Here is a 72089-nt window from a genome sequence, read left to right on the forward strand (position 1 = left end):
TAAAACCAGACTTTTCTGGTTAGGGGCGTTAACCAAATCTCTATTATAAGAACCAAACCAAACAAAAAAATATCTCTGCATATTTAACTTACAATTATTCCTGAATGTCTGATTCTGGTCTTGGAGTAATAGCCAATTTAAACACACACACACACACACACAGCAGAAAGCATTGTATTTTCAAAGACAATCTTTAACTAGTGATGGCCAACAAATAAGGATAAATTGTTATTGCAGTAATCTTAAATCATGTTTTTAATGCCTCATAAGATCTGCTTTAAAAATAGTATCCCAGAATGAACTTACACGTGAAGTCAAGATTTTCTGTAAAGTGAATGATATTCCTAATATGCTCTACACTTTATGTATCTTTGAAAAGCAACAAGGCTCTTTTAAGCATCCTGTTTTATTTAAACCCTTCAGCTTCTAGTGTCAACAAAAATATTGGGTAATCATAATAATCAGTTACTTCCTTTTGACAGGACCATCAAAAGATACAGTGAAACTTTTTAAAGTAATAAATTGTGTTGCATTAATCATTAAAATGTCACAAAGCATTTTGTTAAAATCTCTTATCATTTGACTTTAGTGAAAAGAAATTATACCACTCTTTTCCAGTTAAAACATTTCAGTCCAAGGACTTGAGCTGGTGAGCTGAAATTTGTTCTCAGAGAAATGTGTTAATAGGAGACAGTAGTAAGTAGACAGATAATATATTCCATAAATTAGAAAATCAGCACAAATGCATTCTAAATGAAACAAACAAAAGAAGAGTTACAAACATGGAGAAGGCAAATTCAAACTGAAAAGTTTCTTCTCAAACACATTCTAGTCTTTTCTATCAACTGCAGAATATTTAAGACCCCACACTCAATTACATCACAACATTGTTTATTATGTGAATTTTTTACAATACAAACAAAAAAATACAGAAATGCAATATATGAATACAGCTAAATGCAGAATGGTGACTTTTTTTTCTTTTCAAGAGGCCATGATTCCCATTTCTAGTAAAATAAAAGAGACTGCACATAGGTAGAAATAGGTTGGTTGTTAGCTTCACAATTTTGCCTAGAAATGATCTATAAATGCATTTTCCCCCCTGCTACTTACCATAAAGTGTAAAAAGGGAATTAAAGGAAAGTTTCCTTGTTGGTTCCTATCATATGAAAGATGCTATATTCTATTTTTTAGCAGGGCCAATATATGGAAAATACCTAAATTAAATGTTATTACAAAAATGAAGCAGTAATGAGATTCTGGCTAAAGAGGGTACTAAATGAAAATAATATATATTTAAAGAATTCAAAACAAACAAACAAAAAAAAGGTTGTTATAAAAAAGCTCTAGGTGCATTGTAAGCATATAGGTTTTTTTTCCATGTGTATTTTTAAACAATGGAAGTGTCAAAAAATAGGGTCAACTGTGTTAGACTAAATTACATTATTGTATACGCTGCATTGAATGGAACCTCTGTATTATAATTATCATAAAGAAGCATAGTTTGCATCATATTATGGCAATTTATCCTCAATGAAACCTTTCAGAGTCCTTTTATTTTGGAATATCCTGTAAACAATCAAACCACCAGAACATGATTGTACAACAGTAAAATGTTTTCTTGCATTAAATTGAAGACATCTGTTTAATAAAAAAAGAAAAGAAAAATGTAGGAAAGGTACTTAGAGCTGTTAGTTTCTAAGTACACAACAACCCTAGACAATTCAAGGCATCTTAATCTCCATCAAGAACAAAAAAATAATAATAATAATTTTTGTCATGCTGTTAAATCCATCATTAAGGATAAAACCGGTGCAAATTGGTCAAACGGATCCAACAAACACTGATGTCCAAGCTGGCATATTGGCAACTAATACGTAACTGGTGGTCAATAGAGGGTTTAAAAGATCTTCCCTTTTTTCTTGTTCTTTTCCAAGGTTCTAAATGAGTAAACGAAAACAATCAAAATGAGTAACTACTTTACAAACATAGATAACATATGGTAGCAATAGCTAAACCAACTACAACTGTGTTGGATTTTCAACTGTGTTACATTTTTATTTTAAAATCAGAAGATTTAGAAGTTAACAATAAGGACAATGCTAATCTATAATATTTTCTTGGACAAATATTTGACAAAATTCTAAGACAAACAGTAAGAAATATGACAAAAAACCCATTTTTTTATACAAAAACAATTTTTCCTAAATGAAATAGTACAAATCAAAAAAGGTCAACTGACATCAAGTAAGGGATCCTCTTCTCCTACAGCCATCTGCATTCTGAAATGCTTTTTTTCTCACAAATAAATTTTTGTCTTTCTTAGGGGAAAAGTTAATAGACACATTGTGTTACCAAACAAATGTCTAAACTTGTAAATGTTTAGCAGTGAGGGTAAATTACAGAATCCTTACAGGGAAGCAACTTTTCAGTTTTAAATGGGACTAATGAGGAAAGAAGAAGACCAAAGTACAAAGACTACCCGATTTTTGAGTAAATTATGAGTAACTAATTAGCCGCATTAGAAACTAGGTATCTAAAACTTTATCTTGATGAAATAATCCAACAGAATAAAAATATACCTCTAAATGTATAAAAGAGAACATTGCACAATGCTCTCTCTGTTTGTCAAAAATTACACACAACCATTATGTTCAATATTTGACAGGAAGAGGTAAACAACTAATTATGGTGAGTCAACTGAAGAGAATGTTATGAAGGTACTAAATTATAATTATGAAGATTATTAAGTCATGAAAATGTTTACAGTGGAAAAAATACTATTATAATAGAGTGCATCAATCTATATAAAATATTCATCCATGAAAATAACTTGTGCTTGGGATGTATGATAATGGACAATGTCTTAAAATATTAATGTTTTTAAAATAAATAGGAAGATAATTCTTTAAAGCTAATACACATATTTCTTGGGAATCTGATGTTAGATACCTTGAAGAGTTCTGTTGTTCTAAAATACGTTGTTGGGCTTCCCAGTTTGCTTTCTCATCTTCAAACTGACGACGTTTTTCCTCTAATTCTTTGTGCTGTGCTTCCAAATTCTTTTTCATTTGCTCATGGCGCCGTTGGAGCTAGTTCAAAGCACAATACATAAAATAAAACTGTTTGAGAAATCAGAAATACATTTCATCCATGCAGTCTAATGTTAAAAGCTGAGCATTCAGTTCTTATGCTATAAATTCAGAGTACCACGTGGAAAGCACTGTCTAAAAATCCTCTTTCTATAGGACTTACCACCCAAAATGCCAGGGACCAAAGAGAATAATCTTGGCAAACAAGGGGTTTAAAAAAAAAAAAGTACAATAAGCTACAGTTGTGTAGCACTTTATAATGGGCATATTCATATCTTTATCATCTCATTTTTCCCTACTCACAAACATGTAGGAAGTTGGGCAGAGCAGACACCACTGTTCCCACTCCTAGATGAGCAAACAGTTGCAGCGGCAGAGTTTACTCACTTGTCCAAAGTCATTAGCCAAAGTGGCAGAACCAGGATCTGAACCTGTCTCGTAATTCCAAGTTTAAGAAAGCGAGACAAGTGAAAAGAAAGCAAATAGGTAAGAATAAAAGAGTTACAAGATGAGGAGATAAGGTCCCTGGATTCTTATAAAGCAGCGGTTCTCAAACGTCAGTCTTCATATGAACCACCTAAACGCTTGTTAAAAATATAGAATCCGGGACCTAACCAGAAATACTGAATTAGAATTTCTGGGTTTTTAAGTCTAGAAATCCACATTTTCAACAAGCCCCCATGATTCTGAAACAGATGGTTCTTTCTATATTGAGAATTAATGCTGCAAAGAATGCTGGCTGAAAGATAAAAAACACACATGCAAAGTAACTGAAGAAACAAAGAGCTTATCTAGTGGTTCATTACATAGTCCATTTAGGTACTAGTCAATACATTTCTGTGGAAAACAATCACAGCAGAAAATAAATAAATAAATCTAACTAACTACATCAAATAACAACTATTTATTAAAAACTTTCAGATGTCCAGGAATTATGTTCTGTTAAAGACTGTATTACATCAATGAGTTAACATCTTGAATTTGGATTATAATTTTGCATACAATCTGTTTTCTTCGTTACTTCATAAACCCAAAAAAGTGACTTCATATTCATTTCTATTCCAAATATTTCATGCAATTCCTACAAAACGAAACCATCTAAGATATATTTAAGCAAATATGAATCAAATTTGAAGTAACATCTTCCTGATGATAGCAAACACATTACTAAAAAAATGTCAGAAAATAGGAACATAGGGAAATGCCTTTAATTATTAAGAGAAAGTGCAAAGGAATTATATACACACAATTCAGCATAGTTACTTCTGAGAAAGAGAGAGAGGATACAATAGGGGAGAGAAACAGAGCTGCCTCAAATGAACTGATGATGCCTTATTTTTTAAACTGGGCCGTAGGGTTACAAGTGCTCATCATTCTTTATCTGGACCTTTCTATCACATATACATTTTCTTTTGTGTTAACTGCTGTAGGTTAAAAGTGCAGGTCACAAATCCTTCACTTTCTAGAAATTCTTAGGGTTAGATGTATTACACAGTTCAGGATTTTTCAGATTTCCGAAAGCCAATTCTACTTAGAAAGGTCTATTTACTATATTTACAAAACAACACCTGGGCTGTCTAAGGTAGCATCTATAAAAACACATTTTTTATTTTTGCAGCAAGGTATATAAATATTCACATCAAGTGGGGATAAAACTGTTAGTTCTGTTTCTGGCTTTGCAGTTTTCAAAGCTTTTAAAGATTCGAAATTGTGGCTACATGATTGTGGACTTGTCTAGGATTGAGAGCACAGTTAAGTGCATTCAAATAATGACTTACAGATATGCAGCACTGACCAAGTTAATTTATCTTTTCTCTCATATAAAAAATGGAAATGAGATAATAATATCCACCTTGTAGGGCTGTGGTGTGGACTAAATAACATAATCTATGAAAGATGCTTAGTACTGTGTCTAATACACTGTGCTGCAGGATATTAGCAGCTATGCCCCAAATATATCTAGCACTTGAGAAAACATGTTATACAAGGTTAAATAGATTTCATATGGCTTACAGAATTAGGGGAAACTTGGCCCACATGGCTTTACAGTTTCTTTCAATGCTAATGAAGACTATTCTTCAAAAAGTAATTAAGTGTTACAAAACTCTTTTCACCATTCACAGTAATCATTAAAACTCTCAAAGGTTCTATAACTACAGTATCATAATTGCTTATGACATTTACTCTTAGGAGGAGACCCTAAAATATGTCTATTTCAAATGTAAATTCAACTCCTTTTAGATTTTCATTGAAACCTAAGTGTGGAGATACTGCAGACTCTTGATTATTCCTGTTTTTATTTACCTTCTGAAAGGGATTCTCCAGATTACTTATTAATTGGTGAAGGGGTAGAGACTCAAATGGATAGATTTAATAAAAACCTAATTAATAAAAAAAACTTAATCTCCTACATGTCATCTTAATAACAGGTGCCCAGGATACTAGTTCTGCAGAGTTGGCAATCTTAAACCTGGAGAAGCTATTCTGTATCCCCACTCAATTAAACACATATTATAAATGCAACAATAGTAAGTAACTTTTTTGTGATAAGAGATTACATGAAAAGCTCAGTAATTTGAGAAATCTAATGTGGAATAGAAACACTTCCTCAAAACTATTGAATACTCTGCATTCTGTCTACTCAATGGATTAGAGTACTTTTGTCATACTATTAGAGTATGACTAAACATATATTTTGGAGAAGGCAATGGCACCCCACTCCAGTACTCTTGCCTGGAAAATCCCACGGACGGAGGAGCCTGGAAGGCTGCAGTCCATGGGGTCGCTGAGGGTCGGACACGACTGAGCGACTTCACTTTCACTTTTCACTTTCATGCATTGGAGAAGGAAATGGCAACCCACTCCAGTGTTCTTGCCTGGAGAATCCCAGGGACAGGGGAGCCTGGTGGGCTGCTGTCTATGGGGTCGCACGAAGTTGGACACGACTGAAGTGACTTAGCAAACATATATTTAGTCAAAGAAAGCTTATGTATTTTATGCAGTAATTAATTACAAAAGCAAAGAGACCAACTGTAAGGATGTAACAAACTAACCTGAGTCTCTTCTTAATATGTTTAAATACCAGTATTATTATATTAGTGGATCCACATTTAACCACTGAATTTTGTCATTAAAAGTAATTTTTAAAATATTTCATATTGTATGACTGATTCATGTTGACGAATGGCAGAAACACAATACTGTAAAGCAACTATCCTCCAATTAAAAAAATTTTTAAGTATTTCATATTAATGTCATCCTACATATTTAAAAGTAATTTTCAGCACAATGATAATAAATCTATGCTAAGAAAACATCATATTGAAATTGTTGATTTGTGTTTACCTATAGTTTCTTCTACTGTTCTTGGACATCAAGCCAAATATACTTTATAGATTCTTGTGTTAAGTGTTCTTTTTCCTCCATCTTTTATTTATTATCACTTACAGATGGATATGTCTTCATGATCTTTTTGATTAATAGAAACTAAACATATGCTTCAACACGTAGAGGGATTCTAAGGTAGCAGAACAGCTTGATGGAATGCTTTGTCACTACCCTACCTGATTTTTGCAACTGAATTACACTGACACTAGGGTTACATAAGGCCCAACTCATCTACAAAAATCACATTCCTTCATTTTTTTTGTCTGTAATTTATCACAGCATGCCCATAGTTTAATTAAGGTTCTTTCTTTCTCCATGCAAATGCAAGTAAGTCTGGTCAATTATTACTATCCTAAAATTAGTTTTTATTTTTGTATCTACCCAAAACTCTGTTACTTTCTTATATCGACTACATGGAAAGGCTTAAAATTTCATTTCTCATAATTTTTAAACTATAGCTAATAAAATTTATTTTAGGTATTCTACTATGTCTTCCTACCAAGTATACTTGTATCTAAACAGATTATTAAAATATATATTATTGTAAATCACATGCCAGTAAGGTGATGCTTAAAACTCTCCAAGCCAGGCTTTAGTAATACGTGAACCATGAACTTCCAGATGTTCAAGCTGGTTTTAGAAAAGGCAGAGGAACCAGAGATCAAATTGCCAGCAACTGCTGGATCATCGAAAAAGCAAGAGAGTTCCAAAAAAACATCTATTTCTGCTTTATTGACTATGCCAAAGCCTTTGACTGTGTGGCTCATAATAAACTGTGGAAAATTCTGAAAGAGATGGGAATACCAGATCACCTGACCTGCCTCTTGTAGAAATCTATATGCAGGTCAGGAAGTAACAGTTAGAACTGGACATGGAACAACAGACCGGTTCCAAATAGGAAAAGGAGTTCGTCAAGGCTGTATATTGTCACCCTGCTTATTTAACTTCTATGCAGAGTACATCATGAGAAACGCTGGGCTGGAAGAAGCACAAGCTGGAATCAAGATTGCCGGGAGAAATCTCAATAATCTCAGATATACAGATGACCCCACCCTTATGGCAGAAAGTGAAGAGGAACTAAGAAGCCTCTTGATGAAGGTGAAAGAGGAGAGTGAAAAAGTTGGCTTAAAGCTCAACATTCAGAAAACGAAGATCATGGCATCCGGTCGCAGGACTTCATGGCAAACAGATGGGCAAACAGTGGAAACAGTGGCTAACTTTATTTTTCTGGGCTCCAAAATCGCTGCAGATGGTGACTGCAACCAGGAAATTAAAAGATGCTTACTGCTTGGAAGCAAAGTTATGATCAACCTAGACAGCATATTAAAAAGCAGAGACATTACTTTGCCAACAAATGTCTATCTATTCAAGGCTATGGTTTTTCCAGTGGTCATGTATGGATGTGAGAGTTGGACATAAAGAAAGCTATGTGCCGAAGAATTGATGCTTTTGAACTGTGGTGTTGGAGAAGACTCTTGAGAGTCCCTTGGACTGCAAGGAGATCCAACCAGTCCATCCTAAAGGAGATCAGTCCTGGATGTTCTTTGGAAGGACTGATGTTGAAGCTGAAACTCCAATACTGTGGCCACCTGATGCGAAGAGCTGACTCATTTGAAAAGACCCTGATGCTGGGAAAGATTGAGGGCAGGAGGAGAAGGGGACGACATAAGATGAGATGGTTGGATGGCACCACTGACTCAATGGACATGAGTTTGGGTAAATTCCGGGAGTTGGTGAGGGACAGGGAGGCCTGGCGTACTGTGGTTCATGAGGTCGCAATGAGTCGGACAGGACTGAGTGACTAAACTGACTGACTTCCCAGGTGGCTCAGATGTAAGACTCTGCCTGCCAATGCAGGAGACAAGGAGATGTGGGTTCAATCCCTGGGTTGGGAAGCTCCCTTGGAGGAGGAAATGGCAACTCAGTCCAACATTCTCGTCTGGGAAACCCCATGGACAGAGGAGCCTGGCAGGTTACAATCCATGGGGTTGCAAAGAGTTCGACTGAACACACAGAGACACATTAAATTTGCATATTACATGTGAAAAAATCTATAGGGCGGTTACATTATCTATCAATTTTATTCAAGACATTATTTTGAAAAGGAGTATTCTGTCAAAGGTGAAAATATATGGTTAATTACCTCAGCTTCAGAGTCCTTCAGTTTTTGAACTTTTTCTTTGACCTTCATCTCAAACACCTGTTCCATCTCCATCTCCATCTTCTTCATTTTAGCTACATGTTCCCTTCTTTCTTCTTCCATTTGTGCAAGAGGGCTCCTATTATGAACATTAAAGATAATCATTAAATGTCTAAAAATGAAAAGTGTAATATAAAACTCTGAAAGTGATGAAAACAAATGAGCTGCTGTATGCCATTACTAAATTCTCTGCTTTCTGTTTTTTGAAAACAAGCTTCAAAAGAAGCTTTTAATTATTCTGACACCACCTTAAATAACATAGAACACAGATTTGAAGTTTTATGTATGAACATATGAAAAAATTCTTCAGAAACTTTTAAAATGAATAAATATTTACAATCTAGAACTTCCTTCCATGAAGTTTCATAACCTGAAGTCTCCCCAAACCTAATGCATATCAAATCTAAAGAAAACACATAAAACAGACTGTATAAGGAAAATGGAAAAGACACATTTCCTAAATACATTCTCAAAAAGAAAAACTAGAATAAAATTAATTTTTAAACAAAATTTTAATATGAAAAAATGGTATTGAGTTAATGGAGGAGGAGGAAGGGAGGCAGAAAAAGAGAGCATCAGAAGCAAATGATATCCTGACATTTCTGAAATGCCAGAAAACAGACATTAAAAAGTAGTTCACTCTATTAAAGTCCACAGACTCAAATCTCTGCACAATGTTTTCCAAAATTTTATGTTGAAAAATACTACAAATATGCTTTATGTGAAAGCTAGTATACTTTTAGAGAAAAGAGAATGGCAAAGTAGCAGCAACCTACTACAGTCCCAGAGAAGAGAGAAAAGTGGGCTCTGTAGCCTTCAGGATCTCTAAAAACCTATTCCAATACACTGGGACAGCTTAAAAGAGGCAGGCCCTTCCTTTTCTGACTTTGTTGATAAAACACATATATTGTGCTTCCAAAAAAACAAACTTTGACCATTTAATTGCAAACCTAAATGAATAAAGTGGTTAAAAAAGTTAAATTGTGGCTTAAAAACAAAATCAGGCTTTGTATTTCATCTATAACTTCAAGGCTAGTCACTTTAATCTTGATTTGACACACTCTGATTATGGTGACTTCTCTCCTTATGAGGCTGAATATTTCTGACCATCATAGCACTATTCTTCCCTATCAAGGAGGAGAACAAGAGACCAAGATGGAATGTATTAAATGAACAACAGGACAGAAAGAACACTGCCTTACTGATTTTTCTTAGCAAAAAGGAAAGACAAAAATGTGATGTACCATTGTGACCAAGAGGATTTGTTTTTGCAATTAGTGTAAGTTAGAACAAAATGTTACTTAACTAAAGGATATTTCTTCATCAAAATAACAAACCTGCAGTATGTTTTAATAATTAAACAATTAATCAGAAGTTCTGAAAACGAAAATAAACCAAACATTAACTTAGGAGAATCAACATTCAAAAAGCTAGGTAAACTGGAACAAATTTTAAAGTGTAAATACCATTATTTCACTAAAAGCTGATATATTTATGGCAGGTATTTTTAATATAGGTGCCTCAGATCTCTTGGGCAGAGTGTCAATCAATGTCCTGAAATCATACAACAAACGTGTGTGTGTGTGTTGTGTGTTCATACAAGCATTTTTTCTAGTAATAGGGATCAAAGCTTTTGTTTGATTTCTATAAAACTCACTTCTGCCATTCTCCAAAACACTTTTAGGCTCTAGGAAAAAAATACTCATAAAAACGATTTTTGAATTGGCCATCTTAAATAACTGAATATGTTAAGCAACTTAAGACTACCCAACAACACTGTTGCAACTTGAAAATATATTGTAAACATTAAATAAATTATAAGTAAACAATAAAATTTTAAAAAATTAAAATTCAGATGGAATTGTGATTTTAAAGTTAAATATATATTCTCACTAATAATAACCTATCTATATAATACTCTTTAATTTCATCCTTGGGAGGAATAAGCCAATCCATATAAATGTAAAGAATTTGTAGTATACTTTGCACATGAAAAGGCTACCTACCACCTTACTAAGAGTGGAACACTGTCACCTAAATTATCATTTAAATAACTCTTGGAGGAAAACAGAAGACTGTAGAGCTTTGATGTTTTAAAATTTGTTTTTAAATATTAAAAATCTTTACATACTAAAACTGCTTATGTCTTTGGAAAAACAAATGAAATGTCTTCAAGTGTGCCATATCTAAAAGAACAAAAAATACAGAGACTTATTAGCACACATAAATGGAGAAGAAAAAGGTAACCCTCTCCAGTATTCTTGCCTGGGAAATCTCATGGACAGAAGAGCCTGGAGGGCTACAGTCCATGTGGTCACAGAAGTGGGACATAACTTAAGTGACTAAACATCAACAAAACGCACTTACAGTAAACCACAATAAAAACAGCAATTAAAAGCAAATCCACAGAGTTTACAATTAAGGGGCTCAGCTGGTAAAGAATCCACCTGCAATGCAGGAGACCTGGGTTCAATCCCCGGGTTGGGATGATCCCCTGGAGAAGGGAAAGGGAAAGGATCCTACCCACTCCAGGACTGTGGCCTGGAGAATTCCATGGACTATAGTCTGTGGGGTCGCAAAGAGTCGGTCACAACTGAGCAACTTTCACTTTCATGTTCCTAAAACAAAAGTTTATGGCCAAATTTGTTGAAGATAGTTAATTTCTTTTCCAAATTCTGTTACTAATCCCTATACCAAATCATTATCAAAGTAAATATGCTATGCAACTATCTTCTGACAGTCTGCTTAAATTTCTAAACCTATTTACATATGCATACTTTTAAAAAGATGTTCAATATTTCACACTTGAGGTACTTTGTACTTTGTCTTTCAACCTTGTAAAAATACTTGCCTCTAAGAGTGATATTTCAGTGTTATAAGAAAATAGTCACACATATAAAAAATTAATTTTTTGAAGACTCTTACCAGTCAAAATGATTTTGTAAATCTAATTGTTAAATTAATTAGCATCTCAATCTAGTCATCTTTATTAAAGTGCTATTTAGAAAACCGTAATACAAAAATGTGTTTATAATGCAGAAAACAGGAAAAAGGATAACTTTTTGTCATCACTTTTTTTCAAATGAAACTGTATTAGATAGCTAGAAAAACCATTTAAATTATTTCATTGTCTGCCCACTTTTTAATGAAAATGCTTGTTGACACACATAAACCAGCTAAAGCTTATAAACTTAAACTTGTTAGAGAAATTCAATGTAACTCAATCAAAAAAATAAAAAGACCCGGTAAAAGATTTTTAAAAAAACAGGCCAACATAACCTGAACATCATATTAAATCCTCAAAGATGCAACTTAGCTTCTTTTAGGGATCTTTTCAAGGAGATCCTGATAAATGACTTACCCTTTTCATGTGACCAATAACAGAATCACAGCAAGGACCACATTTAAGGCTGACCTAAGACCCTACTGTGGTTGTGTTATACAACCTACATTTTGGTTGTATAAATGTATAAATGCTCAAATGTATTACATTTTGAGCAAACGAAAAGAACCAAATTTCATTTAAATTATATGTGGTCTTTCCTGAAGAACTCATTAAGCAAGTACATTTACATACTTTTGCTTCTTAGTTTGGTGGTTTGGCAGGTCACTATGTATATAAACATGTAGCAATTTTCATACAGCATTATCCAACAGAATTTCAGTTAAATTAAGGATTTCAAAGAGCAACAAAAGTTTCCAAACATTTTGGGAAACAATAGTTACTAACATTTTATTTTGCCAAGTGAGAGTGTTAAAACTAAACATAAATAAAACAATACCATCATCATATTTTCATGAAAGGACACATGAATAAAAGATGTAATTTAAAAAAAAAGGGGAGGGGATTTCAGAAAACTGTCTTTATGTATCTTTAGATCAATGAAAACTTTGTCATGTACCAAAGGAGTTATGAGGATTACCCTTTGGAAACCTGTATTTTCAGCCATTTCTATGAATTCAGTTATTGATACAGATGGAGAAGGCTATAGAAAACAAAAATAAAATTAACATATGGGAAAAAGGTAACCACAACTTAACCATCTCAATAAAGCAAAACAAATACAGAAATAGAGTGAATCACACAAGTTTTTTGGCTTCCCAGGGCATGTAAGTTATGTTTATACTATACTTTATTAGATGTGCAATAGCATTATGTCTAAAAAAAAATAATGTATGAAAAAGTAAAAGTGTTAGTCACTCGGTTATATCCGACTCCTTGTGACCCATGGACTGTAGCTCACCAGGCTCCTCTGTGGAATTCTCCAGACAAGAATACTGGAGTGGGTAGCCATTCCCTTCTCCAGGGGACCTTCCCAACACAGGGATCAAACCTGGGACTCCTGCATTGCAGGCAGATTCTTTATCATCTGAGCCACTAGGGAAGCCCATAAAGAACACTATTCCAATTTTCTATTGAGTAGCCAAGAGGAATTTGATGGCAACGAAATAATATGATTTTTTACTAAATAAATAATGCCATTCATGGCAGGAATTGATATATACTTACTTAGTAAGTTGCCCTTTATTCTTGTTATTATCAACTCCATTATAAGTCACAGCTGCCAGTTTTCTGCTCCGGTAGTTCTCATAGTGTACATTATTAGTGACATCTTTCAAGTCCTGCATATGTGTTCTGTCATAAATAAAAGACACATAAATAATTTGCTTCTATTAAAAAAGCTTTGGTGTAAATTCAAAATTTTAGCAAACAGAAAATTCAGATGAAACTTTTCAAGGAAGACAGCATTTATCTGTCTTCACTTACATGTAAGGGGAAGCAAGATACAATGAGCTAACTTGACATTAATGGACATTTAAGTTCCAAATTAAAGTTTAGAAGCCATAAATTCTCTCAAAACATTTACTAAACAATGACAATGCTAGAGAAGAGTATTTACCTTTACAGTATATATTTTATTTTACTAGAGAAGGAAAGGTAGATTAGTTCCTACTGAAGTTCAGAAACCTAAAAGAAATTGCTTTCCTTAATATTTCCTTAATATTACTAATATTTGAGTTTTTATTCAGGTTAATATATAGGAACACATAGATTACATACCAAGTTGGATTCAAACTGGGAAATTTTAATTTTGAATAAATTTCTGTTTATTCCAATTGTCTGGTAAATGTGGTATTTTGGTTAATGAATGTCTGCTCATAGCAGACATTATCTATGATACATAAAATCAATATATAGGAGATACCTATACATGAGACAATTTTACCATTCCCTAGTGTTTCAAGATGCTAAAAGACTCCTGTGAGCTGCTCTATTGTATCCTTTACCAATGCAATATTCTTGGATATACACGGTGTGGCAGTACTCTGTATCATTCTATCTTCCTTTTTGTCATCATCCATTCCTGCATTTCTAATCCCCTATCTTTCATCTCTACCACTTTACCAAAACTCCCTTATGAGAGACAAACATAAAGGTGTTATTCTGTTTTTATTCTGCCTGACAGCCAAGAAACATTTACTATTACTTTTCCCTTTTGTGATGGCCAATTACTATAATTCATCCTCTACTGAACATTTTTGTGCAGTTCTCTGATAGTTTACTCCTATTTCTAAGACTGGGTTTTCCACAAGTCTCACTGTCCTTTATACTCTGCCCCTTAATGAATATACACTTTCTATGGCCACTGGAATTATCTAAAGCTCTATCCTTCTCTACTTCTGTCAAGTCAGACAGTTTCTTACTCCGAGCATATCCAATGATTGGGACTGAATTTGTCACTGACTCTCAAACTTACTTCAGAGTTCTTCCATTCTGCTTTGGGAGCTCTCCTGGCAGTCGAAGTCAAGCCACTCTAACCCAAGACAACCTTCTCCTTGGCTGCCAGTCTTTTCTATGGTACCAGTATATGTGACAGGTGACAGCATATAACCTCGTCAACTATAAACATCCCCTTTTACAAAACACGTGCCAACACCTTTTGCACTCTTGCCATACAGCATATAATGGGCCCTGCAAAAAACTTATTTGGAGCTGAGATGTGATAAACTTGTTGATTTTCTAGGACACATAACTGTTTTCAATTTCTCTAAGTAGAGAATAATAAAAACAAATAACCATGCCAGAATAAAACAATCTTTTTGTAATTTTAAATATCATATATTACCTCATCAATGCATCATTAAAAAAATCATTAAAGGACCTGATATAAAGTACTTAGTAGCTGAAATACAACATATATAAAATAAGGTGGACTTATTAACTAGCTATTAAACTATTTTTGTTAATGTCATTGAACACTTTAGATAATGAAAGATTTTTCCCTTTCACTAAAATAACCTTTTTTTATGATGACTTGGTTCTGGTATTTTTCAGGTTATAAAAGTATCTATTTCCACTTAATTAAACACATTTTATTTTACTCTTAAAAATCAACTCATTCTTCCACACTTAAAATAATCAGTATTCTCTCCACAGTTTCTTGAATGTATTTATCTTTTCCATTTCCTGATTGCTGATACTATACCATTCTCTTCTCTCCTTTTGTTTTCCTTCTCTATTTGATTTTGGCACTATCTACTGCCACATCCTGAAATTATTTTTATCAAGTTTTCCTCTTTTCCATTGTCTTCCTTGCTTTGTCTGCAACAGTCAGTTCTCTAAATTAGCAAAATGACATAGCTTTGAACTTGGGTCTTTCTTAGAAGCAATCACTACTCCTGACTTTAACCTATAGGATTTCACTTAATTGGAACTCATAGACATATGGAATATTGGTATTGATATTTCCCTCAAGTATTTATTAAATATCTACTAGGTACCTTTATCATAAAGACATGAGCTACATACCATATACCTTACCTCTCCTCTGAACTTAGAAGGAAAAGCAATATAGTAAAATATTCCTAAACTTATTTTCGAAGTATATTTATCAAGGATGTTTTACACGTTTCAAAGACTATAAATGAAAAATTATGTTAAGAGGCAAAGTAAACATCTAGCAGAAGTTTAAGTGAACACTTATGCCTTAGGAAAGAAAAAACAAGTGTGCTAAAACAAATTTAACAAATAAATGAAATTTTTATTAAGCAAAATTGCATAACCATCTACCTCAAGAAGTTGAAGACAATATCTTCATTCTACTTGATAAAAATGTTAAGTAGGATAACTCCCAATCCCACAGTTAAACATCTGATGACTCTATTTATCTTAATCCATCTTAAGGTAACTATTTTCATAAATCCTTCTCTATCTGGTTCCGCTCCATGAAAATATACTACTTAATACTTACTCTGAATTTCTTTAATAAATGTAAATGTTATCATCATAGCATATATCTATTTATATATATCATATATAAAAATTATGTAATATTACATAATTTTAGAATTTTTAATATTTCCACACATGTATGATGTCTTGTTGCTTTCCTGTAGGAATGGTCCATTTGCTTGTAATGCTTGTATACTACTGAGTCCCACTCATCAGAGAGGAGGCTGCATACCTTCAAATGTTCAAAGTCTGGCTAGTAACTAGCCTTCCTTTCTACAGTATTTTAGGTACATAGGGAATTACTGACTGCATATATAAAAAACACGTAAGACAAAGTTAAAGATTATCATTGCTTCAAGCACTAGGAAAGTAGCATAGATTTAAAATTGAGGAAAATAATAAAATCAAAGGGAATGCACTGGCAATTAATATTTATGAAACATTTTTTACATATATAAAATCATCAGAGATTATTAGTTCTTCTGAAGTCACATTTTCAAAATGGAAGAGAAAGCAAAGAGATCGTAGTAGAACCTGAAGCACTGTTTTCTCAAAACCAAGGAAGATGAAGATCCTTTCATGTGCATTTGCTCTTCTCCCACGGTGAGGCCTGGCAACCGCTGCGGCTGAATTAACACCATCATCTACTTTCTATCAGAGCATCTAGTCATGAGTTCTTTTGAGAAAAATCAATTACATGGCAATCTCAATTTCAAAATTCACTCCCATCTCTTTTATATTTCTTGAGGTAGCTGCTGCTGCTAAGTCGGTTCAGTTGTGTCCGACTCTGTGCAACCCCAGAGACGGCAGCCCACCAGGCTCACACGTCCCTGGGATTCTCAAGGCAAGAACACTGAAGTGGGTTGCCATTTCCTTCTCCAACGCATGAAAAGTGAAAAGTAAAAGGGAAGTCGCTCAGTCGTGTCCGACTCTTCGCGACCCCATGGACTGCAGCCTACCAGGCTCCTCCGTCCATAGGATTTTCCAGGCAAGAGTACTAGAGTGGGGTACCATCGCCTTTTCCTCTTGAGGTAGCAGTTGGACTCAAACTGTCCCCCTCACTTTTAAGAATGATCTTGTTGCTGTTCCATGATTTCCAATTATCATCAATATTCCTGTTACTTCTACATAGCTAAAGAAATTCTTGTACACTGGGAAAGTGGAGAGTAGTATGAAAATGAAGAGACATCAACTTAAGATGGACATCTAAAACTGGAGGCTGAAAAGAATAGTATGTATTGAGGGTCTGGAGAAGCAAGCATGATGAGAGAGGGAAAAAAGAGCAAAAGGGTATGAAATAGCATAAAGAAGGAATTTATCTCTCCATGAAAACAATGAGGTTCATTTTGATCCTCTTTTTGTTCCGTCTCTGGGTCTTTTCAACTTTTTCTTCAGAATTTCCTCTCTGCTGTTAATTTTCTAATTCAGGTCCTGGTTCCTCTAACCAGAATTAACTCAATGTCCTGTTTTCACATGATTTCCTTCTCTTTCATCAGACGTACAAGGTACAATTTAGGACTAATGTTTTTCCCTCCTGGGAGGAAGATCAGTTTTTCACAGTGTTTCAGTAACAAAAATGCTCCACTCACCAGCTACTAAGCTGTGTATCTTTTAAATATTTGAAGTCCAGCTTCTGACCTAAAACTTAAGCCTTCTCTTCCAGTTTCCACAAGCTTTTCACATTAAAGAGGAGCAAAAGCCTGTTCCTTTCTACTTTCATATTTCTTTCAGTATTAAACCGCAACACAAACTACAATGATTGAAAGACCCACTTTCCTATATATCCCTAGCCACACAGCCTATTTTGTATTTTTCCTCTAGAGTTTAAAACCTGGGCAAAATAATCCAAATTTGTCTCTAGGCAGTGCTTGCTTCAGTGCTAGAATGAAGATACCAATTTAAATTAGCTAAATTTATAGAAGACAAAAAACTAAATCTGAGACTAATTTTATTTAGGGAAAGTAAAATCTGTGTTATTTTCATCACTGTTTACACTTACCTTATCAACATATTTCTTAGAATTGTAAAATCACAATGTTCACCATTTTCAACTACAAAAAAAAAAAAAATCAGACCATATGTATTACTTTCACTAAACCCATTCTTTTCAAAGGAAACTGGGTGTTAACAATGAGAGAATATACAAAATATTAAATACCTTAGGTCAATGTTTCATTAAGACTTTAACACTATAAAATAGTACTTAATGTTGGGGGTCAAGGGTGGGTGAGGAATCACTTTAGAAAAACCACAAGTTAACCAAAATGAAAACCTAAGCCAAGAAACTTTAATGTTCCTTTTTTTTTTTAATGTATCACTAAAAGGGGGATAACCTAAAACTAAAGATACAAAGCAATTTCCTCTGTGCAGTTTTCTAAGGTCTATACTAGTTTTAAAGTCTCAGCTCAGAAACTGAAGGTTACATGGTGATGAAAAAAGCTGAGAGTGAGCACAGTATCTCTAGTTGGGAAAGTCACTCGTAAGAACATTAACTTGGAAAATATCCTAAAAATTATGTATGTTTTTAAAGTAATATCAACAAATTATAATCATGACTCAAACTTCATTCCAAGTTACTATAACACTGAAGATTAATTATTAGTATAAACCAGTATAATGAACACAAAGTTTGCGAAACATGTCTAATGCCAAGAAGGCTTCCAAGAATTGACTCTATAACTAAGATTATATTGCTATTTAAAACTCCTTTAAAAAATTAGTATAGAGGATCTCTTAATAACAAACTTTCTTGCTCTAAAAATGTGATGCCAAGAAGTTGACTTCTGCCCTGAAGAAAGCAAAACGCAAACGTTTTAATTGGGCTTCTGACAGTTGTTCTCATTCTTTAAGGTTCTAGACCCAACTGAGACTCAAATAAAAATGACAGGCCTTTTCTCCAAAACTGTTTTCAATTTCAGAAGGTTTATTAGATCCCTTGGAGCAATTTTTGGGCCCCAGGTAAAGAACCCCTGCATTGTAAGTGTGTTTTCAAACAAGAAAACAGGAATAGGCTTAATGGTGAGGCAGAGGTGGGAGGATGAATACTGACAAGTGGCTTCTAAAGTACTACAATGTTAAGATTTAACACATACTTGCCTGACACAACAGGACATAAGGTCTGAGAAATGAAAGAATGTATTTAATAAGGAGATGAGACTCAACGAAACTGAATTCAGATCTTTGAAAATCTAGACTATATCAATGCAGTATGCATATTATACTACTTACAAAATACAAATTTTTATAACATTTGTGAGATCTTATAGAAAGCCATTCACTGAAGAAAACCTTACCTTCTGCAACACCCCAAGGATACTGCCTTCCTCTGACCCTTTTTCCATTAACTTCAATGATAGTATTACTACCTACCACAGCAAGAGGTAAACGGTCCTATAAAACAAAGTATTCTTATTCAAATACATCTCTGTAGTCCTCACAAATTCAAGAATAAAGAAGTTACATTACTCAACAGGTAAGCAAAAAACATTATTACCCCAACAGTTTTTGCATTCACTTTCATCGGTCATTCAATTACTATTAGTAAATTGCCATTGTATGGCATTGTTACCAATGTAAACAATAAACAAAATTATACTTTCACTAAAATTTAAGAATACTAAGGCATATACTGATCAGATTATTTGTTAAAGCATCATTCCAAAAAGAAGTGTTCCATAATGGAAAATTTTAAAAGGGTAAAAAATACATTGGCAGCTAGAAGGAAAATAATGAGACTTGTGGCTAGTTTGCCTACTTGATCATAAATCAACCTTAATAGCTCTAGAAGCAGACAATGTTATTAATCAATATATCATTTTTAGATCCAGGGTACTTAGGAAACCACTATAAGTTAAAAATACAGAAAATTATGTCAGAATAGATTTTTGATTGATTTTTATAAAAGAAAAAAATAAAACATATGTTTGGCTCTTAAAGAATAAGCATAATAGTGCTTAAGAGCAAATCCTTTGTCTTCTCATTATGCTTCCCCTTTCATTCCCATTACCTGTTTGTTTCTAAGGGGAAAATTATAAAATACGAAATCAGTTAATTGAAAACCATCTGAAAATAAGAACTGTTACTTATCTCTCTATTCCATATAATACTTTATTATACATAACAGTCAAACAACAAAGTTAATCATAAAGGTGAACTAAACAGTCAATAATCTCATTTATTTTGTTAAATCAATTGTTTAAAAACATTTATATATGTATATGCCACATGGCATGTGGGATTCTTAGTTCCCTGACCAAGGATTGAAGTTGGGGCCCCTGAAGTGGAAGTACAGTCTTAACCGCTGGACCATCAGGAAGTCGCTATAAACACTGCTATTTCTAGTCTTTACAGCAGCTATTATAGATAGTATTGCTGCTGCTGCTGCTGCTGCTAAGTCGCTTCAGTCGTATCTGACTCTTTGTGACCCCATAGACGGCAGCCCACCAGGTTGCTCTGTCCCTGGGATTCTCAAGGCAAGAACCCTGGAGTGGGTTGCCATTTCCTTCTCCAATGCATGAAAGTGAAAAGTGAAAGTGAAGTCGCTCAGCCGTGTCCGACCCCACAGACTGCAGCCCACCAGGGTCCTCTGTCCACGGGATTTTCTAGGCAAGAGTACTGGAGTGGGGTGCCATCGCCTTCTCCGAGATAGTATTGCTAAGGCCCTAAAATATGTTAGTATATGTATGGGAATGAACCTACCTTTATCTTTTTAACAAGCTTATTTTCTTCTTCATCATCTGTCTCTGGGAATTCATATATTTTAATTTTATGTTCTTGGATTTCTTTCATTATCTAAGATGAAAGAGGAAGTCAATAAAAGAGCACCACATATAATTTTAGACATTAGCTTTATTTTTATTATACTCTTCTTAAATTTCTGAGTCTTTAGCTCCAGTTCCTTTACTGTTTTTCAACAATGCAAAATGTAATTTAAAACCAAAATAGTATGCTGGTGTTTTTTTTCTATAAAGTTTATATATAAGTACCATTCTCTAAATCCAATTGCTTCAGAAATGTTAAACTTATAAGGTTACAATACCCAAAGAGTTCTAAAAATGAAGTAGGAGTCCAGAAACAGCTTCACTAGTTGATTTCTACTCTAGTGGTTTTGGGTCATTTATTTATAATGCCTGAGATACCTTTAGACAAATTCTTACCAACTATTTTATTCAGCTGAATCAACAGAGCTTAAACTCACCTAAAGTTTTTAGCAGAATTGAGCAAAGGTAAATAAAATTAAGTATAACACTGGCTCTAGGGGAAAAAATATGTACTTATCAGAAAATATCCTTGCATGTACGTGTGGATACACACACATCAAGGAGCAACAGATAAAAGATCAGGCAAGCACACAGGGAGAAAACACGCCCTGGAAATTAAGAAGCTAATGAATTTATAATAATAATCAATGAGAATACAGAAAAAAAGAAAGACAACTTACTAGTAACATCAGAAGTGACCTCAAATTAATTTATTTTGTCCAAAGTCACTCTAAATTCAAATAAGAATACAGACATCCAAATAGTGTTGAATTACCTACCCTATTCAAACTTATAACAAACAAACTGATGGCTAATAAACCTAAAACTAGCTCCCTGCCTGTACTGGTGGTTTAATGTTACACTCACTACCAGGGTCCCCAGCAGCAGTAAAGGGACCTGAAACAAAATGTGCTACACGGCTACCAAAGCAGACAGAATTGCCGTGGAAATAAACAAGACCACGTATCTTTTATAACTGGGTTATGTATCTAGTTAGAAAAAAAAACCTAAGAATAAATGATGAGGTGTCAGATTATGTGCCAACCTAATGTTGGCCAAAAAGTTCATTTAGGTTTTTTGGTAAGCTTTCTGAACACACTTTTTGGCCAACCTGATACATGCCTAGAAGAAAAAACAAAGACTAGTAGCTAGCTCTAAGAGCAATGGCTTTTAGTCAGAGGTTGTATATTAAAATAGCCCAAGTGAGCTTCTTCACGATAACAAATACAAAGCTGTATCTTAACCTACAAAACCAACTAGTAGAGCTGTGGTCCAATAACTCATTTTGAAAAAGTTCTCTACATGAGTCGGATAAACACCTCTGGTTAAACACTACCTGTCCCTGCCCCCCTGCTTTTTTTTAAAGAATAAATAAAGAAAAAGTAAATTGACAACCATTGCAAGTGACCAATTTGGAAGTAGAGATCACTGCTTATTCACCTTTTTTATTTCTTCATTTTTAGTACAATTCCAAATTAAGATAAAAGAGAAATATTACTAATACTATATGATTAGTATCTGAACTTAGAAACAGCAAATTACAAAATAAAAATGGAGCTAATAAATGTAAAATAAAAAATTTCCTGGTAGAAATATCAGATACAGTAAAAATGATGTAGTAAAACATTCTAAAAATTTATACAGATTTAACACAATTTCAAAGCAAATTTCCACAGGTTTTTGTTTTTCCAATAGTTTTCAAGTTATTCTAAAATTCATACTGAAAAAGATGAAGAACCAAAGTACTTTGTTACAAAAAACTAGAAGGACAGTAAGAGATAATAAACTCTAAAATCTATTTTAAAATATTATACAACTTAGCTTCAATTTAAAAGACATATAGTGCTAGATGCTCAGTTGTGTCCAAGTCTTTGCAACCCCATGGACTGTAGCCTGCAGGCTCCTCTGTCCATGGAATTCTCAAGAATACTGGAGTGGATAGTCATTCCCTTGTCAAGGAGATCTTCGTGACCCAGGGATCAAACCCAGGTTTCCTGCACTGCAGGCGGATTCTTTACTGTCTGAGCTACCAGGGAAGCTCTTAAAAGACATAACACTGGCCTAAAATTTAAAAATAGGCTACTAGAATAGGAAAGTAGTTCTAGAAACTGATCCTACCATTTCATAAGATACAATATATAATAAACCAAAAACATAACACTGAGGGAAAACTAAACCCCTGCTTTAAAATGTTCAGCTTTTCTGGAAAACTGAAAGTTAAAGACATTATTAGGCATCACCTTAATCCAAAAAAGTTTAAAAAAAAATAATGACAATGCTAGCAAGGCACTGCAACAAACATACCTGTCATAAAAGGAATTTTGACTGTTTTATTGAGAAAGCACCAAGACAAAATGGGGGGGGGAGGGTAATAAAATAATTATACCCTTTAAAAAGTAATCCTCTCCCCAGAAACTCAGTCTAGGAAAGTAATATTTCTATAAAGGGTGTGGGGAGAGGCAGTGGCACAAGCTATACAGAAAATCTAAAATGGAGCTTCCCTTGTGGCTCAGCTAGTAAAGAATCCGCCTGCAATGTGGGAGACTGCCTGTGGGGACGGGTGGTGGTGGAAGCTATACAGAAACATCTAAAATAGCCTTATTTAAATTGACAAAGGATAAGGGCATTATGGTTTCCCAGGTGGCTCAGTGGCAGAGAATCCACCTGCCAAAAGAGGAGGCACAAGAGACAGAGATTCGATCCCTGGGTCAGAAGATCCCCTGAAGCAGGAAATGGCAACCCACTCCAGTATTCTTGCCTGGAAAATTCCATGGACCGAGGAGCCTGGTGGGCTACAGTCCATGGGATCACAAAGAGTTGGATACAACTAAACAACTGAGCACACACACTGAAGGGCATGATAATACTTATGGGCTCCTAGGAGAAAACTAAAGCAGGAGACTATTTTCAACAGTTATTTTTAATATAGTGTAAACAACCACACACACACAGTAAAGTAGCAGGAGGAACACACTGTAACACATTATAATGAAAATATGCAAAACTGCAAATTACATGAACAGTATTAGAATCCTAAGAATTTCCAAACTCATTTTACTTACCTGTTTCTTAAACTGTTGGCATTCCTCTGGTGTGAGTGTGTCTGCTTTGGCAATAAGTGGAATGATATTCACTTTTTCATGCAAACGCTTCATAAACTCAATATCCAATGGTTTAAGTCTGAAATATACAATATTTAATATGACTGGATTGACCAATTTGGGAGAACAGATTTTTCACATTCCAATGCTAAAATTACATACACTGGAACTACTTAATTTCCTCATCAGAAACACTCTCTAAAGATGTATATTGGGCCAGTAACAGTTAGGAAGAACAGGATTTCAAGAAGCACTGGAATGCCTAAGAAAGATTTGACTCCTGTGTTTTAATACCCTGGTCACAGTATGTGGGCCCAAAAGTAGAATCAGAAAATCCAGAAAGGCTCCTAATAAGCTTTCCTACAAGAGACTCTACTTACCACTCAAATTTGGGAAATCTGTCTTGTTTTTAAATGAAAAATTATAATCCTCTTTTACTTCTTGTTACCCAGTACATTTCTCAGTGAAGGGGCTCAAAAGAACATCTTCTTCATCATCCCTTTTATTCATTACACTCTAACTATTGCCTCCACTTGGCCATACTTTTAAGGTCACCAAATACTTTCAGGCTGCTAATATAATTAGTCAGCAGCAGCCAACTCAGAAACACTGTGGTGTTTAATGGTATTTTTAATTTGCCCATTATGCAGCACGGACATTACTCTCTCACAAGCTGTTTACTTAAAGTAAGTTCCAGGATCCTCTTTGTAAGTTAGTCCCTTAAAAGGTACATGCCTCAGAATTCTCTATTAGGTCTTTTCTTCTCTACATTCTATAAGCTTATCATTAACTACAACAACTTCAATATCCTTTATGGCTTAATAACTCCCAAGTCTTTATACCTAGCCCAGACCTCATTCTTATGTTCCAGGCTTGTGTTCACCTGATGGAAATACTACTCGGACATTCCATTTTGGCACCTCAAAATCATAAGTTCATCTGAACCCCCAAATACCCCCTCCCCTTCTATACTTTCTATCTCAGCAAGTAACACTTCAATCCACCCAGTTACTCAAAGCTGAAATCCAGGACTCAGACTGGATAAACTTCCTCTATTTATCCATTCCAAAGATTCACCAGAACCTGCTGAACAAATAAAAATATTTATATATTTATCTCCTTTCCATTACTTTGGTTCAGGCCACCAAACTTTGATAATGACAACAATCTGTCTGGTTTCCCTCAAAACCATGCACACTGCAGTCAATATGATGTTTCTAAAATCCAATTCTGATCAAGTCATTCCCAGACTGAAAACCTTATTAAAGCCAGATTCCTTAAGTGAGTGTGGCCTACGAAGCCTGTGAAAACATAACCTCTTTAGCTGACCTCATCTCTCAGCATCCCTTAGCATTTTTACTACTTTTGACTTCCAATATGCCAGCCTTTTTGAACTTCTCACAATATCGTGAAATCACCATACTTTCCCATCCCCGTTCTAGCTGGCTTGCCTAATTCCTATTTGTCCTTTAGGACCTAGCTTACTATGCTCCTCTGAGAATTCTTCTCCAACCTAAAACTAGAAGCCTCAAGGATCACAACACTTAATCTGTCATATAGTAACCACCTACTTGTGTATTTGTTCTTCCCATCTTCTCACTAGAAGATCCCTAAGAGCAAAAGCCTTTGTCTCATTCATCTCTTCTGTAATATCTAGTACAGTGCCAACACTTGAGAAGGTGTTCAAATATGTGCTGACTAAAAAACTAAGCTGCTGTAATTTTCCTTACATCTTTGAATAACTGTAAATGAAAATCACCTATTCCTCACATGCAGAATACACTAGACTAAAAATTAGTATTTAACAAAATAAATGAAGATAACAGCAGTATTTTGCATAGAAATACAGTATTCCTTAGCTTTGATAAAACATGAGGAAAATGGAATAAAGGTCTAATTTCATTATAAATTTTATGGACTAATATTTTAAAATAAACAGAAAGCCCTTGTTTGAGTTCTCTTAGCATACTATAATTTAATATATATATTGGTGGGTGTATTGGCGGTGTGTCCAGAGACTAATGGGAGAAGGCAATGGCAACCCACTCCAGTGTTCTTGCCTGGAGAATCCCAGGGACGGGGGAGCCTGGTGGGCTGCCATCTATGGGGCTGAGCAGAGTCGGACATGAGTGAAGTGACTTAGCAGCAGCAGCAGCAGAGACTAATGAGATACTCCTTTTTTACTGATGAATAATACTATACTTCTTTGTGGTAGTGACCCACTGACTTGCAGAAAGACAGGGTAAGAAGGCAGGAAGGCAGATATGGAGAAATGAGACAGCTTCAATTCTAATTCTCATCTTAAATCCTTTAAATTTTGATATTAGCATTCAGAGAACACTACAGAAAGAGTGTGTGGCTGGAATAAGACCGTATTTATCTATAAACAGCACCCTTATCTCACTAGTGGTAACTGAAAAACCTTTTGATTTTGGGAAAATATTTAAGTTTTTGCCTGTTTTTCATCAATCATTACATAACAACACTAAATATAAAAGCCATGGCTCAGTCAATTGATCTCGGATTTGGGACTGCCCTGGTGTTTCAGTGGTTAAGAATCTGCCTGCCAATGCAGGGGACACGGGTTTGATCCTTGGTTTGGGAAGACTCCACATGCTGTACAGCAACTAAGCCCCTGTGCCACAACTACTTAGCCCATGTGCAGCAACTACCGAAGCCTGCACACCCTAGAGCCCATGCTCTGCAAGAGAAGGCACTGCAATAAGAAGGCCAAGCACCTCAACTAGAGTAGCCCCTGCTTACCACAACTAGAGAAAGCCCACACACAGCACTGAAGACCCAGCAGAGCCAAAAAATAAATAAATTTAAAGAGAGAAATATGGAGCACATAAAATAAACTTAATTCTTTCCACTATATATATATTTTTTAAATCTCACCTTTGTAAATTTTTAGAGTTTACCTTCCAGATTATATGCAGGACAAAGTTAAATTACTACCACTACCACCTCATTAAACTGGTAACAGAAAAGAATTCAGTTAATCTATAATTTTAATGAATCTTGCAAGGAGATCCAACCAGTCCATTCTAAAGGAGATCAGTCCCGGGTGTTCATTGGAAGGACTGATGCTAAAGCTGAAACTCCAATACTTTGGCCACCTCATGCGACGAGTTGACTCATTGGAAAAGACTCTGATGCTGGGAGGGATTGGGGACAGGAGGAGAAGGGGCCGACAGAGGATGAGATGGCTGGATGGCATTACCGACTCGATGGACATGAGTTTGAGTAAACTTCAGGAGTTGGTAATGGACAGGGAGGCCTGGTGTGCTGCAATTCATGGGATCACAAAGAGTCGGACACGACTGAGCAACTGAACTGAACTGAATATAAAATATTAAATTGTAATCTAAGTTAACAAGATTTTACACTTAAAGTAAAACAACATTTATAGAACATTTATTATTTCAACTTTCCAAGAGGAAGATACTTGAAAATAGCCATGACAAGGAAATCAGGGAAGTCAACTTCTCAAACATAAAATGACAGGGCTGAAGAATATTAAAACAGTTTTTACAAAATTAAACTTTAGATATAACCTTTATAAAAGCCCTGATAAAACCCTCTGCCCTTTTAAACTAGAAAACAAAATTTAAAACCTTACAAAATGCCCACAGAAAACACTTATTTCACAAGAGATTACATACTGGTTGAAATTTTTCCTCTATCCATTTAATTTTATTTCAGATCATATTTTCCAAGAAATCTAATTTTTAAGTTTTTTTTTTTTTTTTTTAACACAAAGGAAACTCCTTTATAGAATTTCTAATAGATAAACCCTTCTCTGGTGACTCAGACACTGAACAATCCACTTGCAATGCAGAGACCCAGGTTCGATCCCTGGGTCGGGAAGATACCTTACAGAAGGAAATGGAAACCCACTTCATATTCTTGCCTGGGAAATCCCAGAGACAAAGGAGCTACAGTCCATGGGGTCGCAGAGTCAGACACGACTGAGCGATGAAACACAAAGAGAAAAAACTATTTAACACCTCAAAGCCTACAACAAAATAAGTAAAATGAATAGAGGGCAAATGACAAATATTTATTAAACATACATAGGTATACACATTTCTAAGGGAAAAAAAATCTATATAAAACTAACACTTTTTTCAAAATGGCAATAAAAATTCCAAAGGTTTGTAAAAACACCATTTAAAAATTCAAGTTCCAAGTCAGTTACCAACCACTGAACAAAGGAAATGAAGCAACAACAGCTGAAATCACAAAGTAACCCTTTGTTCAGTGATGACACCTGGTGGGGTAAGGGACACAGAAAATACACTGCTGGACCAATATATAATTACTCCAAAAACAGAACCTCTAAAAAGGGAATCCAGGGACTACCCAGGTAGAACGGTCGTAATTCCTCTACTATGCTGCCTGGAATTTCACTCTTTAGTGAGCATGGAATTTGGAACTCTCTACAGAAAACTCAATGTCATATTATGTCACTTAATCCGCAGCAGCATATATCAGTGGGCAAAACTTTGTTCCATTTCTAAAAATAGTTAAGCTGACAAACTACTCAAAAGCACATTGTTATACTAAGAAATTAAAATCTGGAACTCTCATCCCTTGTGACAAACAAGAAATGGTCCCAAGCCACTACACATAATATCAAAATTTTTTCTTTAAAAAAAATTTTATTTCCCACGCAATTTTAAGGACTATATTTTCCCTCAGGGGATAAGAGAAATGTGATTTCATGAGAATTACTAAATGTTGGAGACAGTCCAAAAGATCTAAAATAATAAAAAGTGGATATAAACTGACAAATTTCTATTGACTTAACTATAGGTTAAGATTTTACTTTGCTGGCTTTCAGGAAAAAGCCCTAAGAGGTTATATTACCATGATATATATATATATATACATACACACACACATGAAAATTCAAGAAGAAACTAACAAGTTCTCAGAAAAAAACGATACAGTATGGTATTTTGAGGTGTTTTTTTTTTAGCCTTTTAAGTAGATAAGTCAATTTTGGGCTTTGAATATATAATTTTCTGAGAATACTATAGAAGAATATTAGAAATGAAAAAGAAACAGTTGCACCACTACAATCAGATAGTACAAAAATGGTAAACTTTAAAATTAAGGCTTTCTGCTCAACCAAGATGGTGATAATGGGCACTAGCCTATCTAGGCAAAAGGTAAAGAAAAAAGCAGAAAACAAAAGAGAAAGGCACACTTTTGAAAGTGGACTTCCCTGATAGCTCAGTTGGTAAAGAATCTGCCTGCAATGCAAGAGAATCTGGTTCAATTCCTGGGTCAGGACGATCTGCTAGAGAAGGGATAAGCTATCCTCTTCAGTATTCCTGGGCTCCCGTTGTGGCTCAGCTGGTAAAGAATCTGCCCGCAATGCAGGAGACCTGGGTTTGATTCCTGGGTTGGGAAGATCCCCTGGAGAAGGGAAAAGGTACCCACTCCAGTACTGTGGCCTGGAAAATTCCATGGACTCGATAGTCCATGGGGTCAGAAAGAGTTGGACACGACTGAGCGACTTTCACTTGAAGGAACTGGTTTATACCACTGTAATTTTGGTGTTAGATGACAACACTGTTTAGTCTAATGCTATGAAACAGTCCAGTCCCTTTTGGTGGAGAGATGGTGGAGTTACAATCATCAGGGGGCGGAGTTATCCTGAGTCATTTAACCAAAGACTAAAGGAGAGGGCTTCCCAGGTGGCTTGGATGGTAAAGCGTCTGCCTGAAATGTGGGAGACTCAGGTTCGATCCCTGGGTCAGGAAGATCCCCTGGAGAAGGCAATGGCAGCCCATTCCAGTACTCTTGCCTGGAAAATCCCTGGACGGAGGAGCCTGGTAAGCTACAGTTCATGGGGTCACAAAGAGTCAGTCACAACTGAGCGACTTCACTTTCACTTTAAAGAAGAGTAAGTATAAACATCTGCAGTTGACGATGACACGCTCATCTCCTCAAAATGACAAAGAAACACAAACGACCAAAACAGGAGTACAGGCTGGCCATACAAACAAACAATCCAATCAGATACAAGTCTAAATACTCAGATCTTAATTTTAACTGCTAATAAGTAGAAGGTTAGTACTGATGATAGGATACTTAAATAATTTGACTGTGACAGCTAAGGTGAAATAGATTAGTAAAACAGATTTAGTGAAGAAAGAAACAGCACATTAAAAAGTTGGTATTTAAGTCTTTTGCAATGTTCTCTACCAGATGTATAATAAATAATATCTTTGGAGTTTCTTAGAATATGTCTAAGCTAATCGTTATGGTTGTTTCTCCTTATTTGATTGTTCAATCTGTGGCAGACTGGTCAACAGGAAAGCTAAATTAGCCACACTGAGACACCAAACCATGATGAAAACAATATTCCTCTCCATGAAGCACAGTCTTACACATGAGAAACTAAGAAGTAAAATCATTTTTAGCGTGGCTAGGACTTAATTTTTTATAAATCATTTTTATATGGAATTTGGAACTTCACAAGTTGTATAAACATACTCCACAGAGATGAGGATTACTAACACATGCACCCAAAGATGAGTAATAATGAAACAACAAAAAGGTTATCAGAAGTATTCAGGCACTTACCCATGTCCTGAAGGAGCAATGAAGTATAAACAACATTGCACTCTGTTATCAGGCATCTGACGTCTGTTCACTCTAGATTCTGCATTTAGGTAGTCCTCGAACTTACTATCAATGTAGTCGATAACAGGCTGCCAGCTGTAGAATGCAAATAAATAAAATAATTAAGTTGAGATTCCACTTATGCACGGTGCTTCCCAGATGGCTCAGTGGTTAAGAATCCACCAAGATCCCTGGGTCAGGGAGACCTTCTGGAGAAGAAAATGGCAACCCTTTCCAGTATTCTTGCCTGGGAAATTCTATGGACAGAGCAGCCTGGCAGACTGTCCATAGGGTCACTAAAGAGTCAGACATAACTAAGTGATTAAATAACGAAAAACACACTTTACAACATGAAAAATTACATCCAAAGAGTTTTAGATTTCAAATGAAAAGATTAAACAACACAGAAGCCTCATGATGAATTTATTTAGGTATTTCAAAAGTTGAAGAAATTTACTTCAAAAATAATGCAGAACTCAAGGAAAAATTAAAATATTTTTATAAGCTCCTAATATCTTATTTCCAAATAGAAAGTCATGGATATTTTCTTCACTTACAACTTACGGAAAAACTGAAGGTCTAAAATCATATTTAAATTAGGGTGTGACAGAAAACAGATAAAATTAATAGCAGAGAATGAAAAGTTTCTTATAATAATGAGAATTCTTTTATCTATGTTTTAGAGTCTATCTTCAAAATAATTCTATGAAAAGTGTTATCATCATTTTATAGAAAAGGAAATCAGTTCAAAGAAGTTAAGCAATAATGACAAGTAAGTGGCAAAGTTGATATATGAACCCAAACCATATTACTTAAATTTCAGTAACCACAGGTGAGAAGATTTAAAATGTTAAAAAAATCTAACCAGCCCTACTCCCAAATGCAATGGAAAGCAGCAGGGACAAACCCTTCTTACCAATTACTATTATCCACTGCATCTCCGAATCCTGGGGTATCGACTATTGTGAGCAGCAACTGAACACCACCTTCTTTGATTAAAACTTTGGATTGTTCCACCTGTAAGAGTCATTGTGTACAGATATTAATAACATACATTATATCTGTGGTTTCCTACAAGGTAAGATGTAGGGAGACGAGTGTTAATCAAAACTAAATAGGAAGCTTTTTATAAAGTAAATCTACCCACCCAGCCACTTTCTTTAGAATCAATTACTATAGATGTTGAGAGTCCAGGTTACTTAAAAGAAAAGTATATATATAAATAATGGGTTTACGGCTCACAGTTGGTATAGAGAAGGAAAATAGGAACTGATAAAATATTATTAATTACTAAACCCATATAAAACTTAAACAACATAAATGCACATCTAATAATACAAATAAACAATGTGCTTCAATGATCAAGTAATTCACAGAGATCAAATATGATTTATCAGAAAGTACATTTAATCTACCATTTGCAGTAAATGTTTTCTGGATTATCTCCATCTACTTTGGTCCCAACCAATTACTCAAGTGAACTTATTACCATTCCCAAATCTTTCTCAGCATGGCTATAATTATTTACACTTGTGCTTACATCATGACTAAGAGCCAACTTTCTTCTCAAATGTGTCATTGTCCATTCAGGTCAAAGCAATCAGCAAAACCCAGGCATTGGGAAAAAATGCATTCTGGTAGGGTAAAACCCTACTAACTCTGATTAAAATCTTCAGTTCTCTTTAGAGTTTGTAAAAATGTTCTATTTAAGAAAGGGAATTGGACTTAAACAGTAACAGCAGTTCTTCCTACAATCTAAGATATTCTGTAACCCCAAATTCCATTTTAGAATGTAAAAATCATTCATATTGGACATATGCTGCTTAAAGCAAACATTCATTCAAACAGAAAAGGAGAATCATTCTCCCAGAAAAAGATAGGCTTTCATTTAATTTATATATAGTGTTTAGTAAGACTAAGAGGTTCCAAGTATGCTGACAGGCTAACTTAAGAGGCACAAATTAATCTTTGAATGTTACATGCCATAGGATGGTACCAATTAAGTACTACTAGACTTTAAGAGGGAAATGTAATCACATGAAAAACAATTTCAACTATCCATGTTGATTAACAGAATTGGGAAAGGAAAAGCGACTAATTTCTGGGTAAGAAAAGTTCGGTTTACCTTTACAGGTTAAAAAATTGATGATGTCTTTCCATTACCCTCTGACATTTTCTTACAGATGCTAGCTGATGGATGCAGAGACTGAAGAGCTGAAACTAAGACTGCTGAGCAAAAAGTGTATAGCAGCATTGCTCAATAGAACTTTCTGAGATGATGGAAATGGTTCTATATCTACACTATCCAATACATACTAGCTGCTTGCCCATGCAAGCAACAAGTTCTTGAAATCTGACTAGAGCAACTGAGGAACTGAATGTTCAATTTTATTTAACTTAAACTGAAACAGCTACACATGGCTTTGTTGTTGTTGTTGTTGTTTAGTCACTAAGTCATGTCTGACTCTTTGGTGACCCCATGGACTGTAGCCTGCCAGGCCCCTCTGTCCATGGGTTTTTCCAAGCAAGAATACTGGAGTGGATTGCCATTTCCTTCTCCAGGGGATCCTCCCAATCCACATGTGGCTTAGTGACTACTGAATTCGATAGTGAAGATTGATAGCAACCAGAAATTATTTTGTTAAAAGAGCATTATCAAAAAAGAAACTTGCTGAAACTGAAATTTGGACATGCATATTCACAGAAAGGCTTCCAATCTTTTAGACAAATAAGAGACAAAGTTCTTATCTTTTAGACCAATGGTTTTTGAACTGCTTTGACCCTAATGTAAACTGTCAGTGAAAATTTTAGATATCCCAAATGTAAGTACATTTATTTATCTACCGAACATATAAAATTGGTTATCTGAACATTAAACAGCAGGAAGTGTCAATTTCTCTGTAAATTAAAAAAGTTAAACATCAATAGATACAGGTTCTAATATTTTCTGGTCACCTTCAATATCAACGATGGTTGCACACTCCTTGGGAGAATACTGTTTCATACCACACGGCTAAGGTAATACAGTCTGTCTGATATTGAGTTACTCTAATAATATGAGGGAGGCAAAATAACTGTGGAAATAATCAGATTCATCAGTGTAAATTATCAAAACTAAAAAAAATTGAGTGATATTACTTCCTGTGGCTTAGAAATTCACATTCTATATATCTAGTAGTTGTCTATAGTTAAAAAGGACAATCTGGTTATATGTCAATTAAGAATATGTCAAATGTCATATGTCAAAAAAGAACAATCTATTCAAATCTAACAGATCTCAATATATATCTCATTTGCCTCCATCTCCTTCATAAAAATAAGTTATCCATTTATGGTAACTGTCACTGAAGCAGAAATATCCAAAGTAACCATCCCTTCACCTAAAAATTCTCAAAAATTATTTTAAATGACACAGTATCATGTATTAGAACTGATGTAAAAATCTAACTGTTCTACATGAATCATCTCCTGATTTTACTCCAAACCATTTCTGGTTCTCTCATTACCAAACAAAGAACATTTCTACCTCTAGTACTAGGCTGTATACTAATCACACACCACAACAGCTTAAATTTTAAGATTTTTGCTTCTTTGTTTAAAAAAAAATTAGTTCAACAACTTAATTGTTTATTGGAGTGATAATACAAATGAAGATCTGCTTTTCATACGGAAGCTTCTTTTCTTCTTTGGCCTATGAAATTCTGTGTATCCATACATGGTCAAATACATAGAAGACAGCAACATATGGAAGAAATCCAGAAAACAACTGTAAACTAGTGCCATTCACAGGATTCAACTGTATCCTATCATCTGGTTTTGCAAGTATCCTCATGGGATCCATGGTAAACAAATTAGTCCAAGTCCAGGAATTTCAAACTTTTCTTAAGAAATCTATTCCAAATGGCCACTTTCCCATGCACTTTACTTAAGCAGGTCACATCAGCATATTTTATGGCATCACTCAAGAGTTCTCAAAGATTAAACACATAATTCAATACCAAAGGAATGAATGAATCAAGGGCACTTTGAAATGAGCTTTTCTCTGAAAAATAAAATTAAAGCCTATTATATTGTTTATGTATAATAATTAAGGGCTATTTTGGATTCCTGGATTCCAGAAACTCACACTTTTTCTAATATTTACAGTTTTTCAATCTGAGAAAAAGTCAAACTTTCACTGTTCATACAGCTTCACTTCTTCCATTTCTGAAAGACTATTAAACACACTACACTATTCTAACAATGTTTGAGTCATTTTTTAAGATAAAGTATTATAACTATATTAACATTTGAGGAGAGGGCTAAAATTTTCTGTCAAGAGCTTACCTCCACCTATACTTGCTCAGGAGATAACATTACAGCCAAAGCTCTGCAGACTTGACTAGTAGAAACTTGAACAGTCTGCGATATTCCACTTGGCTCAAACACAAAATCTATTCTAGATTATTTAATAACTCAAAAGATAAGCATCATCATACATACTTCATTATGTTCAATAAGATACTTAGAGAGGCAATGACCAACAGAATAGTTATGCTTAAAGACTACTTCCTTCTCACCAAGACTGAAAACGAACTAAGAAGAAACTTGATCCAAACACTAATTCTGCCTTCTACTCTCTGAACCACTATATACCTCATTCCCCTCTCTCCTTACACTGAAATCTTAATTCCCATGTCCCTTTCATTTTCTATTAGCAAACCCCTCCCAAATCCTTTCTTTTCCTTTCCAGCTAAGATACTTTTCCATAAATTTCATAAACTTCAACTTTGACAGGAATTTCCAGGTCATCTGATAATCTTTTTATTTGCTCCTTCACCTCATGTCTCTTCTAGTATGACTCTTCCCAAGTTCTATCTTGGGGCTTCCCAGGTGGCTCAGCAGATAAAGAACCTGCCTGCAATGCAGGAGACTATTGTGGGTTCAGTCCCTGGGTCAGGAAGATCCCCTGGAGGAAGGGATTGGCAACCCACTCCAGTCTTCTTGCCTGGAGAATCCCATGAACAGAGAAGCCTGGTGGGCTATAGTCCACAGGGTCACAAAGAGCTGGACATGACTGAAGTGTCTGAGCACGCACACATGCACACAACCTCTACCTTACAATCTCTGCCACCATGCTCAGCAAAGTCCTTGATCTTCACTGCAAAACAAGAACATCCCCAATTTGTTGTTGCTATTTATTTTTAAAATTTTTTAAACTCAAGTACAGGTGACTTACAATGTTTCAGTTGCATGGCAAAGTATGTAAATATACAATCCTTTTTATTTACATTCAAATGGATATATACATTCTTTTTCAGTTCTTTTTCCATTTTAAGTTATTACAATGATATTGAATATAGCTCCCTGTGCTATACAGTAGGTCCTTGTTGCTTATCTATTTTATATAATGTGGTTCAGTTCAGTTCAGTCGCTCAGTCGTGTCCAACTCTTTGTGACCCCATGATCGCAGCACGCCAGGCCTCTCTGTCCATCACCAACTCCCGGAGTTCGCTCAAATTCGTGTCCATCAAGTCGGTGATGCCATTCAGCCATCTCATCCTCTGTTGTCCCCTTCTCCTCCTGCCCCCAATCCCTCCCAGCATCAGGGTCAACTCTTCGCATGAGGAGGCCAAAGTATTGGAGTTTCAGCTTCAGCATCAGTCCTTCCAATGAACACCCAGGACTGATCTCCTTTAGGATGGACTGGTTGGATCTCCTTGCAGTCCAAGGGACTCTCAAGAGTCTTCTCCAACACCACAGTTCAAAAGCATCAATTCTTTGGCGCTCAGCTTTCTTCACAGTCCAAGTCTCACATCCATACATATAATGTGGTATGTATCTGTTAATCCCAAATTCCTAATTAATCCCCCCTCCTTTCCCCTTTGGTAACCATAAGTTTGTTTTCTATGAGTCTGCTTCTGTTTTATAAATAAAATTCATTTGTATCATGTTTTTAGATTTCACATATTAAGTGATATCATATGGTATTTGTCATTCTCCTGACTTACTTCACTTAGTGTAATATCTGCTGCTGAAAAGTAATATTCTATTACGAGCAGGCGCACACACACAAACACACAATCTTCTTTATCCATCTGTCAGTGGAATTTAAGTTACTTCCACGTCTTGATAATTGTACACAGTACTGCCATGAACACTGGGGTGCATCTGTCCTGTTGAATTTGAGTTTTCTCCAGATATATGCTAAGGAATGGGACTGCTGGATGATATGGTACCTGTTTTAAAGGAAGCTCCATAGTGTTCTCCATAGTAGCTGCACCAATTCACATCCCCACCAACAGTGTAGGAGGGTTCTCAAGAGCATCCCCAATTTTTCTGAAGCTTTTTTGAATGTTCTCTCCTGTTTAGTGGAATAGATTTCTTTTTTCCCTGAGACTAATTTCTCAATCTATGGTGGGGATTTGACCAATTTCCATTTCAAAGTCATCTTGACAACTATTTAGACTAGTTCCCCTGTTATCTTCAATCTCTCATCTCTTAGGAACTGATTCTCCAAAGGATACAAACATTTTCAGGTCTTTTTTAGAAATAAAAACCAAACCATTGTCTCTGTCCCCTACACTGGACCTCTAGGTATTCCCTCTCATCCCTTCCTTCATAGCTATTTCCATCTTCACTGACTCACAAAGTCACTTCCCAACTCACTATCATCCTGCCCTCTATTCCTATGATTTCACTAAAATATACCTTGCCAAAGTCACCTCTATACCACCCTAGAGCAACATCTTTCTCACTATATCATGACTGTTTGCTATATCCTTCACATGACTGTGACAATCTTGAGAACTCATATGTCCATCATCCTTGTAGCCCCCAAACCTGGTAAAAGACAAGTATTCAAATACCTGCTCTGTGTATGACTACTTCAAAAAAATTATCAAAACCTGACCAACATTAACAGCCGAGTTTCCTAACTGGACTCTATAAAGATGTTTCAAGGAGTCATAAGAAGTTATCTTAGGGATAGGATTCATTGCTTTCACTTCTTCTCACCTCCAAAACTTTTGTACCCATATAATCTAAAATAGTGATTTACTGAACTTCATAAACCAAGAAAAGTTTTAAAATGACCAACATAAGGCTGCCAACTAAAAATCTGGGGGAAAAAAAAAATAAAAAGGACTTCCCTGGAGGTCCAGTGGCTAAGACTCCACACTCCTAATGTAAAAGGCCTGGGTTCAATCCCTGGCTGGGGAAATAGATCCCACATGCTCCAACTAAGAACTGGCAAAGCCAAATAAAAAAAATAAAATTTTTCAAAAAAAAAAAATCTGAAAGAAAAAACAAATCTAGCACTGTCATTTCACAAAAGAAACAGGAAGGTTACCAACTATCTCCTTTCCCTAGGAGATAGCTGGCAAACTTTTGCTGAAATGAAAAATGATATAAAAATTTTCAAATATAAGATCATAAAACTTGCTACCATGTATATAACATTGTATTAATATTTTTCTTGAAAATTGTTAATCTAAGCATCTATGTTTGAGATTAGAATATGAAGTAGAGCTTAAGTGTTCAAATTTTTTCTATAACTTTAATCAGTCTATTGGGAAAATACATATATGAATGAAAGTGGAAGTAACATGGTGCCATTTCATTCAATTAGAAATATTCTGGAAGAACTCAGGAAAAACAGTTCACCCTCTTACTTTCTTTGACAAAGACAGGATGAAATCAGTCCACAGCAGGCCAGAAACACAAGGAGTGGTCCACAAAGTATAGTACCCAGACTGGCAGTTGAATAGCTTGGAAACTTAAAAGAAATGCCAAATTCTTTGGGCTCTGCCTCAAATATGGGGAGGGGGACTTGACAGACTGAGCAAGGCTTCCAAGTGATTGTGAAGCACAGTATACTTTGAGAAGACTAGTATAAAGAACTACAGGACCAGAATGTCAGCTTACATTCGGAAGTACACAGCTTAGGTTTCTAAGGCCAAAGACAGGATGTTGAGAATTAATCTCAGATGCCTTCTAACTATTACTGAAAAGTTCACTCAGATCAGAACCACTGGAAACTCAGAATCATTTGCCTGCTCAGAGTAGATAGTTTCTCCTTTCTCCCAAGACTGTGAATGTGAAGGAATTTCTTCTTTAAGATACAAGCCTCTTGTAAACAAATAATGCTCGGAGAGATTATAAGATTGTGGTCTTTATAGAAGTTTCACTCCCTATTTGACCACATCACAGGATGTTACTTCTCTTCTTCTTTTTGACAGTTGGAAGTGTTCCAGAAAGCCTTCAGGTCAGGGAAATTGCAGACATTTGTTTTTTGAAACTCAGGATTGTATGTTTTTCCTGGATTACTCTTCACTGAGAGAATTTAAGAGCTCCCAAGGGCAGATCATCTGCTAGATTACTGAACTGGTGAAAAACCACTCAACTGTAAAAGAAAATTACATTCTATTCTCTAACAACTGAATGACTAGGAATACATCATGTTCTCTCCTAGGTAAGAGGAGAAAAGAGTTAAGATGACCTTCATCTTGTTTCCAGTATATCAAGGAATACCTTCATGGTACATCAGGAAAGAGGACTTCTCTGGGATTTTAATAAGGATCAATCTAGTTCTCAAATGTTAAAGGTCTCACTTTTGGTAAAAGGAGGAGATTTAATAGTGGTACACAGGCCTTTGTCTTAAAAATGTTACTAGAGATAGCCTTAGTCTAATTATGCCTTTGTTTTCAAAAAAGGGAGCTGGGAAAACATTTACAACAGAAGAGGACACCTTTGAAGTGTTACCTTCAAAGAAGGTAAAGTGAGTTTAAGACAGCATTATTCTGGAGACAAACCAATATCAATAGAATTCTGACAAATTGAGAGCTTCTCCCATCTTTTAACAGATACCAGCCTAGGAGAAACTACCTGCAGTAACTGAAATGTAAGGGACTGTTATCTCAATAAGAAACGTCTGCAAACCTCAAGAAGGAAAAAATAGGAAATATTGAGTTGGTCAAAACACTTCATGAAATCTGAACAATTTATGAGTATAAAAGACATGTTCAATCTTATAAGAAATCAAAGGGGAAAAAATGAAATGTCTTTATGTATACACACAGGTGCACGTACACACACATACACAACAGAAATGAGTACTTATGTCCATCAAAAGATATATACAAGAACATTTATGTCAGTCAAAAACTGAAAACCCATATGCTTATCTACAATGAACAGGCTGTGATATAGTCATACAGTAGAATATTATAAAACAATGAAAAGAACTACAGCTATACAACATGAATAAATACCACACACATAATCCTCAGTGAAAGAAACCAGACTTAAGAATATATCTAAATGAAGTTCAAGAACAGACAAAATTAATCTATGGAGATGTCAGAAAGGTGTTTATAAGTGGGGGTGGGTGTAATACTGAGTGAGAGGAGACACAAGGAAGCCTTCCAGGTTCCTAGAAAAATACTGTATCTTAATCTGGGAAGTGGTTACTTGGATATATGAATCGCTGCTGTTGTTTAGTCACTAAGTTGTGTCCAACTTTTTGCGACTCCATGGACTGTAACCCACCAGGCTCCTCTGTCCACGGGATTTCCCAGGTAAGAATACTGGAGTGGGTCATCATTTCCTTCTGCAGGAATCACACCCATGTCTCCTACTTCGGCAGGCAGATTCTTTACCACTGACCACCAGGGAAACCCAGATATATGAATACTTATATAAAACTCACCAAGTTCTATGCTTAAATTTGTGCCCTTTTAATATATAAACTACACAGCAACTTAAAAATTAAATGCAAAAAAATTCTGCTTAAGACAAAAATAATCAACAAAATTTCAAAAAATGATCAAATTTAAAATTTCAAAGATTCTCAAATTGGAAATCATTCCACTTAATCTATGATAGTGTTTTATAAAATTTCACAGACCAAAAAAAAAGTAGAAACAAAACTTCAAAGATCCTCAAACAAATTTTAAAAAATTGTTCAGTCAGTCAACAAATATTGGATGCTAACATGTAACAGATGCTGTGCTAGAAACTTAGCTTGTTAAGGGTGAATAAAAAGGAGTCCCTACCCTAACAGAGTTTATGAGTGGTCAAGAAAGTCTTCATTAAGAAAGTAACTTTTAAGCAGAGAACTGATGAAAATTAGGAAGCAAGCCATGAGGATATCCCAAGGAAAACCACTGCAAGCAGAGAAACAAAGTGGAAGGCCCCTGGAGTGGAAGAGATCGATCGGCCTGCTCAAAGGACAGCAAAGAGGTTGTTTTGGCCAAAGCAGGATAAGCCAAAAGTATAAGAACTAGGTTAAGGGCACCCTGCAGGTAGGGGAGGTGGGGAGGGGGAGGAGGGATGGGGGTAAAGTAAACTCTCCTTGTTTGACCAAATACTTTGTTGCAAAGTATGTTAAACTAGATTTCCATGTGTTGAATTCCTTAGACTGCAAGTGCCAATACACTTCATCTGTTCAGACACTAGCAAAAATCACTGTACTGGGTGAATCCAAAGAGCTAAAAATACTGTCAACTTGCCTATTTTGTTTAAATAAAATAAAACATGGTAAGGTATGAAACTTTTATGATTAACTGGCTTCCATCATCCACCAAGAAGTTTACTGGAATTTCAAACCTAGTACATAATGGTCAGTCAATACCCTCCAGAGTCCAGCTTGAAAATTCAAATATAATAAGCAATAATGAACATCATGTGTGTACCATTTAAAAGTAAAAACAAAACAACACTAGGTATTCCTTACTAGGTAGCATCAGATAGGAGAAGGCAATGGCACCCCACTCCAGTACTCTTGCCTGGGAAATCCCATGGACGGAGGAGCCTGGTAGGCTACAGTCCATGGGGTCGCGAAGAGTCGGACACAACTGAGCAACTTCACTTTCACTTTTCACTTTTATTTACTGGAGAAGGAAATGGCAACCCACTCCAGTGTTCTTGCCTGGAGAATCCCAGGGACGGGGGAGCCTGGTGGACTGCCATCTATGGGGTCCCAGAGTCAGACACGACTGATGTGACTTAGCGGCAGCATCAGATAGATCAGCCTTAAGACTTAATTCCATTTTTTACCTTACGACCTAATTTCCCATTTTTTAAAACTAAACTCATATATTACATAACTATGAAGAAATAACCTCACTGATCAATTCAGTTTGTCTAAACTGCCTAACTGGAAAATCTATCTCCATACATAACATTTTTCAAGGAAAAGGAAATATAAATAAAAGAAAAATGACAATTTTCTGGACCAAACATCATTAAAAAGTAAAGTTAATCCATTTATTAAGAACTCTTTAATCTACTAAACTAATACTTATTAAGTTTCTAAAGTATAGAGATAGCATAGTTTTATACAATACAGACTAAACCATAGTGCTTAGATTTGTATCCTAGTTCTGGCACGCTAACTACATGATCCTCAGGTATATCATCATCTTTGTGCCACAATTTCCACATCTGTAAAATAGGGATAATAACACCATTTACCTGAAAAAGTTACTGCAAGAATTAAATAAATGCATCTAAAGTGTTTGGAATAGTACCTGGAAGATGTTAATGATTGACTAAGTGTTGTTTTATTATTAATGTCGACCTTGCATTATGCCAGGTGCTAAAAACTACAAAAAGGACTCAGAAAATTTCCTCACCAGCACTAACAGCCAAGAACACCTTTGGTAGATATATTAATATTTAACAGACATTTTACACTAAATATTCCTGAACTTAGGAATCTACACTGTGGGGTTTCCTTAACATTTCTATATAACTAGTTACTAAGTCTGGAGAAGGCAATGGCACCCCACTCAGTACTCTTGCCTGGCAAATCCCAGGGACGGGCGAGCCTGGTGGGCTGCTGTCTGTGGGGTCGCACAGAGTCGGACACGACTGAAATGACTTAGCAGCAGCAGTTACTAATTCTGGATTTAAATACTTAAATTAAGAAAATTTAAAGTTTATCTTCTTGCTTAGGGTTAAAATATCCAATATATCACAAAATAAATAAGCAATATAGTATAGTATCGAGTTTTTAGGACACGTTTTTTTTGCAGGTAATTTGAAATCTCAAATTCCATAAAGGATATTTTAAAAATTCCTGAAACAGAGAAAACTTTAAGAAGAAGAAATAAAATATCCAGCTCCAGCATCACTGCCTCAATAAGACATGCTTCTGCTAGAACTGTTCACTCCACTCCTTTTCTGCTTATGTGCTGTGTATTACTGCATCAATCTACCAACAAATCTTTCAATCAATAGTTTAGAGCAGTGCTGCCTAACAAAAATGTAATGTGAACTACATAAATAATTTTAAAAATTTCAGTAGCCACTTTAGAAAGTAGCAACAGATGAAATTAATGAATTTTACTTAACCCAATATAACCAATCATTATTATAAAATGTAATCAATAGAAAAATTTAAATAAAATAATTTTTTTTTTTTAACAAACTAAGACTTCAAAATCTGGGGTATATTTTATACTTGCATCTTAACATAGACATCTCACATTTTAAGACCTCAACAGCCACATGTGGCTACCAGCTATTGTCCTGGACAACATATCACTAGGACTAGAGAGTCTAGCACTTTGCTAGCAGCATTAGCATCACCTTGGATTAAATCTCAGCTCACTTCAGACTTACTAGAACAGGAACTAAGTTTAACGAGCTCCTCAGATGATCTGAATGCACATTAAAGATTGAGAAGTACTAAATTAGACCACACATAAAGTATTAACAAATTGTTACTGCCATTTAACTATCATGTGGTATCATGCCACTCACTAAAACAAATACTAATGGCTTTACACAAGTCATGTTTTCTGTACCCTGTCCAACAGAATTTTCTGCAATGGTGGAAATAATCTGCACTGCTCCAAATGGTAGCTACTTGCCACATATTACTACTTGAAATGTACCCAGCACAACTGAGAAACAGAATTTTTTGCTTCAATGACTTTTAACTCATTTAAACTTTAATAGCTACATATGGCAAGTAGTTACCATATTGCAGCATAACTCTGAATGTTATCATTTACTGTATCACAGTAAAATCTCTAGGAGGATCTTTAAGACAAATTCATAAGGTTCTAAATCAAGAAAGTCCCTCTAATTACATGCACTTCTCAATCAATTACTCTCTCTCTTTTTCAACAACAACCATTTTTACTAACACTTTACACTGGCTAAGGTCAAATTTGAAATCTACCTATATATAAATATAATACAAGTCACAAAATATGTTTTGTGGGGAAGTACAGGTGGCTCAGTAATAAAGAATCCGCCTGCCAATGCAGGAGATGCAGGTTATCGGATCCCTAGGTCAGGAAGATCTCTTGGCATAAGAAATGGCAACCCACTCCAGTATTATTGCCTGGGAAATCCCATGGACAGAGGAGCCTGGCAGGCTACCATCTATGGGGTCTCCAGAGCTGGACATGACTTAAGAGACGAAAAGAACAATAACACAGAGAACATATTAATAGAGATCTTAACCATGTTCGTGACAAAGCAGATGGACTGTATAACAAAGTATCTATAAAAAATAATTTATAGACTGTGTTTTGTATCTGTTAATATTACCCCATCTTATCATCAATTAACAATACACATACCTGTACAGTCTTTTTTATTCTATGGGAAGGACCTGGATACTCTGGAGAATATAAATCTGTGAGGAATAATGAGTTGATTAATGTTGACTTTCCCAGTCCAGATTCACCTAAAAGAAACAAAGGGGGAAATCTCTTAAAACTCAGTCAACTTATCAAGCTTAAATATTCAACCAGTGTTATAATCAAACTTGCTTTCATCCAATTACTTCTTGGAGGACAAGCAAGTGACATTACAAAATACACTATAAAGACTCCCTATTACAATAAGTTCTTAGCCCTAATTTTCTTACCTATCAAGTCAGACTCGTATTTGGAAAGGATTTTTAGCGTCATAATTCTACAATCTGTTTTTTAAAAGTAATGTTAAAAAAAAAAAGTAATGTATCTGATACAATAGTCACCAGTTTTTTTTTTAAACAGTGATATATTCCTAAAGATGAAAGTCATGAAGGAAACATCCCACTTGGATTATATACTGCTGCTTCAGTGCAATAAAGCATAATAGAAGTACAAACGCTTATTCAGACAATTAATGAATGACCAAGGCAAGAAATCAGGTAAGTACAAAAAAGTAAGAGGTCTGCTGACAAAAAAAGAAGAAAAATTAATCACAATGTATGTTAAAAGCAAACCACAAAAAAAAACCCACTTCTAATTTACCCATATACCAATCAATTTAAGTATGCTCTATAAACTAGATTCCAAAAAGTCGTACTTTTCATATTTCTATATACTTTTTATAAAAATGCTTCTGTCTAAACCGAAAACGGAGGGAGGTAAAACGATTTCCACTAAGATTCACATACTCGTCTCTAACCCTTCATGTCAAGTGTAAGAGACCATATCAAATGTACAGCTAATTTTTACTAACATCAACAACTTTAGAATATATGTAATATAAAGTCAAACTAAATTAACAACCATAATAATAATTATCAATTAACATGGCACCAGTTGCTAGTAGTTCAGTTAGTTTAATAGGCATCTTTATCCTATATAACTGATATTGCAAGTTTTTTATGAATACTATCAGTCTTTCATATGGTGGGGGAAGGATTAAACTTTTCCCTCTAATTTTCAACTGTGGCTAGCATTCACTAACGAAAATAAAGAGTTTTCCTCTGGAGGGAAACAGCTAGTTTTAAAATACGTGAATCATAAAAAGTAAAGATTTTGTCAAAATATCCAAGTGGATACCAAGGAATCAAAAGTGTGACATGATTGGTGGTTCATTCTTAACTAACTCAAATTTTTATGATAGAAGACTATGAATTGTTAATTTTGTTACAGGTGGTAACATTTACAGTGATAACATAAAATGAGATTTCCACGGTATTTCTATCCTAGTCCTGAGAACAGATTTTAATTGAATGATCAGTAATTTAGGTGACATACACTGATTAGCAGTAAAGTACTAGGAGTTATGGACTAAGCTAATGATATAAAAATGAAAATGACTACTTCAATTCTCAAAGGCATTTCTAGGGTAATACACACTACTAACTACAATTTAATTTAATAAGTGTTTCAGTAGTACACATTCAGTGTGCCACGTAAAGAGTCAAGAAGTTATTATTTGGGCTTAATGAAGAAAACATCTTCATATCATCCACTTACTTGAGGGTTCTGGGCAGAGTAAGAACAGAGCCCCAAAATCTAAAGCTTTCTCCCTTCTAAATATTAATCTGTTAGTTTCAACCATTAATAAATTTGGAGGCCATTCAAAGTTTTTACAAACTCTGTTTGTCAAAATACATGTAAATGTAACCACTGAAACGCTATATACCTCTGCAAGTAAGTTTCATTTCCAAACTAAATTTTTTCCACACTTTTATCTCCTTTTAGTCACTTTTTTCCTATGGCAGCCCCAAACTACAATTTTATCAATTTTTTTAACCTGTGTTACATAAGAATAAAAAAATAATTTCTCCTATTCATATGCCAGTTAACTCTATAACAGTTAAATATTAGTTTTTAAACCCTTCAAACTTATTTCAGCTCTTTCCCTTCCACTTTCTTCCTAAAAATTCAGTCCAGAAATCATTATCTGAGGCTGAGGACATCAGGTGAACATGCTGGAGGGAAGACACAGTGGCCCAGGGAAGGCTAATAGGCGTCTACAAGATAAAGACCACTTCCCAAGGAGTCTGGGAGAAGGCCTGAACTCAAAAACGATGAGGAAGGCGTGAAGAGTGGCTTGCCACAGGGTGTCACAGCACTTGAGAGGAGTGAGTAGCGATACTCCACCACACAGAGGAAGAGAAAAGCCTGGACAGAAGATTACTTTCATACAGGAAAACTGATCAAATAAGCACAGTTAAAAAATTATGAATCACTATGCTCCTGCTTCGTCACTTCAGTCGTGCCCGACTCTGCGCAACCCCACAGACGGCAGCCCACCAGGCTCCCCCGTCCCTGGGATTCTCCAGGCAAGAACACTGGAGTGGGTTGCCATTTCCTTCTCCAGTGCATGAAAGTGAAAAGTGAAAGTGAAGTCGCTCAGTCGTGTCTGACTCTGAGCGACCCCATGTACTGCAGCCCACCAGGCTCCTCCGTCCATGGGATTCTCAAGGCAAGAGTACTGGAGTGGGGTGCCATTGCCTTCTCCAATGAATCACTATACTGTATACCTATAACTTATATAATATTGTACAGCAACTATAATTCAATTTTTTTAAAAAGTAAACATATGCTGTGATAATGAACTGAAACTGGAAATACTAGTGTAAACTTGATGATTTTCAACAAATATAATAGATGCAGATACACTATAGATACAAAAGTATTTATGTTTTTGTGTCCATATATAGGTGGGGCCTTCCTGGTGGCTCGGAGAAGGCAATGGCACCCCACTCCAGTACTTTTGCCTGGAGAATCCCATGGATGGAGGAGCCTGGTGGGCTGCAGTCCATGGGGTTGCTACAGTCGGACACGACTGAGAAACTTCACTTTCACTTTTCACTTCCATGCACTGGAGGAGGAAATGGCAACCCACTCCAGTGTTTTTGCCTGGAGAATCCCAGGGACGGGGAAGCCTGGTGGGCTGCCGTCTATGGAGTCACACAGAGTCAGACACGACTGAAGTGACTTAGCAGTAGTAGTTCCTGGTGGCTCAGACAGTAAAGAATCTGACTGCAATGCAGGAGACCAAGTTCAATCCCTGGGTTGGGAAGATCCCCTGAAGAAAGGAATGGCTATCCACTCCAGTATACTTGCCTGGAGAATTCCATGGACAGAGGAGCTTGGCAGGCTATAGCTCATGGGGTTGCAAAGAGCTGGACACAAATGAGAGACTAACACTTTCACTTTCTCTATATATGTATGTATACAAACATACATTTGCTGTTTTCTGATTTTGATGGTATATTAATGGCTATGCAGTAGAAGATCCTTGAGGAAGAGAAATACACAAGTATTTAAGTGGCAATGAGGCATTGTGCATTGCAAATGTTACAGAGGGCAAAAACCTGTGTACTGTACTTGTAATTTTTGTCTTTACAAATGTTACAAAATTAATTAAAACATTATCTCAGCAAGAACCACAATAAATCAGTGTCACACACTTTCAATTATGCAAAATACTTTGTACCTATAGTTCTCAATTTTTAGCTGAATTAACAACCTCTCTGAAAATCCAAATACACAATCTCTCCCTGAAAATAAATGATAAATATCTCAACTGTATTTCAGGAAGCTCAGTCAGTGAACCCAAACTCAGTTGTGTTTGACACTTTTCAACCCTATGGACTGTAGCCCACCAGGCTCCTCTGTCCATGGGATTCTCCAGGCAAGAATACTCTAGTGAGTTGCTATTTCCTCCTCCAGGGGATCTTTCTGACCCAGAAATCAAACCCACATCTCCTGCGTCTCCTGCATTGCAGGCAGATTCTTCACTGCTGAGCTACCGGGGAAGCCCCAGTCACCCCTATTTTCCCCTTAAAAAGTCAGCTCCATAATCTTTAGTATTTTTGTTGTTGTTGAGTTGTTAAGTAACTCTTTGCCACCCATGGTCTGCAGCATGCAAGGTGTCCCTGTCCTTCACTATCTTCTGGAATTTGCTCAAATGCATGTCCATTTAGTCGATGATGCAATCCAACTATCTCATCCTCTGTCTCCCCTTTCTCCTTCTGCGCTTAATCTTTCCCAACATCAGGGTCTTTTCCAGTGAATCAGTTCTTCACATCAGGTGGCCAAAGTATTGGAGTTTCAGCTTCACCATCAGTCCTTCCAATGAATATTCAGGACTGATTTCCTTTAGGATGGACTGGCTGGATCTCCTTGCAGTCCAGGAGACTCTCAAGACTCTTCTCCAACACCACAGTTCAAAAGCATCAATTCTTCGGCGCTCAGCATTTTTTATGGTCCAACTCTCACATCCATATGTGACTACTGGAAAAACCATAGTTTTGACTAGACGGACCTTTGTCGGCAAAGTGTTATTTCTGCTTTTTAATATATGCTGTCTAGGTTTGTCACAGCTTTTCTTCCAAGGAGCAAGCATCTTTTAATTTCATGGCTGCAGTCACCATCTGCAGTGAATTTGGAGCTCAAGAAAATAAGTCTGTAAACTTTTTCCATTTTTTCCCTATTTGCCATGATGTGATAGGACCAGAAGTCATGATCTTAGTTTTCTGAATGTTGAGTTTTAAGTAGCTTTTTCACTCTCTTTCATCTTCATCAAGAGGCTCTTAGCTCCTCTTCACTTTCTGCCATTAGGGTGATATCATCTGTATATCTGAGGTTATTGATATTTCTCCCAGCAATCTTGATTCCAGCTTGAGCTTCATCCAGCCCGGCACTTCTTATGATGTACTTTGCATATAAGTCAAATAGGCAAGATGACAATATACAACCTTGACATATTCCTTGCCCAATTTGGAACCAGTTGGTTGTTCCATGTCCGGTTCTAAGTGTTGCTTCTTAACCAACATACAGGTTTCTCAGGAGGCAGGTAAGGTGGATAATATCACTTCAATGATTCGCAGTGTAGTTAACTTGGACTTTTGTTCTTCTCTACTACATTCCCTTGTCTCTTGGGCTTCCTGGTGGCTCAGAAGTTAAAGTGTCTGCCTGCATCTGCCTGCAATGCGGGAGACCTGGGTTCGATTCCTGGGTCGGAAAGATCTTCTGGAGAAGGAAATGGCAACCCACTCCAGTATTATTGCCTGGAGAATCCCATGGACAGAGGAGCCTGGTGGGCTGCAGTCGACGGGGTCGCAGAGTCAGACACAACTGAGTGACTTCACTTTCACTATATTCCCTTACAGTGTTTTCACCTATCTTTACATTTTCCCGTTAAGCATCTGTAACAGTTAGAGCATACATGGAATGGGATATCCTCAACATACCATAAATCTCCTAAAATTCAGGAAAAATTTATTTTATCTTAAAAAAAATATTTAGTAGCACAAGCTTTTAAGAAAATAATTTGCTAATGTTTCCAGAGCCACAAAATATTCAAACACTTTGCTGCAAAAATCCAACTTCAGGGACTTTAAACAGTGATACTGCCCCCTGCTCCCAATACATATACACAAGTCTTATGTGCTTAAAGATCTCCATTGCCCTATCATTTGTAACAAGGGTAAAAAAAAACTTAAAGTCTATTAATGGAGAAATAAGCTATAAAAACTATCATATATTCAGTCACAAATTAGAATACAATGTACTCATTAAACATCTCAGTTAAAATGTTGACCAAAATTTCCATTCTCTAAAATTTTTACTGCAGCGTTCTTACAAAATTAAACACACAAATCATTCAAAAGTCAAATGAGAGTCTAAAATTTGATATAGCCACAGTTGGAAATATGCAGCTGTTAAAAGTAAAACATTGAGGATAAACATAGCAAAATGTTCATGATAATTATCTCTTGCTGGTAAGTCATTTCATTTTTTAGTATTTCTTAATTTTCACAAATTTCAAGTATCATTATGGAAAAGTCTCCTTTCTGAGAGGTGCATCTTACTGAGGCCCTAAAAAGATCCCACCATGTTTACTTCCTTCCTAGAAAATAATACAGTATAATTATTTTACATATTGTTTACTTCTATGTCTATCTCCCTAAATAAGCATAAACTCCAGTGATCTTCTCATAGAAGAAACAACATAATTACTGTAATTTATAACTATAATAATGTAATATAGTATTTATATAGGAAGAACTAGAATGAACTAAACCAAAGGTTGAGTAAGAGAACCAACGAAGCACATATATGTTTCAGCTTGTAATAAATGGTTTTAGGAAGACTGATTAACCATTTAAAAAATAAGGTAAAATAAACATCAAATTCTTGTCTCACATTTCACATCAAAAAATTCACATGAATCTAAGTTGCAAAATAAAAAAAGTAAACCTTAGTCTATATACTTATATACAGTGGAATCCCTAATAAGACTGAATCAAGCAGGCAGGTATCAAAGACACAAGCCAAAAGAAAAAAAAAAGACTACACGGACAATATAAAAATCAGGTTAATATATAACATGACACAAGAAAAATTCTGACAGAGTCAATACCAAACCACAACCACAACAACAATACCCTTAGAGCATCTATATAAGGAAAAGGAATACAGCTTTTAAAATTAATCTAGAATATACGATTTATAAAACCAAAGATAAACAGAAATAATTAAAAAGTTAACCAGCAACAATATTATGTAGAAAGAAAATAAGACATCAATTTTTAGGTATTAAATTGGCAAAGAAACACTGTAATATCCACTGATGGCAGTATGCTATCAACACCTGGTTAGTGTGCAAAGTGGTATACAATCTATCTTAGGTCAATTTGGTATTAATATTAAAACCCTTAAAACAACTCATAAGCCTTCAGAAAAAAATACCAATTCAAACTTACAAAGCTTTATCCTAAAGAAGTAAATAAAAATTCAAGTACAGATATAACTACAACCATGTTTACTCTAACTATATTGATACTGGACAAGGCAAATTTTGGTATACCCAACCTACAAAGCCAATGAAATCTGCAACTCAACCATAGCTAGATTATCAAAAAATATCTATTATTAAAAGATGATCATAATTTACTGCTAAATTTTATAAGACAACTACAGATTGTAATTACAAATTGTAATGTCTTACAGACATTACAGATACATATAAACAAAAACACTGTATGTTTCTATGCTTAAGAGTTACCACTGGATGACAGATTATGGTAATATTTATTTTCATTTTGCTTTTCTGCTTTTCCCGATTTCTACAATGAAACGCATTAACTTTATTACAAAAGCACTTTTTAAAATATGTAGCTGACCCCTAGAAGGAATACAAAAATCTAAATAGTAGGTGAGTTTTTTCTCCCTAAAACTTTCTCTGCTTTGGCTAAATTAGTTTTTTGAAATAAAATTCATATAACAAAAATGCACTATTTTAAAGTGTACAACTCAGTGGTTTTTCTGTATTCACAACGTTGTGCAATGATCATTGGTTAAATTACTTTTATTACTAAAAGCAAAATAAAAATACAAAGCTCAGGGCAGAAAATTCTGAAGTATTAAAGCATTTCAAATATTCAACCTATCATAATGTCAGAATTAAGCGTAATTCCACTAAATGCCCAATAACCTAGATACAAAATGGCCAATACTACTTTTCAATTTCATCAACTAACTAACTACATTAATATAAACACCAACAAGAAGGTGGGGGAAAATTATCTATGACAGTCATTGCTTATTCTGTCACTCATTAAATGCCTCCCATCCCAATGGAAAAGAAATGCAAAAAAGCAAAATGGCTGTCTGGGGAGGCCTTACAAATAGCTGTGAAAAGAAGAGAAGTGAAAAGCAAAGGAGAAAAGGAAAGATATAAGCATCTGAATGCAGAGTTCCAAAGAATAGCAAGAAGAGATAAGAAAGCCTTCCTCAGTGATCAATGCAAAGAAATAGAGGAAAACAACAGAATGGGAAAGACTAGAGATCTCTTCAAGAAAATTAGAGACACCAGGGAACATTTCATGCAAATGTTATACATTTGCTCGATAAAGGGCTCGATAAAGGACAGAAATGGTATGGACCTAATAGAAGCAGAAGATATTAAGAAGAGGTGGCAAGAATACACAGAAGAACTGTACAAAAAAGATCTTCACGACCCAGATAATCACGATGATGTGATCACTGACCTAGAGCCAGACATCCTGGAATGTGAAGTCAAGTGGGCCTTAGAAAGCATCACTACAAACAAAGCTAGTGGCAGTGATGGAATTCCAGTTGAGCTATTCCAAATCCTGAAAGATGATGCTGTGAAAGTGCTGCACTCAATAAGCCAACAAATTTGGAAAACTCAGCAGCAGCCACAGCACTGGAAAAGGTCAGTTTTCATTCCAATCCCAAAGAAAAGCAATGCCAAAGAATGCTCAAACTACCGCACAATTGCACTCATCTCACACGCTAGTAAAGTAATGCTCAAAATTCTCCAAACCAGGCTTTAGCAATATGTGAACTGTGAACTTCCTAATGTTCAAGCTGGTTTTAGAAAAGGCAGAGGAACCAGAGACCAAATTGCCAACATCCGCTGGATCATCGAAAAAGCAAGAGAGTTCCAGAAAAACATCTATTTCTGCTTTATTGACTATGCCAAAGCCTTTGACTGTGTGGATCACAATAAACTGGAAAATTCTGAAAGAGATGGGAATACCAGACCACCTGACCTGCCTCTTGAGAAACCTATATGCAGGTCAGGAAGCAACAGTTAGAACTGGACATGGAACAACAGACTGGTTCCAAATAGGAAAAGGAGTTTGTCAAGGCTGTATATTGTCACCCTGCTTATTTAACTTCTATGCAGAGTACATCATGAGAAACGCTGGACTGGAAGAAGCACAAGCTGGAATCAAGATTGCTGGGAGAAATATCAATAACCTCAGATATGCAGATGACACCACCCTTATGGCAAAAAGTGAAGAGGAACTAAAAAGCCTCTTGATAAAAGTGAAAGTGGAGAGTGAAACAGTTGGCTTAAAGCTCAACATTCAGAAAATGAAGATCATGGCATCTGGTCCCATCACTTCATGGGAAATAGATGGGGAAACAGTGGAAACAGTGTCAGCCTTTATTTTTGGGGGCTCCAAAATCAGTGCAGATGGTGACTGCAGCCATGAAATTAAAAGACACTTACTCCTTGGAAGGAAAGTTATGACCAACCTGGATAGCATATTCAAAAGCAGAGACAATAAATACTTTGCCAACAAAGGTCCCTCTAGTAAAGGCTATGGTTTTTCCTGTGATCATGTATGGATGTGAGAGTTGGACTGTGAAGAAGGCTGAGCGCCGAAGAATTGATGCTTTTGAACTGTGGTGTTGGAGAAGACTCTTGAGAGTCTCTTGGACTGCAAGGAGATCCAACTAGTCCATTCTGAAGGAGATCAGCCCTGGGATTTCTTTGGAAGGAATGATGCTAAAGCTGAAACTCCAGTACTTTGGCCACCTCATGCGAAGAGTTGACTCATTGGAAAAGACTCTGATGCTGGGAGGGATTGGGGGTAGGAAGAGAAGGGGATGACAGAGGATGAGATGGCTGGATGGCATCACTGACTCGATGGACGTGAGTCTGGGTGAACTCTGGGAGTTGGTGATGGACAGGGAGGCCTGGTGTGCTGCAATTCATGGGGTCGCAAAGAGTCGGACACGACTGAGCAACTGAACTGAACTGAAACTTTACTAATAAGTCATACACAAAATATACTTTATAATAAACTCTGAATCCCCAAAATGGCTAAACCACCATGTTCTAATTCTAAGCTCCTTCTGCCAACAAAAAGGCCAGTGCTACTAAAGACATTTGATATAGGTCAACTAAATTATGATCAAAAAAAAAAAAAAACCCCTCTGCTATAAAAATTTTGCAAAGCCAAAGCTTAGTCTTATAAAAACGATTAATCTGAATTTTATCTTCAAAAAATCCAAAGTAACAGATTTAATGCCACTTGCTTTTCAAAATATTTTCTGGTCAGATAAAGCAATCTATGTTAGTTCTACCTCTTTGAAAGATTCTAGTAAAATCAGGAATTTACAATTAACATTTTATTCTCAGAGCATGCTTTTTTTTTTAAGTGAAATCGCTCAGTCATGTCCGACTCTTTGCGACCCCATGGATGGCAACATTCCAGGCTCCTTCATCCATGGGATTTTCCAGGCAAGAATACTGGAGTGGGTTGCCATTTCCATCTCAGAGCATAGGCAAGTCTAATTAAGAAGCACACAAAGAATTGTCAAGTTCCAAGCCCAAACAGGTTTGACGCTTTGTTCCATTAAAGACCTAACTGTCTTCATTATTTAATATTGCTGACACTGGGTTTTAAACTAAATTTTCAAATAAAGATTCAAAATCAAGAATTCCAATCTCTTCATCCTGGAGGCAATCAAGGTCTTTAAAATCTACGCTAGCCTACACTTCCAGCCGTATTTCCAACTATTACAAAGTGAACTCTTCAGGGTAGGATCCTAAAATCGATGTATAATGCCAATTAATCTTAAAACTCCCTCTGCTCCTCCATATCATCCATAAAGCACAATTACATATAACCTGACAACTTGTTTTCTTCCTGCACTGAAACAGATACCTTTTTCTTGAGCACTTAAGAAGTAACTAGTTTATATTAAGGCACCTAGACTAACTGAGCAAGGTGAGCGGCATACACTATGAAAGTATGTGGAAGGAAATGACTAGGGGAATAGAAAATTCACCTCTCCCACTTCATGCTGACCCTAGGACAGAAACTACTCATTTCAGTAGAATGGCAGAAAAAACTGCTTGTACTATTTAAGTTATCTACAATTCTCATTCCTTTTTCCGTCTGTCCCTCGTCTCTTTAATTTTTTTAGGGAAAACAGAATATCTAGTTGAAATCATGCAAGTTCAAATCATAATGGATGCACTATATCCAGTATTTCCAAATGAGCCTCTGCATCTTGCCTAGAAAATCCCATGGACAGAGGAGCCTGGTGGGCTGCTGTCCATGGGGTTACACATAGTCGGACACAACTGAAGCGACTTAGCATGCATGCATTGGAGGAGGAAATGGCAACCCACTCCAGTGTTCTTGCCTGGAGAATCCCAGGGACAGAGGAGCCTGGTGGGCTGCTATCTACAGGGTCGCACACAGTCGGACACGACTGAAGCGACTTAGCAGCAGCAGCAGCATAGTGCTTAAGAACACACCAGACAGAGAGAGACTGGGTTTGGTTCTGGCATCTGACAGCAGTGTGGCCATGGGCAAGTAACTAATATCTCCATGCCTCAGTTTTTGCATCTTTAAAATGCAGAAAACAATAATACTCATATCATAAGGTTACTGTTAAGGACTGTATGAGTTACAGAAATAAAGTGTCAATACTTTATGTACTTGAAATATTGCCTGACGCATAGGTGCTGATTTTTGTTGGCTATTGTTTTTCCAACTGGACTGCCCACTCAATGTCTATCCCAATTATATTCTTCAAAAATCTGCCCTAATACCTCTTCCTCAAATAAGGTAGTTAATAATGTCCAACCAGGGATAAGCGCTCCTATACCTTTAAACATCTGTTCTTAATTTCTATATGACTCTACTAACTTGTATTTACTTCCTGAAAACATTATCTTTTTATGTATATTTTATATCATTATGTAAATTATAAGATCCTTTAGGCAAGAAAATACAGGAATACCAATATGCCTCTTTTATACAAAAAAAGTCCCTCAGGTAAATAATAAATATTGCTTATGAAGCAAGGTTACTGGATAAAGGTTTCCCAACAAAGGGTGAAGAGATTAAGAAATCAACTGTTAAATATAGATTCTCAGTTTGTATCAATGTATAAATCTCAAACCAAAAACTGTTTTAAGAGTCGAAGTTGCTCTGAGCATAAATCACAAAAATGAGGACTCAGTTTATAAGGAATAGCTTGTAGTCTCTATTGTAAGTCAAGAATGTTATAGCAAGTGCTCGCTTCGGCAGCACATATACTAAAATTAGAACGATACAGAGAAGATTAGCATGGCCCCTGCACAAGGATGACACGCAAATTCGTGAAGCGTTCCATATTTTTTGTGATGGATTCATTTTGATATTTGGCAAAACTAATACAATTATGTAAAGTTTAAAAATAAAATAAAATTAAAAAAAAATAAAATATTCCAGACATGGGTAAAAAAAAAAAAGAATGTTACAGCAAGGTTAGCTTTAGCTTTCTATAATATACACACAGTGCTGTCAGATATGGCCTGCAGTCCGGAAAACAATATATAAAATACTTAAAAAGTGACTTTTATGTGTCACACACTGCAACTATGTAGATGAAAAGATTCAGACCTTGTACTCTAGTCTACACAAAGACAGCTAATTAAACAGTAATGTTCAAGATATGGGCAGGAGGACAGAATAATAATATTGATACCCATTCTCTTTTATTCTCATTTTAAGTCTTATCAAAGAGAAAAAACAAGCTATACTTGACAAAAGGTCTAACCAAAAAAACTAGTAAGAATCAGCATCGTGTTCCCATGGTGGTTAACAGATTGAATATATCTATGAGGGCATGTATTAGTTAAGGGGAAAAAATAAAACACTAACAATACATAGCTGCAACATGTACAACGGCTGATTTAATTAAATAAAATGTACATGTTAAATATAAAATGTTCAAGTGTTACATGTGGCAACAACAACAAAAAAACTAGTAAGTTACATTCAGAGATTCCATATTTCCTTTAACAGTCAAGATCAGCTGATTATTATATATCTTTCACCTGGAAAAATGCCACAGCAATTCAAACCAAATATCTGGTCTTGACTCCCAGACATTACTAAGCAGACACTCAAAAAGTCACTCTTTAAATTTCAATAATAAAAATTTTTGAAAACTGTTATGGTTCTCCTAATGGACCTAGGAGGTTTTTTTACAAATTAAAAAATGATCTTTTATTTGTCTACAGTTTGTCATTTAAGATCACTAACCTTACACAGTAAATGTAAATATAAGATGCAGCATTTCTTCAAGTATAACATCTGTGTTACCAACCTAGGAAGAGGTGTGTCCTGCATATTTTATTCACCTATCTAGACCCACACCTCTGCTCTACAGCAGCAATTTGCAAGCCAGGTATACCATACTTTTTATTCAACCAGAGGCAGACAAGTATCAAGTTTGCAGATTTTGTACCACGTTTTAACTATGAATTATTACAATGCAGATACTTCCAAACAGCCACAAACTGACCCTCAGGCAAAATATTCTGGTCAGTTGATAAAAATATTCTTCCCTTCAGTGAAGGAGTATTTCATACCTAATTCAATAATAACACCAAAATAAAATACCAGGTGTGGAATATAATTAGCAAAATTTAATGCACAATATATAAAGATCCAGCATCAACTCAATTTTGTCAAGGATAGTTAATCCAATAATTCTGCCTTCCATCTTCTTAAATAGAGAAATACAATACATTGCATCAAACTGAGAAGCCAGGTTATAAAGTCAGACTATATGAAATGAAAATATTATAAAGACATTTAAGATTAAGACTGTCATTTAAGAAAACTAATCTTACACATGGTAAAGTGTCTTTTCATATATGATGATGTTACTAAACTACAGTTAAAACAACCCTGACAATCTCTTAAAATCAAATCAGGCAGGGAAAGGTGTTCACAGGATGAAACACACCCAAGAGAAAAGTAAGAGTGAACCAAAGAAGGAGAGTCATATTTCACTTATTCCAGGGCTTACACTCAACGAATGAACTCCCAGGGTAATCACTGCATGATTATGATCCTCTACCCCATCCTCCTTTTTCAGATTTAGAGAACATATGTTTAAGTTAAACACTTGGATGATATGGCTTCAGTGCACTACATGAGCCAAAGAATAAAACTATCCTGGAGTAATAAGTAACCACCAGATGCTATTTCCTTTTGTAGCATCAACTGAAGAGAACTTCTCCAGTTTTCTGTTCCACTACCCACCTCCCACTGCTTTTCAACTTCTACTTCCCTTTCCCGCAGTTTTCAAAACTGCGCCACCTACAAAAAAACAGGCAAGAAAATACTTAAATCCCATTATGCTACTAAGTTAAATTTTAAAGTGTATCTGCATAACAAAAAACATACAACATTGATTGCTGCAGTTATTTGGGCTATTGTTTTCTTAAAACATTCTGAGTTCATTAAATAGTTATTAATAGTTCATTAATAGTTCATCAAAATTCAACTTTAGTGAGAAATCATATCTTACCGACAACCATAAGTGTGAATTCAAAACCTCTCTTCACTGATTTTCTGTATACTTGATTTGGGAGATTTGCAAATCCCACATAGCCTTCAAGGTTCTTCTGTTGCTGAGAAAAGTAAAAGAGGGTCAATTATTTATACATCAACAAAATGCTTCTATCATACATTTCAAATTCTCTTCATTAACCTATTTTTAGAAAATCATACAAACTCTTATTCATGGTAAATCAAACTGATTTTATAGTATGACCAATAAAAGTATTAGTTAATCGAAAAAATGGACAAAGTAAATTGAGCACAAGTGATTAACAGTAGTCAATTATAAAAGTCAATGAGATTGTCAGATGACATCACTGACTCGATGGGCGTGAGTCTGAGCAAGCTCCGGGAGTTGGTGATGAACAGGGAAGCCTGGCGTGCTGCAATCCATGGGGTTGCAAAGAGTCGGACATAACTGAGCAACTGAACTGAACTCAACTGAGTCAATTATAAAAACCCAAGGGAATAAAATAAAAATTTTTAAAAACCTGCCTCAGAGCAAAGATTTCAATTTATAGTAAGTTACTAAGATTCTGATCAAGCAACTAAAAAAACAACAAAGGATTTTTTACAATAAAAAAATTCAAATCCCCTTAAGATTATATTCAGTTCAGTCACTCAGTCATGTTCGACTCTTTGTGACCCCATGGACTGCAGGATGCCAGGCTTCCCTGCTATACTATATATTATATAATTAATTATATATTTTGTATTAATAATATATTATGTTATATAACATATTCCCTGTTATATTACATATATAATCTTATATGATTATATTAAGGATTCTTTTAATTATTCCCTTTGCTCATACTAAAAACCACAGGCAGGATTTTCTTGAAATTCACCTTCTTGTTCATGAAATAAAATCAAAATGTGGAGTTTAAAATTTTTCATAAACTCTTGAAAGCTCTCATGATCAATGTCAATCAGTAAACATTATCTTTCAAACTCTTATACTAGGTCCAGTGATGTCACCTCAATGCTTTTACTGGACATCAGATTTATCCTGGTTTTAAAGTAAACTTTAATTCCGTTTTTTGTATAGCTTTTGATGTATAGCTTCTGTATAGCTTTGATGACCTCACCAATAATTTCATGATTAGTTCATACAAACCTACTTCTAAATTGGCATAGAAAATCAGTGTGACTCTCAACTTACCCATTGGTGACAAATACTGTCCATAGTTCAGACCATCTGAGTGAGTAGTCTTACAGATTAATTTACTTAGAGGTAGGTCTTATTCATCATTAAAACATAATGCCATTCATCATTTAAAAATAACATTCCTAAGAGATACACATTTCTCTTAAAGGTTTTTGCCACATTTAAATTCTCATCCAAAAACACTTATATGGGATCAAAGTAATAATTCAATACATTTGGATTTAACAAAGAACAGCACCCTGCATTCCTCACTAGTATCACATATATAATAAATATTCCATCCATAATCTTTTACCCTTTTTAAAAATTCATATAAATTAATTTTAAGACAAATGTTGAGCAGATAAGTAAGCCAATTAAATTAGAGGCTAATTTTAAATATACTAGTTAAGACACTGATCAGAATATTTTAAAGTCAAATATTTGAAAGCCTACTATGTGCAGAGCTAAGACTATGTATTAAATTTAAAGCTTCCTTGATTCATATTTCATCCAATTGTAACTGAAATTTAACTTAGACCAGAAAAAAGCCTCTGTATTAATTATGTAGTATACTCACAGCTACTTTGTAAAGAACATATTTCCATCATTCCAGTGTTCCAGGTTCCAACAGAACAGATCCACAGAGGAACAGTAAATGAGGAATTCCAAAAATCATTCATGGCACATTCAGTCCAAACAGGGCAGAGAAATCCATTGGAACATAGTAAAATGAAGAGGGGGGAAAATGAAAGTTACTTACGTGTAACTCAACAAATTAGAGGTAAATTACAAATATACTGAAAGTAGACTTTTTTCTACTCACATCAAGGAAATATTTTTTTGTTGGATATAAGGCCCAGTGAGTCCATTTTAGCAGCTTTCCTGATAAAACACAGAATCAAACACCTCCTATCTTTTCAGAAAGGACAATCACTATGCCTTGCACCTGAAGTCTTACAAGAAATGATGAAAAAAGTGTAAAGTATGAAATTTCAAGAAGATATACAGGGACCAACTTTAAATTCCAAGAGGAAAAAAAAAATGTAAATTTCATACAATTTTGCTTTGTCAGTCACTGGATTAAGACAGATCAGATCAGATAAATGCCAATATTTTCCCTAGGATCTTTATATAGTATTACTATATTTCAAGTAATTAAACTAAAGTTCAGAATTGGAAGAAATGCAAACTTGGGGATATAGGAAAGGAAGCTAAAGACTGCAAGCAATAACAAATGGAAAGATGAAGTAAATGTGACCTATGAAAACTGAAAGGCAACCAACAGAGCACAGAGGAGAAAATAAGACTATCTTTGGACAAAATGTCCGTAAAAAGGGTATGTCTTTTTTTCTATATTGAACAAATCTGAGTTATATCACAACCTAGAAAAGACAATGATTATTCAAATGTCACCTCCACAGAGAGGACTGCTCTGAATACCCTTACTAAAACTACAACCTACTCCTCATCTCAGCACTTTGTTGCTTTATGTTTTTTTTTCCCTTTAGCACCTATCACCATTTAACATACATACAAATCTTGTTTATGGTGATCTCCACTCACTCTACCTCCAACTAGAACGTAAACTCCATCAAGGTACAGATTAAAGGAGTTACAGAAGTTGTGACATCAAAAAGAGGAAGCCATCTGACCATCTGAGAGAACTGAAGAAGTTTCCGAGAAAATATTTTAGGTTACATGTTCAAGAAACCCACCATACAAAAGGTGTAAGAAAAATGCCTCAGTCTACCCCTGTGTCTTATTCACTGCTTTATCCTCAAGTCACAGAACAGTCTTAGGGACAACTGGGAGACTGAGGTAAGAAAACAGGGAAAAGCATTTTAGGGCAAGCGGTGGGCCCTGAAGTGGGGGTGAACCTGGTACTTTCAGGGACAAAAATAAAGTATATGAACTCCACAGAAGTAAGGTAGTAGACCAGGGGACAAGTGGTAGAAAATAGGTCAGGGAGGCAGGCAGGGGCCAGATAATGTGGGACCTAGTCAAAGCAGGAAATCTGAGTGTTATTTTAGGCATGATGGGAAGCCACTGGAGGGTTTCACACAGGCAAGTGACCTGACCTGATTTGTGTTTTAAAGATAGTTCTTACTGTTAAGAGAAGAAATGGAAATAAGAAAACTGCTAAGAAGCCTACTATAATAGTTTAAGAAAGAAAGGGTATACTGAATTTAGATGGTGTCGATGTAGGAAAGAGAAAGATTCAGAACAGGTTTTGAAGGAAGAATGGTCAGGACACTTCTGGTGCATTACATGAGATTAGTAAAAGAGACAAAAGATAACTCTCACTACTTGACTTGAACAACTCAATGGCTAGTGATATCTCCACGGAAAGAGGGAACAAAGGAAAAGAGTGAGCGGTGAGGGCCAAAATCACCAAAATCAAAAAAAGCTTTGAATGTGTTGAAGACTCTATTACATATTACTATTTCAAGAAGAAATGGTCATAGGCAGTTAAACATATGAATTCAGAAATTCCAGGGTTGGTTGTTCCTGAAAATACAGATTTAGGAAACATAAGCATATAGATAGTACTGAGAGAGGATTATATTCTCAAAGAGAGATTATAGATGAAAGGGATTCTAGGCAGTTTCCTGGGGCTTCCCTGCTGGCTTAAGAATCCGCCTGCAATGCAAGAGACCAGAGGGTTCGATCCCTGGGCTGCGGGGAGGACATGGCAACCCACTCCAGTATTCTTGCCTGCAGAATCCCCATGGAAAGAGGAGCCTAGTGGGCTATAGTCCATGGGGTCACAAAGAGTCAGACACTTTGCTGAGCGACTAAGCACAGCACATCACACAGGCAGTTTCCTGGAGCACTCCAACACTAAAATGTTAGGCAGAAAATGAGTAAGAAAGATCAGTCAGTGAGGAGGAAAGAAAACTAGAAGGGCTGAAGGTTATTCAACTGTGTTAAATGCTACTGAAAAGTCAAATGAAAAATACCAGAGATGTGACCATAAAATTTGGAAATAAGATTACTGATAATTCTACACAAGAGCAGTCTCAGTAACACAGTGAGGAAGAAGACTTACTAGTTTGAGAGTAGATAATTCTCTGTATACGTTAACTAATATAATTCTTAAAATAAATATATGTTACAAATTATTTTAAAATTAAGCATGTCATTTGCCAGTTTCCCCATATGACTGATTTCCCAGAGGAAGAAAATCATGTCATATTCATCTCTACATTCCTAACAGAGTGCTGATACACAGGAGTTGTTTAAAAAAATAAACAAAAATACACTTTCAGGAAAATTTCTCCTGAGAAAGAAACTGTGTCTAAACACAAAAGACAGATTTAGGGAATATACTAAAATATAACACTGGCTGACTAAAACACATAAACTTTCCACATTTCATAAGAATCTTGCCTTTCCCAAATTCTAAAATCAACCACAGTCTGTAATTCAGAAGATTTAACCACCCACTGATTCTTTTTCTGGACAAATATAATGCTCACAGTGCCAGTGTGAAATATAATCTCTGGATAAAGAAACATTATTTATAGACCCGAGTGACGTAACTGTGACACTTATAAGCATGCAAATATAGATAAAAGTATATTCACCCAGGCTTCACCCAAAATACCTTAAAAGTATTACTTGATTTCAATCATCAGTTATGTAAGAAGAAACAGTTATCAAATCATCTTTTCTAAAAGCACATGTTAAATCTTTCGGTAACTATCTAAAAGATATGGCAAATCTCTATGTCAAATTCACATTTAAGAAAATCAAACTACAATTCCATTGCTTGCTATTTCACTACCTGTGGGAAAATCAACTTAAATACAATACCCAGTAACTGCAGTCATTAATTTACTTAAACTTACTTCTAGAAATCAATTATATTCAAAGAAAAAGATGCCTCAAAAAGGTTTCAATAATAGATTATTGGAACTCTTAAGATTTGTTTATATTCTCTACCATTTGTTCTTATTTCAAAGTAAAGTTATCAAAACCTTGGCATCTGAAAACCCATTATAATTTTTAAATTTTGAATATTAATATTTATAAATTAACATATATTTTCCAAGGAGAAAAACAGCACCTTATTTTGAAAATTGCTAAATATGCTTTTGGGGAACAACAATAAAACTGAGTTGTAATAGGTTGGAAGCAATAAAAGTGAGAATTTGAGGGAAAATTAAAACATTTTTATAGGATCTACTATAAACCTTCAACTCTCTCAATCACTCATGTAGAGCCAGACATCCTGGAATGCAAAGTCAAGTGGGCCTTAGGAAGCGTTACTATGAACAAAGCTAGTGGAGGTGACGGAATTCCAGCTGAGCTATTTCAAATCCTAAAAGATTGAAATTGAGAGTGAAAAAGCACTGTTTAAGTGCTGCACTCAATATGCCAGCAAATTTGGAAAACTCAGCAGTGGCCTAAGAGCTGGAAAAGGTTACTTTTCATCTCAATCCCAAGGAAGGGCAATGCCAAAGAATATTCAAACTACCACACAATTGCTCATCTCACATACTGGCAAAGTAATGCTCAAAATTCTCCAAGCCAGGCTTCAACAGTGTGTGAACTGTGAACTTCCAGATGTTCAAGTTGAATTTAGAAAAAGGCAGAGAAACCAGAGATTCCAACATCTGTTGGATCACAGAAAAAGCAACAGAATTCCAGAAAAACATCTGCTTTATTGATTATGCCAAAGCCTTTGACTGTGTATAAGACAACAACTGTGGAAAATTCTTAAAAGAGATAGGAATACCATAACCACCTTATCTGCCTGAGAAATGTGTATGCAGGTCAAGAAGCAACAGTTAGAACCAGACATGGAACAACAGACTGGTTCAAAATTGGGAAAGGAGTACGTCAAGGCTGTATACTGGCATCCTGCTTATTTAACTTATATGCAGAGAACATCATGAGAAATGCCGGCGTGGATGAAGCACAAGCTGGAATCAAGATTGCCGGGAGAAATAACAACAACCTCAGATATGCAGATGACACCACCCTTATGGCAGAAAGTGAAGAGAAACTAAAAAGCCTCTTGATGAAGGTGAAAGAGGAGAGTGGAAAAGTTGGCTTAAAGCTCAACATTCAGAAAATGAAGATCATGGCATCCAGTCCCATCACTTCATGGGAAATAGATGGGGAAACAGTGGAAACAGTGTCAAACTTTACTTTTTGGGGCTCCAAAATCACTGCAGATGGTGATTGCAGCCATAAAATTAAAAGACGCTTACTCCTTGGAAGGAAAGTTATGACCAACCTAGATAGCATATTAAAAAGCAGAGACATTACTTTGCCAACAAAGGTCCGTCTAGTCAAGCCTGCAGGGCTCCTCTATCCATGGGATTTTCCAGGCAAGAGTACTGGAGTGGGTTGCCATTGCCTTCTGCAAAAAGGCAAGAGCTAGGGGCATGCAAACTAACGTATGACCTTTAAAGAAAATTGAGGAGGGGACAATAAAGGTAATATTTAGGAAACACTTATGTGATCCTGTAACATCTTCGTAGTGTTGTTATATTAAATCTAGAATCTAGGTACTTCTGCACCAGTTATATTTAAAATACTTAAGACTTTTCAGTAGTGAAGTTCTGTAACTTTCCCCTTGAGTTATGTAAGAGATGGTAGGAATTTCAAGTGCTCGATAGTTTCTTGCCTGGAGAATCCCAGGGACGGAGAGCCTGGTGGGCTGCCGTCTATGGGGCTGCACAGAGTTGGATACTACTGAAGCAACTTAGCAGCAGTAGTAGCAGCTCTTCCCTTTTTACTGAGATGAACAACTGTGTACAAACATAACCAACTTTTACTTTCTTAATCTTGTGCTGGATTCTTGGTTACTCTACCTAAAAGATTTTAATATCTGTATGAATACATGTAAGAGGTAACTTAAAAATTTAAATAAATTTTTTTCTTTGTTCTGAACTTGAAATTTAAATCTCTTCTTATAGAATTACTGGCCACACTCATTCATTTAACATAGCTACTGGATTCACATAATGTATGTATTACCAATTAGGAATACAGAAGCTAATGAAAACAAGGTCCCTGCTTATGAAACTAAGAATCTGAGGTCAGAGAAGTTAGAAGGCAATTCTATTAATACAGTGATAAACACTATAATGGAAGCAAGCACAGGAAGACAGCTATGAGAACAAAAAGGAAGGGTGTTTTCTCCCATTATGTTGTCAGAACCTTCAGATTCTGAAGGACTAGCAGGCCTTAGTCTGATGAGAAATTTGGGTAGGTGCTGCACAATACGGGCAAGCAAACTGGCAACTGTAAAGGCCCAAAAGCAAGAGAAGAAAGTACAGATCTTTTTGGTAACTAAAAATAGTGCAGTACACCTCATAATCAAGGTCCAGGAGACGCAGAGTAGGAAGTCAAGCAAAATCCAGATCAAAGAGGACTTTATAGGCCACAGTAAAGAACTCAGATGAGGCATCATCTTTAAAACTTATGAAGAGTATTAAAGGATTTTAAGCAGAAAACTGCACTATCACATTAATTCACAAGCCAAGTCATATTCATATTTTAGAAAATTACAACTAATAAGAATATTGAGGAGATACTGGTAGCAATTTCAAGATCTGCTGCAGTAGCCCAGGGAAGAAATTAGGACCTGAACCATGACAGAAGTAACAAGGATTAAGAGTTAAGTTAGAACACTACTGTTCATTACAGTAGTCACTAGCTCCACGTGGCTATCAATCACTTGAAATTTAGCAAGTCTGAATTGGGATATGCTCTGGCTCCATTGGTAAAGAATCCACCTGCAATGCAGGAGGCCTGGGTTCAATTCCTGGGTTGGGAAGATCCCCTGGAGAAGGGAATGGCTACCTACTCCAATATTCTGGCCTAGAGAATTCCATGGACTATATAGTCCAGGAAGTTGCAAAGAGTCAGACACAACTGAGCCACTCTCACACACATTAAGCATAAAATACAAGCCAGATTTTTTTATATATACTTATTTTTATTTATTTATTTATTTGATTGTGCCGGGTCTTAGTTGAAGCATATGGGATCTAGTTCCCTGACCAGGGATCGAACCCCGCGCCCCCTGCTCTGGGAGCATGGAGCCTTAGTCACTGGACCAGCCACTGAACCAGTAGGAAGTCCCACAAATCAGGTTTTAAAGACTTATTATGAAAAAAAAGAATGAAATGTCAATTTTTATACTGATTACATATTGAAATAAAATTTCAGCTATATTGGGCTATATAAAAATGATACTAAAATTAAATTTATTTTTTTCAACTTTTTAACATGCCTGCGTGCAAAGTCACTTCAGTCATGTTCAACTCTGTGCGACCCTATGGACTACAGCCTGCCAGGCTCCTCTGTCTATGGGATTCTCTAGGCAAGAATATTGCAGTGGCTTGCCATTTACTTCTCCAGGGGATCTTCCTGCCCCAGGGATTGAACCCATGTCTCCTGCACTGCAGACAGATTATTTACCATCTGAGCTACTAGGGAAGCCTAGGCTACCAGAAAAGCTTACATATGTGACTTACATTAACTTCTAATGAACAATGCTGGGTTAGATATTAATGAGCTGAAGTGACAAGTCTCTGTAACTTGTGGGGGGAACAGCAAGACATAAATTCTAAATTTATGAATTTACATTGAGCTGGATTAATGGTGGTTCCAGTCACTAAAAGAAAAATTCACTTGAGTTTAAGGTGCTAAAAAATGGGCTTTAGGAAAACAAATATCTAGTAGGCAGCTATATATATAAAAGAAGTTCTAGAAATGTCTAGGTTAGGCAGACACTAACATTTTAAGTCATCAACATTTAAATGGTATGAAGGCCATGGGTTATGAATCCAAATACAGTATTCAAAGTAGGAAGCAGGCCACAACCAACAACAAAATCCCAACTCTATGACCTACACAACCTAGGAAAAGGTGAAAAAAGAAGAATGAGGAAAACAGTTTTTAGAAGCAGTTCAAGGAGGTCAACTGTAGTGGCCTCCTTCGAGAAGTGGTCAACTGTACCAAATGCTCTGGAGTGGTCAATACAGAGACAGAAAAGAATCTATTTAAAATTATCAGGGACCATTGTCAGAGCACTGGACAGATAAGAGAAAGATAGATGGAGGCATAATGGAAATAAATAAGTAGTGAGTAACTGTAGACAGTGAGCGTAAACAAGTCAATTCTTTCTGAATGCTTATCTGTGAACAGAAGAGCAATAAAGTAGAATTTAGAGAACAACAAAGGGTTAAGGCAGGGTTTTAGGAATTAAAAAAAAAAAAAGGATGGTTGCGTGCTTAAATGCTGGGAGTTTGGGGTCAGTAGATGCAAGTTATTACATATAGAATGGATAAACAAGGTCCTAGCATATAGCACAGAGAACTATGTTCAATACCCTGGGATAAACCACAATGGAAACGAATATAAAAAAGAAAGCATATGTATATATAAATGAGTCACTTTGCTGTACAGCAGAAATTAACACAACATTGTAAATCTACTATACTTCAACAAATCAATTTTTTAAAATAAAAATAAATTTTAAAAAAAGCATTACCTAGACAAGTGGCTAAAGAAAGGAAGGTAAACTAGGATACAGATAACATTTTGGAGTGAAAGACAGGATTTTCTTTAAACATCAGAGAGAAAAATCATTTACTAATCCTAAAGGGACTTACCAGGGAATTTTAAGAGAAAAAGATTTGAATCATCAACCATCAAAACAAAAAGAAGGGCTAGGAATACACAGCAGGCATCCAAGCAATTCTGTCCACTAGTTTAGGATAAATCTGTGATGGACAGGGACGCCTGGCATGCTGCAGTCCATGGGGTTGCAAAGAATTGGACATGACTGAGTGACTGAACTGAATCGTGTGATCTTTTACTCCAGTAGCAATCTGTAACTGAATGTAAGCCAAGACTGTTATCTGAAGCTGTTATTTTGCAGAAAGGGCACAAAAAAACTACAAGGCATCAAGAGAGCTGACAAGTATGGTTGAAGTGAATCACTGAACAAAATGGAGAGGGTCAAGGATCCAAGGGAGGAAGTAAGGAAATGAGACAGCTAAAAGAATATGAAGTTGTAGACAGAAAAAGCCATACACTTACGTCTTCAGAGGTGGACCAGAAGTTCCAGATGACCACATGGAGCCGTTAAAATGATGGCTCAACAATAATCCCAGATGTGTAAGTAAATTACTGAACAAGTTTTATACATGGTCACTAAATATGCCCCAGAATGATAACAGGGCGTGGAGTAGAAAGAAAATCTGTTTGGTGCCATCTTTAACAAATAAAGAGAAAACAGGGATACAGTATCTGACAAAGTTAAGAAGGGTGAGAAAATACTGTTATTAAATAGCATAAGCTTTAAAGAAGCAGGGCTTTTTTTAAAGGAAGAATGGTCTACAGTCTAGACAACCACTGATAGAAATATAAGATGGATTACCTATGTAATAAATATTACAGTAGACACATGAAGAGTAAAAAGGTGAAGTTAACAACATTATTTTATTTCACCCAATGTATATACAATATCAACATCTAAACATGCAGTCAATATAAAAAGTTATGACTCACTTTACATTATTAATTTTTCTACATGCTTTGGCTTTGTAATAATCTTTGAAATACAGCATACCTTATTTAGGACTAGCTACATTTCAAGTGTTCAAGAGCCACATGCTGGTAGTGATTACCCTACTCGATATAGAAATGGAAATTTCATAGATAGAGAACATTTTCATAATTACCAAAAGATCTACTGGAGAGCACTAAATTAAACTAAATTACTACTGGGTGTGAGGATGTGGGAAAACAGGCACTTTCACACATGACTGGTGGAATATAAATGAAACCACTTCCCTAAAGATCAACTTGGCCACATGCATCGAAAACTTAAGTCTTCATGCTCTCACACTCAATAAATTTCACTTCCACAAATTTATACCTTTTAAATTTATAAGGTTTAGATAAAACAACATTCAACAAAGCACTGTTAAGGATAATGAAAAATCATAAAAACCAAAGTTTCAAAAACAAGTGAAACAAATAATATGTTACTCCCATGTGTTAAAACACCATGCAGAAATTAAAACTTTTTGAAGAACAGACATGACAGATAGCAATATACTGAATGGAAAAACTATTATTAGACAGCTGGCACAGTAATATTTACTTTTAAAGATTCTCTTATGTGTACACTGGAAAACAAAAGGATATACAGTGGAGTGACATTAAAGAAATTAACAGAGTAAAGACTTAAGAAAAGTCTCTCCTTCATTAAAAGCAGTAAGAGGCAAAATTATCAAAATCAATTTCTTCTGATCTCTGGAAATGAACAAAGGGTTACAGCAATTCAAAGAACACTTACTCAAGAAAAAGGGCTGGATGTCAGTAAAAACAGCAGTTCTTGTTGTATTTTAACTTGCCCATTCGTTATCTTCCCTCACTTGTTTTACAGTAGCCTTGAAAACCAACAGCATGCAATCATGGCAAAAATCAGCACCCAGTCAGCAACTGGAAGAGAATAGGCTTCTTCAAAGCTCCATTCCCAAAAAAGATTATTTGACCTGTCTGACTCCTTGCAAGACCCCACAAACAACCAATAGGATAACTAAAGACTTCAGTGACAAAACAAGACAAAGAAAACAGACTTTACAGAATTAGTTCCCCCAAAGTCACTAAACAACAAAAAACAATAATAAATCCTGGGGTGGAGGAAAGAGGGGAGATGGAGAATTTGACCACAGCCGCCACGCTGTTTTGCTTAAAATGCCCAGTTTTCAACAAAAAATTATGAGATGCAAAAAAAAAAAAAAAAAAAAAAACCACCCAAGAAAGTATAAAAACATAACCCACATTCATGGGGGGAAAAAAGCAATCAACAGAAGCTAACCTTGAGAAGACTCAGACATTACACAAAGACTTTAAATCTGCTATTTTGAATACATTCAAATAACTAAAGGAAATCATTTCTAAAAAACTAAAAGAAAGTATATGAACTACATTCATCAAATACAGATGATTAATAAACAGAAAGAAATTATTAAAAAGAACCAAATAAAAATCCTTAAGTTGAAAAGTAGAGGGCTACCTTGGTGGCTCAGTGGTAAAGAAAATGCCTGCCAATGCAGGGGACACAGGTTGGATCCCTGGTCTGGGAAGATCCCGCATGCCACAAAGCAAACAAGCTGGTGTGTCAGAGCTCCTCAGCCTGCGCTTCAGAGACTGGGAACTGCAACTACTGAGCCCACGTGTGGCAACTACCGAAGCCAAAGCACCCCAGAGTCCACGCTCCACAGTAAGAGAAGCCACCACAGTGAGAAGCCTGCACACCACAGGGGAAGAAAAGCCCCCACTCTCCAACACTAGAGAAAGCGCACAGCAACAAAGACCCGGCACAAGAAAAATAAAGAAAAAAAATTATTTTTAAAAAGTAGAATAACTGAAAATAAAATTCCACTAGAGACAAAGAGGTTCAAAAACTGATACAAGCTAGCAAAATAAGATTGTCAAATAACATTTACCAGGCTAAGGAACAGAAATAATAAGAGGGAATAAAAAACTACACAGCCAGAAAGTACGGAACAAAATCAAGCATACCAACATAAACAGAATGGGAGTCCATGAAGTACTGGAAAAAAGGACATAGGCAAAGAGACAAGAAGAGAATGAGGCAAGAAGTATATTTGAAGAAACAATGGCAGACAACATCCCAAATCTGAAGAAAAACATGTCAACACAATAAAAGCTCAGCAACTTCAAAAAGAGAAAAAGCAGAGATCCACAGCTAGACTCATCACAATCAAATTGCCAAAAAATAGACAAAGAATCAGGAAAGCAGCAAGAGACTTAAATGACCCTATATAGGTGACTGAATATGAATAATGACTAACATCTCATCAGAAACCACACAGGCCAGAAAGTAGATGGATGACATACTGAAGACATTAAAACAAAATGAATGTCAACCAAGAATTCAGTATCTACCAAAGGCATCTTTCAAACATAAAGGTGAACTTAAGACATTCTCTGATAAGCAAAAATTGAAAATTCCTCACAATCAGATAGAAACCCTACATAATAAGTAAACACAAAAGACAGCACAAATATAATTTTTATTTGCAACTCTATCTGATTTAAAGGCACACTTTACACAGCAATTACCCTTTTGGCAGAAGGTGAAGAGGAACTAAAGATCCTCTTGATGAAAGTGAAAGAGGAGAGTGAAAAAGTTGGCTTAAAACTAAACAATCAGAAAACTAAGATCACGGCATCAAGTCCCAACACTTCATGGCAAATAGATGGGGAAATAATGCAAACAGTGACATACTTTATTTTCTTGGGCTCCAAAATCACTGCAGATGGTGACTGCAGCCATGAAATTAAAAGATGACTGCTCCTGGGAAGAAAAGCTATGACCAACCTAGACAGCATATTAAAAAGCAGAGACATTATTTTGTCAACAAAGATCTATCTAGTCAAGGCTATGGTTTTTCCAGTAGTCATGTACGGATGTGAGACTTGGACCATAAAGAAACCTGAGAGCTGAAGAATTGACGCTTTTGAACTGTGGTGTTGGAGAAGATTCTTGAGAGTCCCTTGGACTGCAAGGAGATCAAACCAGTCAATCCTAAAGGAAATCAGTCCTGAACAGTCATCAGAAGAACTGATGCTAAAGCTGGAGCTCCAATACTTTGGCCACCTGATGCGA

The 72089-nt window shown here is 35.7% G+C and overlaps 1 protein-coding gene and 1 non-coding gene across 2 annotated transcripts; one reads left to right on the top strand and one right to left on the bottom strand.

Moving 5' to 3' along the window:
* Positions 1-874: 874 nt before the first annotated feature.
* SEPTIN7 (septin 7) lies at positions 875-60012 on the bottom strand. The gene is made up of 13 exons (XM_019958774.2): positions 59994-60012; positions 58232-58334; positions 43991-44097; positions 31330-31430; positions 30375-30509; positions 23736-23853; positions 20612-20704; positions 19207-19303; positions 17913-17964; positions 13190-13315; positions 8623-8758; positions 2953-3092; positions 875-1940 (listed from the first exon to the last, which is right to left on the bottom strand). The coding sequence occupies exons 2-13, from the start codon at positions 58239-58241 to the stop codon at positions 1901-1903; spliced, it is 1155 nt and encodes a 384-aa protein (XP_019814333.2). The 5' UTR covers positions 58242-58334; positions 59994-60012; the 3' UTR covers positions 875-1900.
* On the top strand, positions 55941-56047 carry LOC139182870 (U6 spliceosomal RNA). Its single transcript, XR_011566431.1, has one exon. It is a non-coding gene; the product is annotated as a U6 spliceosomal RNA (small nuclear RNA).
* Positions 60013-72089: the final 12077 nt, after the last annotated feature.

Source organism: Bos indicus, chromosome 4, assembly GCF_029378745.1.
Source record: "Bos indicus isolate NIAB-ARS_2022 breed Sahiwal x Tharparkar chromosome 4, NIAB-ARS_B.indTharparkar_mat_pri_1.0, whole genome shotgun sequence".
In the NCBI taxonomy this organism is placed as follows: Eukaryota; Metazoa; Chordata; class Mammalia; order Artiodactyla; family Bovidae; genus Bos; species Bos indicus.

What these genes read in the sequence shown, in the direction of transcription:
- SEPTIN7 (XM_019958774.2), bottom strand. An exon ending in GAATAAAAAAGACTGTACAG is followed by an intron (nt 31,431 to 43,990) that starts GTATGTGTATTG and finishes TGACTCTTACAG; the next exon opens with GTGGAACAATCCAAAGTTTT. An exon ending in CTAAGAAATATGTTGATAAG is followed by an intron (nt 13,316 to 17,912) that starts GTAAGTGTAAAC and finishes TATTTATGACAG; the next exon opens with AACACATATGCAGGACTTGA.